The sequence below is a fragment of the Lissotriton vulgaris genome, chromosome 9 (assembly GCF_964263255.1).
Source record: "Lissotriton vulgaris chromosome 9, aLisVul1.2, whole genome shotgun sequence".
Lineage (NCBI taxonomy): Eukaryota > Metazoa > Chordata > Amphibia > Caudata > Salamandridae > Lissotriton > Lissotriton vulgaris.
This window is the reverse complement of record NC_141697.1, coordinates 727,944,771-728,014,967: the sequence shown is the minus strand read 5'-3', so window position 1 is coordinate 728,014,967 and position 70,197 is coordinate 727,944,771. Positions and strand designations below refer to the sequence as shown.

General features: G+C 45.0%; 1 protein-coding gene across 1 annotated transcript; it reads right to left on the bottom strand.

Moving 5' to 3' along the window:
• Window positions 1-17,809: 17,809 nt before the first annotated feature.
• On the bottom strand, window positions 17,810-22,405 carry LOC147692179 (uncharacterized). Its single transcript, XM_086936752.1, has 2 exons — window positions 21,910-22,405; window positions 17,810-18,411 (listed from the first exon to the last, which is right to left on the bottom strand). Exons 1-2 carry the CDS (start codon window positions 22,403-22,405, stop codon window positions 17,810-17,812), a joined length of 1,098 nt encoding a protein of 365 aa, XP_086792878.1.
• Window positions 22,406-70,197: the final 47,792 nt, after the last annotated feature.

Sequence of the window (70,197 nt, the reverse complement as noted above, 5' to 3'; positions counted from 1 at the left end):
ACCCGGCAACTGCTCGGTGAATGAGGCCCCGCTCATCTTACCTCACAGTATCAAGATTGTGACCTATGTGGATGACACACAGCTGGTCATAGCTCCTAATGGGGCCCGCAACTTCCCATCGGACTTTGAAACATGTCTAGAGAAAGTTGCCTCCTCGATGGAGCACTCCTGTCTCAGACTCAACGGAGGTAAAATCAAGCTTATGCTCTTAGGTAACCACTCTAGCATAGACCTTGGTCAGACTTGGCCAAGGTGCCCCTATCCCCCCCAATCCCCAAAACTAGGATAAAGAGTCTGGATGTCTGGTTAAACAACTCTCTTAAGTTTGACTACCAAGCAGTGAAGGTGACAGGGGCCAGTTTTGATATACTTAGATCACTCCGAAAAGTCCTCCCTCTTCTTCCAATGTCCGCAAACAGAATCTTGATCTATGCATTGGTTTTTATCACGCTTGGACTATGGCAACTCCCTGTATCTGGGGACCTCCAAGGAAACACTAAGGAAACTCCAGGTTGCTCAGAACTATGAATCCAGATGCTACTTGGAATCCCAAAAACCCAGTCAGCCAAGCCAGCCTTAAAAGCCCTTCACTGGCTACCAATCCTTGAAAGAATAAAATTTAAGGCACTGTGTATTGCCCGGCTCTCAACAAACCCCTCATTATCCCCTATCGTCCCAGGAGGGATTTTTGATCTCTCAACCTTAATCTTGCAGTTGTCCCCAAAATCAGGAGGGCAAGAAGTGGAGGAAGATCCTTTCCCTATAACGTGGCAAAGCTCTGGAACACTTTACCTTTACACCTCCGCTCTGAAGCCCACATTCTACCATTTCGTAAACTTTTAAAAACCTGGCTATTCCAACAAATAACCCCATATTCTCTTTGGTTGTCTACTCAGTCGCTAGCGCTGGGATGCCCAAGGGTAGCTATGCGCTATACAAATACTCAATAATAATAATAATAAAAATACACACAAAAATATAGAGAAAACATCTGTTTCAAATAGCTGTCCTCAGATAAGTAGGTCGCCCATTCCCTAGGCCCCTGAAGCCCTCATGAGCACATTAAATTGGCTAATACCTGAAAAAACCATTTATATGAATTCCAGATAAGATGAAAATTTTTTAAAGTTTTAAAGCGGGTTCGCTTAAAGTATAAAGTGTCCACAATCCCCACTCCAGGGGTATAGAATAACCCAAAGGTAAGAACTCATGGAACATGCACCCCTGGGGCCATTGACCCCATCCCAACACTAGCTTCATACGTGAGAAAAATGGTGTGAGATACTAGAACCTAAGAATTGGGAGTGAGACCCACCATCTTCCTTAAGTTGCTGTAAAAACTGAATTTTACAACGGGGCTTTCAATACCCCATGTAAACGGCTGCAATAAGGCCTCGACTTTAGTGAAACAGGCCACAGGAAGAAAAAGTTGGATACATTGAAAAAAGTGCGAACACCTAGGGAGGATGATCACCATGATGAGATTAAAAGTCCTGATATGTACAAAATGGTGATGATTCTACTTCTGAAAAACTTCAACAGAGTGTAGAAACAGCAACCCATAATTATTCTCGAGGATTTCAGGGATATTGATAGTTATGATAACCCCCAGATAGACCAGTGACAGTACCCATCTCACGTCCTGTACTGATGGAACAATGCTTGATAATTCCTGGGTCTTGTCAGGATTTAGCTTATAGTCAGATACCTCCCGAAATGCCTGAACTGTCTGAAACTACTACTCTTAGACCACTCATTAAAGCAGGTGCCAAAACAGCTACCTTAACAGCATGTGCAATAATTTTAACCTCATAAAGGTGCAGTTTCAAGGGCTGCATCTCTTCTGAACACTTGAAAGATTGAATGAATAGGTCAATATATAGTGCGAAAAGCTGAGGGGAGAGAGGGCATCCCTGCCGGGTACCACGAAGAATATTGAGGGGATCTGAAACTAGCCCCTGCTGCGAATCTGTGCCTTTATACCAGTATACAAATGCTTAACTTTGGAGACAAATATTGAACCTAAGCCTGCGGACTCAATAATACCCCAAAGGAAAGGCCATGAGACCCAGTCAAAGGCTTTCTCCACACCCAGACAGATCTTACAACTTTACCCCACCTGAAGAAGCAACCTCCAGAGCCGAGATTGCAGTATTGGCATGCGATGTTGTGTCATGGCTTGGGATGAAGCCATGCTGGTTTGAAATGACTAACCCCAAAATAATCACAGATAGCCGATTCGCCAGAACATGTGTATAGATTTTAGCATCTGCGTTGATTAAGGCGATTGGAAGATATGGTGGACAGAGAGCCTTTCTCCTTTTTAGGAAAAATTACAATATTTGTCTCTCTCAAGGACTCCAGTACCCCCCTGAGAAGACTCAACGGAATTAAACAGATCCCTTAAAACCAGATCCAAAATCTCCATGAAGATATTAAAAAGTTAGTAAAACGTCTTGAATCTTTGGTTCATCTGTATTTGGTCCATAAGCTACACAGATAGTGAAGTGAGCCTATCCTTCTGGAAAGTCACACCCAACCATTGCCCCCCCCCCGGTCAGTCCTATGTCATAAAACTTGCCAGGAACTGTAGCGTGCCTTGAGTCTCACCCCCTCTAAGTGAGGTAAAACAAGAAGTGGAGAGAACCTGGTAACCAAGCTCCCTAAACAATACTGTCTCCGCCTGACCAAGTCCTTGTAAAATCCCACCAAAGTGGTTCCATACTGGACAACAGATAGAAAAATAATAGAACAAGTTTGAATAGATGAAGTTGTGAAGAGAGTGTTGTATTTTGGGTTGTTCTCTACCTGGTGACAAGGTCATCCAAATATTGTTATAACATTTTGTACTGTGATTTAAGATGAAATTAATGCAATTTGAAATTAAAATGTGTTATTTTTTTTAACTTGGAATAATGATGGAAAGAAAAAAAGAAGTAACTGAATGAAAAAATAATTTAAATAAAAAAATGATAAAGTAAAAAGAATGTGTTATTGTAGTATGATTATGCCCATATATTCAGAGGTTGTACCCTGAAAAAATAGTTTAGAGGTCACAAGGGAGTTCTTTTCTATTGTATCCGCCTGAGACAGATGCATCTCTTGCAAGCAAAGGATTTGTTGTCAACCTATATTCAGTTCTTCACAAACCAATTTACGTTTCTGTGGCACCTTAATCTCATTAATATTCCAGGTTAGTATATGCAACTGCTTACAATGACTGCCGCGGTTTCTAATTTTAACCAAAATAAGATAAAAATTCTCAATATACTCCTCCACCATACTTATTGAGATAGACAACATATATAAATATGGTGCTGTTAAAAAATAACCATATGGTGCTGTTCAAAAATAACCATTTTTATTTTATCATGATCAAAATTACTCAGGATCAGATTATCTTAGAACATACATAAAGTGCTCTGTTAAAATAAACTAACGTCCACCTCCTCTACCTAGAACCTCCCTCCCGACCTCACCCCCGGTTCCCTGGGAGGCAAATCACCCCACCTCCTCATAACTCTGCCCCTTAGAGCCAAGGGAAAACACAGCTTCCCCTGAGGTATTTATATTCCTGATCTACCAATGTGCCCAGCTCCCCCACCAGCACCATAATTTATACAAAAAGAGAAGAGAGAGTTCCCCTAACCCAACTGAGAAAAGAAATTGAAAAATAAAGAGACCCCCTCCCAGAAAAGACCCTGACGCAGGAAGAAGGGAAACATTTTTTTAAAAGAGGAAGAAAGAAGAGGCCAAAAGCAGAGTAAATCAGTTACTTTCAGGTACATTAATGTAACAGTGAATGGTGAAATAAATGAATTATATAGCGGAGGAGTGGAAAATACAAGAATAGAAGAGCTAGAAGAAAGAGAAAAAAAGGGGGAAGAAAAGGAAGGGCAGATGAGGAGCAACCTCCCATCAGCCAAGTCTAATTTTAAGCCTCTCCACGGAGCCTGCCCCACACTCTGCTCATAACAGGTACCCCAAATGTGCAAACCGCAAGCATAAAGAAAGAGAAACAGGAACTTCTTCAACCTCTGGGTTGCCATTTGGCTAGCAGGTCCTGAACTTTTTGACCATCCTAACAATATAGAGTCTGGCCATCCTTTCTTATCAGCAAAGTTGCAGGCTCATTTTGGAGACAAAAGCTGCCAGCCTCTGAATTGCTGGGATATGCTCCCAGGGCTGCTGGCATCTAACCGTAGTTTGGTGGCAACAATCGGAGCAGACGAAAAACTCGATCCCATATGCTTTGACTGGAAGCTTAGGAGTTGCAGCTCGGAACACCTCTTGTCAGAGGATGAAATTGGCAATATAAATTTGATACCCGAGGGTACCAAGAAGGCTTACTGGGAGGTCTAAATAGGAAGCTATGTGCCCACTAGATCATATAATCCATATCCCAGTCACTTAGTGTAGGAAGTGCCTCTCAAAGCAGATGAAGCATAAAGCCTTGGGTCGTCACTTCTGCCCCTTCTGGGAACCCTAGTACCCACAGGTTATTCTGGCAGGACCTATTCTCCAGATCTTCCATCCTGGATGATAGAGCTGTGATTTGTGAGTCATGCTGAGCGATAGCAGTGCTGTTGGAATCGATCATCTTTTGAAGAGCTGACTGGGGGGCTTCAACCGCTACAAGTCTTGACTGAACAATGTCCATATTTTTGGAGAGCTTTCGGAGAACAACCTGGGTTTTAAGATGGGCAGCCTTCAAGGCCAGAGAATCCTTCCCATAGTCATCTCTGTGTTGCAGAAAGAGATACCAAGGGTAGAAGCTTCCTGTGCTGAGGCCCCAGCTTGACAAAATGCGAAAGAAGATACATAGCTATCAGTGACCTAGGTTGCAGGTAAAGATGACTCCATTGTTACTGCGGGCTGAGATGGGACGGATTTGTAAGAGTCAGATCTGTCCCTTCTGGGTCCTGCCCTAGATGTTCTACCTCCTCCAGCAGATATATTGGATCTATTCCACCCTCTTTAAAAGCTGTTGCAACAAATTCCTCAGCTGAACACCCTGCCGGCACCCACGCTAAGCTGAGATTACTGAACATGCACAGTCTGGTACAGCCCGCTCAGGGAGTTAAAATGAGTGCCACCAACATTTGGGGCCAGAATTGAATGGGCAGCTTCTAGTTACTATCAGATAGATCTTAAAGAGAGACAAACGCTTCTTGGCCGTCGGGACCTGTCGGAGTGGGCTCGGTGCTTCCTGACCACAGAGCCTGCGAAAAATGGGAAGCTTATGACGGCAGTTGAGGTGGTAAGGCCCGATGAATTTTTAGAGATCCTATTTCGTCAAGAATGCTCACAGAATCTGGGCGTGACTTGGGCCGTTCCAGTTGAGGTAGTAATAATGATGAAGAGACCTTCGAACCATGACTGCCGGATACAAATTCTTTTTGATCAGAAAGGGGGAATCCAAAACATTTAAAACAGGTTTATTGTCCAACTTGGCCATCCCCATGATAGAGGAGATAGATAAGCCTGGGGTAAAATATCTGTCAAGGGGTCATATGCTGCTATAGTTTAACAACCTCATTATGTCACATTTACAGTATCTTGATGGTATTTGTTGTAAACCCTATTTTGCAAATATGCTTATTCACCAATGCTATTTTCCATGCTAAGTAAAATCATTGAACCACATTGTATGATTATTGAAACTAATTGAAAGCCAGCACTGTTGTTTAAAGCTTTGCGCTATAATTTACATTTGCCAATGTTTGTTTGCCGCTCCCCGATATTGCTGCTTGCTTTCCCCGTGCCTGCCTCCTCCTGCACGTGTAAAACCGTCAAAACGGTTTGCTGAAACTCACGTGAGGACAAGAGAAACTTCCAGGCGGCACACGGGCTGCGAACAGTATAAAAGCAAGTCATTGACAATACAGAGACGCTTCGCTTCGTTTTCAGTGTCTCTGCGAGTGCTCCTGCTTCATCTCCCCGATCAACATTGCCGAAGTCTCCTTGCCGAAGCCTCCGTCCTGCAGTCTAGCCCAGAACCCGCCTAGACCTCTGTAGGAAGGTGGACACCTGACTATGGTTACCCCAGATTTTTTGCCTTGTGTTTAGCTGATTTTCGACTTAGTTGGCCTGGTTCCCTGCTAATCAGGGCCCAGGCTATCTGCTCACTCCTTAAAATGGACTCCATGCACCCTAGGTGCATAACCAATTTGGTACTGGACCCCTTGTCAGCCCCTATACAGTGTACCATAGGTGCCAAGGGCATAGGAGCATCCAAGGCCTACATGGGGCTGCAGCATAGCTTTTGCCACCCCTGGCTGGTTCTTAAATTGACACAACTGGCTGATCACTCAGCTGGGGAAAGTTGGTGTAATCACCCCTTGCTTAGATATAGTATACCTATATCTAAACCTATATCTGGACACATATAAACCTATAAGTCACTCCTATGGCAGGCCTTATCAATCCTGGAGGCAGAGTGCTTGGTTTTACGTGAGATGGTGCTCGAGCATGAGCTGAGCCTGTCTGCAGCTGTCGGGAACAACTCCCTTAGCTGTTCCGGGATAATGCCATACCATATACTCTTAAGTGCATTATAATCCATCGCGGTTATGTGCTAACTTTGGTTTGGCTTTATCAAAACATGTCGTGTAAGGTGTCATACGATTTGGAATACTATCCCCTCGACAGTCCTGTCGCGGGGATAGCATCCCACCCTTCTAGAGGGAGAAGACATGTTACTTTACTAAAACACGGTTAATCCTAACCAGAGCCTCAGCATCACATAATGGATACTGCTGCCACCGACACGAGTCTGACCTCCTGATGCTGACTGAAACTTGGCAGAGGAGGCCTGGACAAAGGGTTTCCTGTCGCGGGGAGGTGCTACACCACCCCAGACAGGAGATAGTGTATTGGGGCAGGGAGGGCTGAAAGAAACTAGACAGTGCCTGGGGCGCACAAAGCTTCCCCTTGCATAATCTGGTCAAACCGGTTCTGGGGCACACCAGCCCCAGTCCCAGTGCGACCCTGGACAAAGGGAAAGGGGTGTAACCACCCCCTTCCTGGGTCCCACCCATAGGAGGGACCTAGCAGGTAATCCAGCCCCCTGTATTGGTATAAGAATGGGAGCAGTGCCAACGCACTCAGATTATCCTGACTGAAACTTATGAAACAAAACTCTGGACCCTTCGACATCCTACTCGACGTAGAAGACTGAAGAATCTCCCTTGTGGTCAAGGAGTGACCACCCTGTGCAAACAGGCACCATCCAGCACCTCGACGTTTGCTTTGTTGCAGTTCCCGCCAGAACTCGAGCAACGGAGATCAACAAGACCCAGCGTGCCTGCCTTCTAACAGCCCGATCCACAGTCCCTGCAGAGCTGAGACCCGTGGAGGCGGCCTGAAGCGTGGGGCCGGCCATCTTGGAAAGACCACGAGGTGCTGACCGTGCAGCTTCTGAGGCTCTCTCGAAGCTGTGCATTGGGGTTTGAGAAGCCCCAGCCCTGAGCCACTCTTGCACCGAAGCTCACCCCTCTACACTCACCGAGTGCTGCTTGGGGCCCTCCTGCATCTTTTGGCTCAACGCGTTGGTCCGGTCGCTTGCCCGTTGGCTAGCGGCCCCAGTACCGACGAACCTTGAAATATAACTTGTGAGTCTGGTTGCTCCAGACTTGCCCTCGCTCCCCTAAAAAGGAGCACCCGCTCTGACCCTCCTGGTCCGAGTATTAAGCGATCTTTGAATCCTGCGTGGTTTGCGCTTGCCAAGGGTTGTTTGCTCCAATCCGGAAGCCGACACCGCCGACAGCGAGAGCCTTTGTGGGTCAGCTGGTGATCCACTCCTGGACATCCTCGGTGCCCCAGAGTCCACGTGGCAGCGAAGACAAGCTTCACGACATCGACCTGATTGCGCCCGACATTGCCTGGTTCCTTCCTGGTTCCAGCCTGGTCACTGCTGAGTGACCCAGACTCTGTCCCCTCTGCTTTCAGATCATCTATATCTTCGATCCACCCTTGGATCACACCGGACACTTCTCTTCTCGACGCCTGCAGCATCTTCATCTTCAGGCACCATCAACCTGCATGATGAAACCCGACACTACATTGCACCCGTGCACCCGCTTCCTGTGGGTGAGGTAACTCAGCAACGCCGTTGCTCCTGTACTGGTACACACCTCTAGTGTATATGTCTAAAGTTTCGTCCTTCTAGGTTAAGCGGAAGTCTCCTTTTACAGTAACTTTGTAACTTTTACGCACCATTGACTTTGCATTGGTGCATGTGTGTGCTTTAAGCGCTGCACCCGAATCCCGCGGGCTTTTCCCGACTTCAGCATTGCTAGTCCTGACTGCTCCCAGCGATTCCCCAGGCCCTAGGCCTGACCACTGTTCGATTAGTGATACTTATACCACTTTTTTGATATATGGTTTGAGTGGCCCCTGGGCCTCATCCATAATTGTGCAACTTCTATATGTTTAACTGTGCTTTTGTTTAAACGCTTATGCTTCTAGACTGCTTAACACGACCTCTTGAGTTAAGCCTTTAAGGCTGCTTAGTCCATGCTACCCTTAGGATAGCTTGTCTATAAGGTTGACTTACCACCTGACACCATAAGGCAGCGGTCTTCAATCTGTGGGGCCCGACCCCCAGGGGGGTCGTGGAGTCCTGGGAAGGGGGTCGCAGATTCTGCAGAGTGCAGTTCCTGGCATTGGGCAGAGGGTGCTCACGGAGGCCTAATTCACACCGAGGTGTGAAAAACATCAACCCTCATTAACAACTAAAAGGTCTTTTAAAGACCTGTCAAGTACTTGGGTGTGACTGTGTGTGTGTCCCTGAAGCTGTTACAGCTGGGCTCACATACACGAGCTGGGGGGAGCTGATGGAGGGGGGGGGGTGGCTGGGGGGAGTGGCTGTAGTGTAGCCCTTTAAGTTCAATGGATGTTGCCCACCTGGAGCTGTGGGTCCTGTGACACGTCCCCCGCCCCCAGCAGGGAGGCACAGAGATGCCCTCCCATGAGTGGGAAAGAAGAATGAAGACGACGCAGAGAGATACTGATTCCCCCCCCCTCCTCCCCCATGAGAGAGGCACAGAAAAGGTAGGTGGATGAATGATGGGTGGGTGGATGGATGAAAGGCTGAAGGATGGATGGATGTGTGAAAAGGTGGGTGGATGAATGATGAGTGGATGGATGAATGAAAGGGTGGATGGATGAATGTATGGATGGAAGGATGAAAGGGCGACTGGATGAAGGATAGATTGGTGAAGCATGGATGGAAGAATGAAAGGGTGGACGGAAGAATGGATGAAAGGGTGGATGGATGAAGGATGGATGGGAGGATGGGAGGATGAAAGGGTGGATGGATGAAGGATGGATGGATGTATGTATGGATGGGAGGATGAAAGGGTGTATGGATAAAGGATGGATGTATGGATGGGAGGATGAAAGAAAGGGTGGATGGATAAAAGGCTGCATGGATGGATGTGTGAAAAGGTGGGTGGATGGATGATGGATGTATGGATGAAAGGGTGGGTGGATGGATGTATGGGTGGATGGAAGGAAGGGTGGATGGGCAAAGGATGGCTGTATGGATGGAAGGATGAAAGAGTGGATGGATGTGTGAAAGTGTGGGTGGATGAATGATGGGAGGGATGTGATGAGGTCTAACAGGCGCATTTATGGTTGTCAAAAGTTGATGATGAGGAGTACCAGTTTCTAGAAACTTTTGTTGGAAGGGGGTCCTTACGCCTAAAAAGGTTTTACAAGGGGGTCTCGGCATCAAAAAGTTTGAAGACCTCTGCCATAAGAGATTGTTTGGACTGATACAAGGTGCCCCCAGAATTGGAGACATCATATATCAGGCCAACTTCTCACAACCTCCAATTTCATCAGCGCTCCAAAGTCCGGTTTGTGAATCTTAGTTTTAAAAACCTGCTTACCTTCTTTTCTTCACGCGATCTCAGAAGGTTGCTCAACAAGATCTTCCGGTGGCTGACATTCTTCTGCAACTTCCTGTTCGTCATCTCCGGTAAGCAGGACATCCAATTCTCTCCTACAAGAACATTGTTTATTATCATTTCGTGCCCTGCATAGAGTACAAGAGGAATTCAGAGTTATTGTTTGGCATTCATCATCAAGCATTGATAAAGTGAATAGTACAATTGTATAAAGGACAACTTTGTGGAACTTAACAATCATTGGCAAATACAATTGCACATACTTGGAACACTACAGAAAGAAACTATAATTAAAACTGAATGTAAAACTTAATGAAAGATTGTTTAAATCAAACAAACCTTGATACATGCAAGACTAATATTGCTATCTCATGTTTGTGAATAAGGTGTAACAATCCTCAATGAAAGGGTATTGATAAAGTACAGCTTGAGTTGTGGATGCCTTGTTTGGTTGTTTTGTTGTTTTTTTTTCTTGATCTTTTTCCAGAACCCCACGGCACAGCATTCCAAAAAACATTGTCAGGTATGATTTAACATTTCTACAGTTTAGATAATACTTACCTCATACAAACAATGCTAATCGAAGTTCGATAAAGTTATTAGGAGATAAGGTGATTTACATCATAGTAATTTATAATGCTGTAACACTTTTCTTGAAGGTAAACCTGTGAAGACTTCAATTATCTGATAAATGTTGAAGTCTCAACAAGGGTCTGAATGTTTTTAGGTATGTAGCAATCAAGAATAGGGAGAAGGAATGTTAGTGATCCCACCAAGTTCCTTGGCTTTAAATACTGCTAATCAAGAAGGGGGGAGTTGGGATCACTTGTCCTGTGTAACCTGGGTACAGTTCTAACTGGAATGACCCTTGGTAAAAGACCCTCATACACGTGTAGTCATGGTGGTATGGGCGGTATATCTTGGTTCTCCGCCTTCGTTTACACGTCTGTGCAGAATCATGGGGTCAGTTGGTATGCACCCTCCACCTGGAGGAGAACACCCTAGGTTAAAACAGTAGTGATCAGTGATTATAGGTGAAGTGTGAGTGAATATATTTAAAACAATCCAATCATGCCGGGAGGAATATGATTTTATTGTCCGGGACTGAATGTTTTTAGGTATGTTCTGTTAATGACTTCAGTAGATTACAGTCTAATTGAATGCTAGACACTATATTTAGATTGTGGTTCTGTTTCTACATACACAGTCACAGTCAACTCGACGCCACAGACCCTGAACACTTAATCCAGAGAAACACCACTAGAACTCCGCAAGGACCAGTGTTTGTTTGTTTCTCTATCCACTTCCCCTTTCCCTTGTAGAAGAATCAGTGTGTTCAAGTGTGCATATTCTTGTTCCCTGATTGTTCTGCGAAGAAATTGGGAGTTTGCAGCGTAAAGAAGAAACACTCAGGAGTATCGAGACAAGAGACATAACAGAAAGCGAAGCCTTACAATTAAACTCCTGTTTCTTCTTGGCGCTGTAAACTAAGAATGGATGTCACTGATATGGATGTCAATCAGCTAGCTTAGATAGTTCAAAAACTTATTATTATTATTATTGTTTCTTATATAGCGCCAGAATCGACCCCCGAAGGGGTATCCCCGCGCTTGCCTTGGGAACCCGTCCTGGCTTTTCCCTGTGAGATAGCCCCTACAGGGCATCCCCAAGGTGAAAGCCAGGCATCCCGCCGTGGGGGGGCCGTTGTGGAGATTAAGCAAGCTTAATGCCCAGAGTTGCAGCGTGTGAACCCATGATTAGGTCAGGCACCGAAGCGAGAACTATCGAGTCCATGGACATTTGAGCTCAAGACCTTGCTGCGTCGGGAATCGAACCCTGGTCCCGGGTCTGACCTCTGCTTCAGGGTCTGCCTGCTCTAACCAGTGAGCCACACTTCTCCACTTAGTGAAGAGATGCAGGATTTGCGCCATGAAAATCAATCATTACGACAGGAGTTAGATAGAACCAAAACGGGGTTCACTACTTGGAGAGGACCCACAGAAAGTGGGCGTCCTATTTTAGCTCCACCTAAATTTGGCGTTTCAGCTTTTCATTTCCAGACATCCACAGGAGCTTCTTCTGAACAACCAGTACAAGTTACGGTGGTTACCCCTACCCCAGTTCCCATAGGAAATCCTGAGGGATTTGTTGGAGATTCTAGTCGATTTACTATATTTATGAGTCAGTGCAAGTTGCATTTTTTGTGTAAACCACAGATTTTTACTACCAACACCGCTAAGGTAGCTTTTATAATTTCTTATCTGGGTGGAGTGGCGGCTAACTGGGCTATGCCACTAGTTGATAATAATGACCCCCTCTTACATAATTTGAATGCTTTGAATGCTTTTAAAACAGCAATGTCTAGTCTTTTTGCCAAACATGTTTTTATGCAAGCCTCTGACACGAGCTGTTGAATTTAAGACAGGGTTCAAAAGATTTAATAACATATTTTACAACTTTTAATAGGTTACTGGCAAAACACACTGGCCAGCAGAAAAAAGAATATCTCTCTTTTATCGAGGTCTCAAAGATGATATAAAAGATTCACTTGCCCATATAGTTAACTTGCCTGATGATTTTTCTGAATTTCAAGAATTGGTTGTGAAATTAGATCATAGGTTAGGGAAACGTAAAAGTGAGAAACCAGGGGGAGATATCAGGAATTTACATTTCAAGGTTGAAAGAAAAGAAACAGAAGATAAAACAGCCAGTGTAGAACGCAGATATGCAGATAGGAGGGGTTAAAGGACCTCTGTCTAATGAAGGAAAAGGATAGATGGAGAAAAGGGAATCTGCGTTTATTTTGTGGGAAATCTGGCCACTTCGCCAGGGATTGTCCAGTTAAACCAGTAAAAAAGAACGCCTTAGTTGTGACAACTGATTCTAAAACATGTCAGAAAACTAGACATCTCGGGGAATGTTGAGATCGATTCCTTGGGAGCTAATTGCGATAAGATCTCGCATTTTGCTACTGGAGTAACTAATCATGTACCGAAACACTTTACTATCAGGATACTTTTGATCTTGTCTACTCAACAATGGCACAGTATTCCTGTGCTCATTGATTCAGGAGCCACAGGTAATTTTTTTGATTTAGAATTAGCTAGGGAAAAGCATCTAACTCAAATACCTAAAAGAGAACCTGAACTCGTGCGAGCCATTGATGGCTCAGCCTTGTCCTCTGGGTTAATCAGATTTAACACAACGCCTTTATTGTTGGTCACCGACAATGGTCATGCAGAATATACCAGTTTTGATTTAATTGACACACCAACCTTCGGGGTAATTCTAGTTATCCCTTGGTTGGAAACCCATAATCCTAAAATCGATTGTATCAAACGCACTGTGACCTTAGATTCAGCACATTGTAGATTGCACTGTTATCAAGACATGAAAGATCCTATCATGCCACTTTGTTGTGCCGCATCATCTGTAGAACCACTTGAACTCCCAAAGGAGTATCAGGATATCACTGATGTGTTTGATGCAGTCAAAGCGACTAAGTTACCTCCCCATAGAATCTACGATTGATCTTATCCCTGGGGCTAAACTACCATGTAGTAGAATATACGCATTAACGGAACCTGAAAATCAATACCGATGAACTTATCTGGACGAATTGTTGGAACTGGGTTTCATTCGCCATTCCACGTCACCAGTTTCCTCTCCCCTTTTCTTCATAGCTAAGAAGACGGGTGATTTGCGCGCCTGCATAGACTATCGCGAAGTTAACAAGGCGACCATTAAGAACAGGTACCCTTTGCCTTTGATTCCAGTACTTCTAAATCAAGTGAAAGGGTTTAGTATTTACACCAAATTAGACTTACGCGGAGCCTACCACTTAATTCGCGTAAAAGAAGGCGACGAGTGGAAAACTGCTTCCCGGACCAAGTTTGGCTTATTTGAATATACTGTGATGTCTTTTGGTCTGTGTAATGCTCCCGCAGCATTTCAATTCTTCATAAATTAAGTTTTGCATGATCTTCTAGACATCTGTGTCATAGTATATATTGACGACATATTAATCTATTCAAAGAATCCAGAGAAACACACTAAACATGTTCGGTCAGTTTTACAAAAACTCAGAGACAATGCCCTTTTCGTAAAATTGGAAAAATGTGTATTCAATTCTCCAAAAGTTGAATTTCTTGGTTACTGGTTATCTCCAGAAGGAGTGACAATGGACCCTAAAAAAGATGAAGCAATTTTGAACTGGCCTTCTCCTAAATCAGTTAAAGATGTACAACGCATTTTGGGCTTCGCAAACTTCTACAGACATTTTGTAGCCAATTTTTCCGAAATAGTAGTTCCTATCACTCGATTATTACAAAAAGGAAAGAAATTCCATTGGGACACTGACGCAGATCAAGCTTTTTCTACCTTGAAAAAAGCCTTTACATCAGCACCTATTCTTACACATCCAGATCCTGACAGACCGTTCCTTGTAGAAGCAGACGCCTCACAAACTGCAATCGGGGGAGTTTTAATGCAGAAAGACAACAGAACAGGCTGTTTACATCCTATAGCCTTTTTCTCATAGAAGCTCTTAGCAGCTGAACAAAATTACACAATTGCAGAACGTCAGTTGTTAGCAATCAAAGCAGTGTTCCAGGAATGGAGACATCATCTCCTGGGAGCTAAACATACCGTCACTATTTTTTCTGACCAAAAGAATTTACAATTTTATTCCACAGTAAAAGCTTTTACCCCACGGCAGATGCGTTGGTTGCAATTTTTTAGTGAATTTGATTTTGTCATTACGTATCGACCTGGGGCAAAACAATTGCTATCAGATACTCTTTCTCGCCTAGTATGTGAAAAACAAAACGATCTTGGAAAAGAGGCTAAAAGTATCATTCCTGCTGAAAACGTGTGTGCAGAAATCAACATGGACACTTTTGAGAATCTGGTTAGAAAGCAGGTAGAGGTTTTGAACCAAGAAGACTGGTTATCGCAAAAACAGAACTCTATAGTAAATCGTTTATTCTATCATAAAAAGAAATTTTTCATTCCCAACAGTGAGTTACGCCAACAAATCGTTAAGTGGAATCATGATTTAGTTTCAGCAGCCCATCCTGGAATCAACAAAACCTTAGACCTGTGTCAAAGACATTTCTGGTGGGAAAATATGTTCTCAGATGTGCAACACTATGTCAAAACGTGTCCTGTATGTGCTTGTCAGAAAAGCTTACATTCCGCTCCTAGAGGTTTTTTACAACAAATGGCAATTCCCCCCTATTCTTGGCATACCATTAGTTTAGACTTTGTTACAGATCTACCAAAGTCCAATGGTTTTACTACTATTCTAGTAGTAGTAGATTTACTTTCTAAAATGGGACATTTTATTCCACTGGTGAAATTACCATCAACAGAAGAATTTAGTAAAATTTTCATAAATCACATAGTCAAACTTCACGGACGTCCGAGCAAAATTATTTCGGATAGAGGGCCTCAGTTTATTTCTAAATTTTGGAAACAACCTAGCAGTAATTTAGGAATAGAAATAGCAACATCATCAGCTTTTCACCTGCAAACAGACGGCCAAACTTTTGAATCCAGTATCTATAAGATTGACTCCCCCTAAAGACTATTCGATTCACCCTGTTTTCCATGTGTCTCTTTTAAAACCCCATGATCCCTCCACAAGGTCAGATAACCACCCTCCTCCTATTGTAGTAGGAGATCATGTTGAATATGAGGCGAATAAAATCCTGGATGCCAAGCGTTTCCATGGTCGACTTTACTATTTGATAGATTGGAAGGGCTATGATCCATCTGAAAGATCTTGGGAACCAGAGTCAAATGTTCATGCCCCTCGATTAAACAAGACCTTTCATGCTCTTCATCCAGACAAACCTCGATCTGTTTGTCGATCTTTGGGGGGGAGAACTGTCAAGGGGTCATATGCTGCTATAGTTTGACAACCTCATTATGTCACATTTACAGTATCTTGATGGTATTTGTTGTAAACCCTATTTTGCAAATATGCTTATTCACCAATGCTATTTTCCATGCTAAGTAAAATCATTGAACCACATTGTATGATTAATGAAACTAATTGAAAGCTAGCACTGTTGTTTAAAGCTCTGCGATATAATTTACATTTGCCAATGTTTGTTTGCTGCTCCCCGTGATTGCCGCTTGCTTTCCCCGTGACTGCCTCCTCCTGCACATGTAAAACCGTCAAAACGGTTTGCTGAAACTCACATGAGGACAAGAGAACCTTCCAGAAGGTCACACAGGCTGCGAACAGTATAAAAGAAAGTCATTGACAACACAGAGACGCTTCGCTTCGTTTTCAGTGTCTCTGCGAGTGCTCCTGCTTCATCTCCCCGATCAACATTGCCGAAGTCTCCTTGCCCAAGCCTCCGTCCTGCAGTATAGCCCACAACCCGCCTAGACCTCCAATTGGGAGGGAGGGCGAGGGGTGGGAGAAAAGCAGACCAAAATTGTTTGTGTGTGTAAAAGGCCGCTTTATTAGGAAACAGGTGCACATTACAAATACAAACCTTGGCAACGCCTTACAAAACTAAACCTCACTAAATAAATAAATAACTGCAAACTCAGCCCCCCAACCCCCACCCCTAAAATACTTGGGCCCTCCCCCTCCCAACAATACATCAATAAACATTATAACAGCATTATAAACATTACGTCATCAATAAAACATTACGTCATTGATCAAACATACGTCATCATTAAAACTTTATTCGTCAAACCCCCAATGAAATATCAACTGTCAGGCCCTCCATACCCATAAACCCTGCCTGACCCTTCACTCCTGCAAATACCCCCCTCACAAAACTGAACGGTCAAACCATGACCAACATACCCCTGCACCTGTCAAAGAAATACTCGATCGAATACTCAACAAACAATCTGCCTAAAACCGTACTGATACACAAAAACACCGCACAGCACCTGTTCCTAGCGACGGATACAAATACAAGAAAAAACCCCTGCACACCGATAACCCACAAAAACAGCCTTTTATAAAAACAAAAAATTTAACAAAAACCAAAAAAGAAAAAACGAAGGAGCGGGGGGAAGAAAAAGCTAAGAAAAAACGGGAGGGGAGGGGGTGGTACAAAAAACGCTAAAAGCCTTCCTAGCCACCAGGTCACCAAACCTAAAATGGTGGCGGGTAGGCGGGAAATGGGGAATTTATACTTGGGCTGGCGGGTCCTACTAGACCAGCCCAAAAACTAGAACATTCTGGCAACTTCTGGAAAGAACCCCTCGCAGCCCTCCCAAACCGCCCGGGGGAGGGGACCTCCCGGCGGTCGGCTCCCTCCCCAAGCCCCCCTTGGGAGGGAGGGCGAGGGGTGGGAGAAAAGCAGACCAAAATTGTTTGTGTGTGTAAAAGGCCGCTTTATTAGGAAACAGGTGCACATTACAAATACAAACCTTGGCAACGCCTTACAAAACTAAACCTCACTAAATAAATAAATAACTGCAAACTCAGCCCCCCAACCCCCACCCCTAAAATACTTGGGCCCTCCCCCTCCCAACAATACATCAATAAACATTATAACAGCATTATAAACATTACGTCATCAATAAAACATTACGTCATTGATCAAACATACGTCATCATTAAAACTTTATTCGTCAAACCCCCAATGAAATATCAACTGTCAGGCCCTCCATAACCATAAACCCTGCCTGACCCTTCACTCCTGCAAATACCCCCCTCACAAAACTGAACGGTCAAACCATGACCAACATACCCCTGCACCTGTCAAAGAAATACTCGATCGAATACTCAACAAACAATCTGCCTAAAACCGTACTGATACACAAAAACACCGCCACCCAGAAAGGTAGGTGGGGAGACACTACACCACCTCCCTTTCTGCCCCCCAACACGCAAAGCGAAAAAGGAATGGGACAAATCAACGCTGCATAGGCAATGCCCGCGCTAACACCTCGCGGAGCTCCAACAAGTAAAGATCCATGCCCACACGGGACAAATGAACCCCATCATCCCTAAAAAATTCCACCGACTCAAACTTAATGTCTCTGTGTGAAATCCTGCTTAAACCAAGGCTCCTACAGCAACGAGACACCTCTGAGTTCACTTTCTTCCTAGCCCTGTCGACAGCCCTGGGGTTCACAGCTCCTCTCCAAGTCCTACGCGGTATCAATTCCGTCCAAAAGACATGGCACCCAGCCCAGAGATCCTTAATGAGGCCTAAATCTTTTTTCATAGCTCGCAGCAAAACCACACCTTTTGTAGCACAAAGATCATTTTCTCCCAAATGGATAACTAAGATATCCGGGCATAAACCGCCCACCATATTATTGTTCAGACAAGGGATTAACTCTCTCCAGAGCATCCCACCTTTACCCTTCCAAATCACATTAAACATTCGATCATTAAAACCGAGTAGTTCTCCAAAGTAACTTCGTGCTGCCTGGACTCTGGCCCACTTCACAAAGGAATGCCCCACTATCCAGACCGTTACCACCGAGGAGCGAGGCCCAGCAACGGATCCTGAAAAAGAAAAGAGAATTAGAAATCATGTGAAGGAGGACGACGCATGCGCCTCCTCTGCCGAGCTCCTCACATATCGCTGGAAACAATTTGAAGACCAACGCCCCAATCGCATAATATCCCTTTCGGTCCAACCTCTGTTAAAGGCCTCAGTGGCGGCACTTATTCGGAAAGAGTGTGTCCCATAGAGATTGCCATCGAGACCAAGATGCTGCAAAGCTTTGCGCAAAACCATACGTAATTGATAAGTTGTCACAGGGGTGCCATTGATATGTTAAAAAACAAGCACCTCATCACCACCCCCACATAATGAACGCCAGCGCCGCGCTAGAAGTAAAGGGCAAGTAAGCTTTGGAGCACGGGCCTGTAACCACACACCTTTCCCCTTTCCCGTCTGATCAGTTTTGGAGCTGGCCAACCAAACATGGACTCCCTCATCGTAACAAAAAACGTCCTTCCAAAATAAGCCACACTTATATTTCGACCCCAACAACTCCGAGACCCTGAAGGCTCCAAAAAACATGAACGCCATCAGCATGGAAAACAAACATGCCTCAAAATCATCCGAACAAACAACAGGCAGAACAGTGATTATCCTGGCCAAAACTTGCCAAGATAGGGGGGCCCTGGATCTACCAACGTGCCCATGTTCCCTGGCCCAACCTTCAAGCATCCTCCTGCCAAGTTCCCCCGCTGACGGAGTATAACCCCACAACAACTTCCCCATAAAAGCAATCCCCGCCAGTTTCCCAGAAATGGTTACTTTGGTTAATCCCTTATCCATAAGGTCCAATATAAAATTAACCACATCCTCCGACCGACGCGGCAGATCCTCCCTCCTGACAGCACCAGATTCCAGGTATTCCCTCCAGGCCAGGGAATATGCAGAACGCGTAGAAACAGACAAAGAACCTACCACCAATTGTACGACCCGACCTCGCCGACGTGCCACAGATGAATCGGCATCGGAGTCGGGGATCTGTCTGCGTCCCTCGCCAGTCCACGGAATCTCCCCCACTGTGAACGAGACAGAGCATCCGCAATGTCATTGTCCACTCCAGGGATGTGCAAAGCACGAAAATGAATGTCGTGTTTCAAACAACCCAGAACGAAAACTCTCATAAGTTTTAACACCTGTTCGTCCCTGGCAGACTGTCAGTTCACGATCTCTACAACAGCCATGTTATCCACACGAAACAGCACTTTCTTGTGTGCCAATTCCTCCCCCCACAGGGTCAAGGCGACCAACAAAGGGAACAGTTCCAAGAAAGTGATGCTGCGACCACCATTCAACCATCCATCAGGCCAACGTTCTGCACACCACTTGCCATTCCAAAAGAGCCCAAAACCATCACTGCCAGCAGCATCCGAAAACATTTACACATCCCACTGGAAGTCAACATCCCGGACCAAGGGGACACCATTGAAGGAATTCAGGAAAAACTTCCACATTCTCAAGTCCTCCTTAACACCAGCAGACAGACGAACACGATGGTGAGGCAATTGATGACCAGCCAAAGCCCTGCCCAGTCTTCTACAAAAAGTCCTGCCCGCTCTCACCACTCTGCAAGCAAAATTTAAATGGCCCAAAAGCACTTGGATCTCTTTCACCAACACTTTTCTTTTTGCCAACATCACTTCCAGCAGTTCCACCATTTTGGCCCTTTTGTCCTCGGGCAGGCGAGCAGACATAACCACAGAATCTATCTCAATACCCAAAAAGGATATGACAGTGGCAGGGCCCATTGTTTTCTCGGGAGCCAAAGGAACTCCCAGATCCTCCATGAGCCCTTGGAAGGTGTCCAGAGCCGTCTGGCACCTTGCGGAGCCCGGGGATCCGACAAAGAAAAAGTCATCTAGGTAGTGCGTTACCAGTGAATGACCGGACTGATGGGAAAAATACCATTGCAGAAAAGTACTAAAACACTCAAACAGAGCACATGATATGGAGCAACCCATCGGCAGAGCCTTGTCCACGTACCATTTACCTGCGAATTGTATACCCAAAAGGCACCAATCGTCCGGGTGGACAGGCAACAGCCGGAAAGCAGACTTGATATCACACTTGGCCATCTCAGCGGCTGCGCCCGCGGTCACAACAAGTGACATGGCCACGTCAACCGAAGAGTAAGAGACTGACACTGCCTCAGGGTCAATGAAATCATTAACAGACGACCCCTCAGGCCACGATAGGTGTTGAATAAGTCTAAACTGTCCCGGCTCTTTCTTCGGGACCACTCCAACCGGTGAAACAATTAAATTAAGGATCGGCCAATCATGAAACGGGCCAGCCATCCTTCCTTCATGTACCTCTTTATTAAGTTTGTCTTGTACCACCGTGGCATGTTCAGAAGCTGATTTTAAATTAGCAGACCACCTCCTTTCCCGTGAGCCCATGTAACCTAGCCGGAAACCAAATTGAAAACCCTCCAACAATTTTAACTTTATGGACTCATCTTCATAACCGTGTAAAGCAATGCGCAGCCTCTCTAGCTTAACTGGAGTATGCGCCCTTGGGCCCAGCACCCTTATCACCTCTGGCTCCCCTTCCCCCATAAAACTGTGAGGGCGTACTTGAATTTCCTGAACCTGATTGCTTACCATGTTGGCTCCCCGCTGGCTGGTTGTCCCAACATTTGGACAACGGGTGCTTCCTTCCACAGCCAGAGCATTCGTGTTTGAACTTACAATACTCTCTGGTGCAGGAGCCCCTGTTAAATTCCCAACAAATTCCAGTCCCCGATTGCATGGTTGCAGTAACCCCCACCCCTCCCCGGGTGGGCTTCCCCTGAAAGGGCCGGTAAACTAACGGGAAACCACTGGCCGTGAAAATGGTTTTACCCCCTGACGCTGACCCCATTGTATGCTGCCATAAATCCAAATCAAGCTCCCCCCACTTAGCCTCAGGATCCCAAGCCATCCTAGCCCTAAATTCCTCATCGTATTGAGACCAGGCAAAACCACCCCCAGTTATCTGCGCCTTGCGAATGACGTCCATGTATTTAAAAAGAGACACGCTGCGCTCAGGGAACTTTTCACAATATACACTTGCATAAATCAGGAACGCAGCTGTCCAGTTTTCTATATTCAAAGGAACTCTAGGGCGTTTAGCCAGCTCAAACTCCTCCTCTTTAGACCCTTCCTTAGACCGGACTTCCCGGTGCAGTAGCTTAAGGAGTTCCACATACTCACCATTCCAAATATGTTCTTTGGTACTTAACATCAAATGAGCACCTAAAGGTTTTGTAACACCCATGTAAGGCAACTTTTTGATTTTTAACTCCTTACTGGCCACTGGCTCTTTAACAGTGCTGGAAGCACCAGCAGTAACACCACTTTCAACTTTATTCGTTACATCTACCACATCATCGGTGCCAACAGCAGTGTCTCTTACGTAACGTCCTTTGAGCAGACGGCCATCACCAATAACCACATCTGTTTCATCACCTGTACCCACAGACACCATAATAGGTTTGGCCTGTGTGGCTGATTGCTCACCTGGCAACAGAGAGACCACTCTCGATGGCTCCGCCCGTGGCGCCGAAGTCAATGCATCCGGTCGGCGAGGCGCCCTGCTCGATGGGCCGTGCTCTCTTCTCCCTTGCACTTGACTCTGGACCACTGGAGCCTGGAAAACACTACGAGAAGCATGAGAGGGCACCCCCCCTTCAGGATCCCGCAATTCACCTTCTTCAGGACTATCCTCATCGTAGTCCAAAACCACTGAATCGACACTGGTGTGCAACAAATCACCACGGGTCTTACCCAACCCGGTATCAACCACCGTGCATTTAAATGACTTTGAAACTCCAGGAGGGGGAGCAGACTGTATGCGCCTGTACCTCCCTGTGCGTTGACTCTGCAGCTCCATAGCCGCCGGCAAGGCAAGACACCTATACCTGCTACTCGTTGGGGCCAGCGGGGTCACGCCAGACCCTCGTGTGCTGGCCGCGGCGGGATCCCTCGGTGGAACAGAGAGGGCCGCGCTAGGCATTCTCCTCACTTCCCCTTGGCGAAATGGGACTGGACTGCGCCCTGCCAAGTTTGGAACTCTGCGCCTAATATCGCCCTGACTCGGGCGTCTCTTCTTCGGCGACGAACATGCCATAACCGCGGCCACCACGCCAGCTGAAGCCTGGCGTTGGGGCCTAGCCTGCCCACCTCCTGCGAGCAAATCCAAACGGCCGGCATCCGCCAACAGACGCATCGCCTCAATAACTCGTGAATCTTCCATCGTATAGAAGCTTGAAGCAATAAGCACAACCACTAAAGACTGAAAAAGAGTCTCACAAGTCACACAAGACACTCTCTCACAAAAAACGCTAAAAGCCTTCCTAGCCACCAGGTCACCAAACCTAAAATGGTGGCGGGTAGGCGGGAAATGGGGAATTTATACTTGGGATGGCGGGTCCTACTAGACCAGCCCAAAAACTAGAACATTCTGGCAACTTCTGGAAAGAACCCCTCGCAGCCCTCCCAAACCGCCCGGGGGAGGGGACCTCCCGGCGGTCGGCTCCCTCCCCCAAGCCCCCCTTTCATCAGCGCTCCAAAGTCCGGTTGGTGAATCTTAGTTTTAAAAATCCGCTTACCTTCTTTTCTTCACGCGATCTCAGAAGATTGCTCAGCAAGATCTTCCGATGGCTGACATTCTTCTGCAACTTCCTGTTCGTCATCACCGGTAAGCAGGACATCCAATTCCCTCTCACAAGAACATTGTTTAGTATCATTTCGTGCCCTGCATAGAGTACAAGAGGAATTCAGAGTTATTGTTTGGCATTCATCATCAAGCATTGATAAAGACAATAGTACAATTGTAAAAAAGAACAACTTTGTGGAACTTAACACTCATTGGCAAATACAATTACACATATTTGGAACACTACAGAAAGAAACCATAATTAAAACTGAATGTAGAACTTAATGAAAGCTTGTTTAAATCAAACAAACCTTGATACATGCAAGACTAATATTGCTATCTCATGTTTGTGAATAAGGTGTAACAATCCTCAATGAAAGGTTATTGATAAAGTACAGCTTGAGTTGTGGATGCCTTGTTTTTTTTGGTGTTTTTTCTTGATCTTTTTCCAGAACCCCACGTCACAGCATTCCAAAAAACATTGTCAGGTATGATTTAACGTTTCTACAGTTTAGATAATACTTAACTCATACTAACAATGCTAATCGAAGTTCGATAAAGTTATTAGGAGATAAGGTGATTTACATCATAGTAATTTATAATGCTGTAAAACTTTTCTTGAAGGTAAACCTGTGAAGACTTCAATTATCTGATAAATGTTGAAGTGTCAACAAGGGTCTGAATGTTTTTAGGTATGTTCTGTTAATGACTTCAGTAGATTACAGTCTAATTGAATGCTAGACACTATATTTAGATTGTGGTTCTGTTTCAACGCACACAGTCACAGTCAAATCGACGCCGCAGACCCTGAACACTTAATCCAGAGAAACACCACCAGAACTCCGCAAGGACCAGTGTTTGTTTGTTTCTCTATCCACTTCCCCTTTCCCTTGTAGAAGAATCAGTGTGTTCAAGTGTGCATATTCTTGTTCCCTGATTGTTCTGCAAAGGAGTTGGGAGTTTGCAGCGTAAAGAAGAAACACTCAGGAGTATCGAGACAAGAGACCTAACAATATCACTCTATTGTATGTTGTAGGCGCAGAGCCATGGTGATATTGTGAGGTGCCTTATGGGAGGATAGGTCCTGGGTGTTACCAGCTGGGTGGTCGTCTGCTGTACCCTGAGTGCTTAGGGCAGAAACCAGAGGGCAGATAGTGACTTTTTACCCTCTTAATCCACTGCTGGTGTTCATGCTACCAACAGCCTGTTTGCCAGGAAGTACTTGCTTTCTCTCCACCTTAGGAGGAGGACTAGGATTTTGTAAGGTATCAGTCCCAGCTCGCTCCCCTCCTTTTGTCCCCCTTGACAAGCATTCTTATTTGGATCCTAAACACAACACTAGCCTGAAAAAATGCTGCTGGAGCCGGAAAGCCCTGGGCAGAGCCTAGATTGGATGTGTGCTGCCCAGGGGATCCACTAAGTGCCTGCAGAAAGTTATCCACCAAAGAGACTGGCAAAAGACTGAGTAGAGCTGAGTTGAATTTAACAGTTAATAATGAAGAAACCAGTTTCAGTTTATACAATTTATTTCGATTTAAAATTAATCACAAAAGTTAAATTACTTGGCCCTGTGTCCCTTTTCCTGCATTGTCCTTCAATCGACCTGTCTCTAGCACCGGGAAACCTCAGGGTAGCTGTGCGCTCTATAAATTTAAATATAATAATAATATAATAACAATATCACAGTCCGGGTTAACCATAACAATAATCATAAGTCGACAGACTTGATTATACAAGGACATAACATGCTTGATATTAAAATAATAAATAATACAATAAAAGGCAAAATCTAAAAATAAGCCTTATTAAGGCCTATAATGTACATAATAAAAATTTATCCAACTCCTTTAACAATTCAAAAAAGAGACTCCAATTTCATATGTAATTCATCAAGAGGAACATGAGACACAACATGCTTTCGTAAAACAATAGCACAAGCATGTGCAGGGGATACGGTTACCTAAACCTTCCCCCCGTCCACCGCATCACCCGCACCTGGCCCAAGAACTTGGCCGTTGCTATCATATTTGGGCTGTCTAGTGCACTTTTTAGTATTCTGTACACTTCTCTGTAATCTCTAATACCCAAAGCTAGACAGTTTGGTTTCAACCAGCGTCGCCTCGGTACACTGTAAGCCGGGCACGCAAAAAAATGTGTGGTATGGATTCAACCCTGTCTGGACAATATGGGCACATGCTGGTAATTGCCTCTGAATTTTACCGCCACCTCGAAGTGAAGGCCTTAGTTGGTAAAGAGCCTACTCTGAACTGGTGGAACAATTTCTTATCACGCGGAGAAGAGATTATGTCCCAATACTGTTCGAGTTTGGGTTTGTGCTTATTCTCAAGGAAAGTGCCAGTCAGGGACAGACCACTGGAGATTGTAAACCGTCTAAGGTTTATCATATACCAGTAGGCTACCTTTAATTGAGCTTTACTGGGAAAGGAACTAACTGAGGGCGTGGTCCACAAATGACTCCACCCTAACTCATAAAAAAAAATTCTTACACAACTGAACCACGGAAGTTTCTTGTTAACATCTAACTTCCTAACTTCATCCAGAGCCAAGACATAATTGGCCAGCTCGGGTGTCACCCAGAGTCTCCTCCAATATACTGCTAGCCTATAGAGTGCATCATCTTTAATGGAGCAGCACCCCAGATCTAAATATAGGGGAACCAGGGGGGTGGATTGCGGTAGCCCAACCACCGATCTTAAAAATTTGTTTTGGCTCGCTTCTAGGGGTTCTAGGTTCCCATATCCACACAGTTCGACACCATACCAGATAGATGCGCCAATTTTGGCTTTGTAGATCTGCAGTACAGGAGCTACAGGTTTGGTGTGAGAGCTTTTTTGTTTCTTGATTAAAACCCCAGAGAGTTGGGCATGTCTCACCGTCAAGCTATCTATTTGCAGTTTCCAGCTAAGTTTTTTATCAATCATTACCCCCAAGTAGGAGAAAGTGTCTGCTTGTTCTAAAATACCCTCCTGCACTCTGACTTCGCCTGTGAGTTTGCTAGAATTCTGTAGGACCATGAACTTAGTTTTGTCTACATTGACAACTAGGTCATGGTCCACACAGAACTCCTCGAATCTGGAGAGGGCGCGTTGGAGTCCCTGTCTTGTTTTTGATAGGTTCAGGGTGTCATCTGCAAACATCAGGAGGGGAATCCTTTTTCCTGCTAGAGACGGGGCATCGGTGGGATAGTTTTCAAAGAAATCTAAAACCCCATTTTTATAAATGGAGAATAAGGTGGGTGTTAATACGCAACCCTGCCTTACTCCCTTCTCCACCGGAAACTTAGCTGTGATGTTACCTGCCATGTCCCATCTGACTTGGGCATAATTATCCGAATAGAGTTTGATTAGAAAAGCCAAAATTTCCAGAGGCATGCCTGATTTGGAGAGTGTTAGCCAAAGCTTCGGGCGAGGGACTAAATTGAAAGCGGACCTAAGGTCCACAAAGGCTGCGTATATTGAACCTTTGCCCAAAGTGACTGTTCGCCATTATATAAGAACAAACCTTAGAACCTGGTCCACAGTACTTGTGCCCTTCCGAAACCCGGCTTGTAAGTCAGAAAGAATATGAAAGTTCTCCAGCCAGGTCTGCATTCTTCCTAATAATACCCTGGCCACAACCTTCTGGATGCAATCGATCAGTTTATTGCCCTGTAGTTTCCTGGTTTGGAGCGGTCCTCCTTCTTAAAGATGGGAAGGATCACTGCACCAGCCCAGGTTTTGGGAATCTCCTCACAACTGTCAATAGCATTCATTAGAATTTGTATGTAAGTAGCCCAGGAGTCCAGGTCATGAAGAAACAGATCTGCTGGGATGCAGTCAAGTCCCGGGGCCCTGCCCGTTGGGACCTGGAGGAGTGCAAGTTCCACCTCCCTCTTGGAAATGCAGAGGGCGGGTGGGAAAGAAGGCATAACAAAACTATCTTGGGGATTCTGGACCCCTGCAAACTTACTACCAAAGTGTCGGACCCATTGATCTGGTTCGACATTATTAATAGGCACTTTACTCGGGTTGCCACTCCCCCACTGGACCAGGTGCCAAAATTCAGACATGTCTCTCCCAGAACAAGCTCTGAGTAGATCTGCCCAGTGTGCTTCGTCCCAGTCTCTTTTGGCCCTGAATTGGGCGACCTTATATTCCTTCCTTTTCTCCTTAATGGCATCCCTATCTTGAATCCTGATGGCCCCAGCCAGAGATCTATAAGCCGTCAGGCAGTTTGAATTATACCAGACTGCTGCCTTATGGGCGGGTGATACGCGTTCTTTTTTATTTATGGTTATAAAAAAGCCTCTTAGTTGATTAAAAAGAGTCTTGTGATGGTGGGCAACTCTATCTCCATCTTCCGCATCTGTCTGTAGTGCTGCTGCGGTATTTGCTACTAAGTTGCTCATAACTAGCAGGGTCTCCGGGTTTTGCACTACCTTTGCCCAATTAAGGCATCTAGTATCGTTGGACAGGTGACCTTGAACAAAGTCCACCTGAGGTGGCAACCCATCAGCAGGCAAAGCCCTGGGCAGAGCCTAGATTGGATGTGTGCTGCCCAGGGGATCCACTAAATGCCTGCAGAAAGTTATCCACCAAAGAGACTGGCAAAAGACTGAGTAGAGCTGAGTTGAATTGAACAGTTAATAATGAAGAAACCAATATGGAAGCCCTTTTGCAGCTTTGGCGAGAAGACAACCTCTTTCCCCACTTGGGTTAAGGAAAACGTTTGAAGGAGAGCCAAAACCTGGTTCCGTGCTGGCACCCAGTCTAGCATTCTGTATGTGTTTTTGAAAAAGCCATGCAACGTTTCAGCTTTTTATTTTCTACAGTCTGTATGGGGGTTGGGGGGTGCCCAGCAGGAAGTCCTGTGCTTTAAGAGAAGCCAATCTCAGCCAGCAAGTTTCAGTAAGAGTGTCAGGGAGAGGCTAGGAGGGGGAGGCAAGCTCCTCATACATCCAACACTCCTGCTTCGCCGTGGCCACCCCTGCCGAGAAGCCAACAACCAGCCGTCAGACCGCCAGGAAACCAAGGAAAAACATGGTGATCACAGGAGGAGACGGTGGAACCAGGGGAACCCCCAACCTTGCAAACAGGGATGCCAGGGAAATCGAAACGTGAGTCTGAGTGGCCGTGGGTGTCAGACTTCCACGCTGGCTCGGCCGCCCAATTTCAACTCCTTATTCTCATTAAGTTGAGCTAGAATTGCACAAACTCCTTTGACAGATGCATCAGTCTGGGCAATAAGGAACATACCATAGTCTGGGCCCTCAGAACAAGTGCATTGAAAAGACACTGTGTCAGCTCTTCATGTGCCTTCTGACTCTCCTTTCTCCACACAACCATATTCCAGTTGATGTTTGGAGGTCAGGTCCACCAAGGCAGCAACTAGGTTACCTCATTTGAAATAAAGATCCATTGGTCCCCAGAAAGACCCAAGAAGGATCTGCATTGGCTCTGGGTATTCACGACTCCCGTCTCCATCTCAAGTATAGCCTGGATGTTAGCTTTCGAAGGTTGCATTTTTCCAGTTACTACTTTTTTCCCTGGGAAGATTTCAGAGGACTTGGAGGTACGATTAATCTGGAACTTGGTTGCCTTAATGAAAAGTGTGACCCGATGATTACAGCCAACAGGTGTGGCGGTGTTTCAAGTGCTATTTACAAGTATTACTGAGCATAGCAATATCATATAGATAGGCCACAGAAGGTCACACAGCACAGGGTTCAGACGAATATACCACATGTGAAACAACCATCTTTCTTAGAACAGGGAAAGTAATTTACCCTTTCTACTTTTGACCCTGCCCAATAGTCCCATTCCTCTTGAGCTTCTACCTGTGCTTGGAGCCCTGGGGAGTGGCACTGGCACTCTTTTCAGACTTCTGGACAAGCTGCGAGAAGCCATCGCCGTCTTTGGCCTTACAGATATAATGCCCCATGCCCCCTCTGTGTAACTCTGTTTTCAACTCTCGGTGTGCAAAAGTGCCATACTTTTCTTTTGTATAAATAAAATCAGGGGTAGCTCCTCCGCTAAGACAGAGGAGAGTCACCCCATTGCTCTCAAAGCAGGAAAAAGGAAAAATAAAATGATAATAACATCGTTAGTCATCGTTATAATAATATTATTTCTCGTAGGTTTGGAGGCTGGGTTAGGACGGGGCGGGTCTGGGGACCTAGGGAGGAGGAGTGGTTTGTTCACATTAAGTGCGCATGACCGTTTGGGCCGGCCAAACAGTCATTCGCACTTAGCATGTTCGCCACCGGGCTGTAATACACAGCCTGGGTGGAAAACATGCCCAGGCTCCCAGTACCCATCTTAACCCTGAATCACGGAACTCAGACCAATCACAATGCTGCATTGCAGCGTTGTGATCGGCTTAAGGGAGCCTATGTGTTTCTTCCTTCAGGGTCAAACATATTTGCTGCGAACGTCATGAAATCACGCAGATGACATATAGAGTATTTTTTGTGAATTTCGTACAAGCAGTGTGAAGCAAAATGACTGAAATTACTTGAGATTACTCCGATGTAAAGGAATATTTTTCCTGGGCCTATTTGTAACCACTTTTCAGCTGCTATCGCTACATGCTTGCATTCAGCATCCTTCAGATCCACTAACTACTGCCAAAGTTCTATTGATCACTCTTTTTTGAGACACCTAACAGGTAAAGGATGGTTGAAAGAATAAATATTTTGCTTTCATCCCATTCACTTAGCCACCACATTTTCTTTTAGCCAGTTGAAACAAGATTTCAAAAACGAAAATATCTTTATTTTTTATGATATCATTTTTTCCCCCATGCTCGGCAAGTGTCAGCCCAAATTTCCAGCTTGCAGCATCGTTCTTGCTTGTAAAGTGCATTTGCCCATCTCTATCAATTCTAAAATTGCTTTAGTCACACTTACGGGAACACAATACAGTAGGGTCCTCAACAGAGCCTTAGCTTCTGCACTACACATGCAGCTTCAATCCTTTGTATTTGCTATATGTCAAAGCGTATTTTTGTAACATGTAAATACCAATAAAAATATATTTTTTTTAAAAGCAAATATGCCCTGAGATCTCCTGCTATGGAGTGCAATCTTTTTTGAGAACATTGAGCCATGTGGTCTTGTGGTCAACACAGAGAAGGCTCAGCCTACCGTACCTGTTTCTACCTCCAGCTCCTTAAACATAACCAATTGACTAACCTTTCTTTTCCAGCTCCATGTCCTTTTGCTTTTTGGCCCTCTTCCACTCCCTCTTTTCTCCTTTAAGCATTTCTTCTCTTCTAAATAGGTTTGTTTTATTTTTTCCAACTCTAAAAGAAAATAGTGCGGCAGCTCCTGCTTTTTCCAAAGAGGTTTTCAAGAGCTTCGTGTGCTTCTGTCTCAAAATCTACCCATTGTAATGGAATGTTTCTGCTGATGGGGCCAGAATAGGCACGGGAACAGGAGTCCAGCATAGCAAAAATTGCTACTGGTCAGTTCAGATGAACACTGTCTTCAACCAGTACTATATCTGCAACCACAAGCAGACCCGGTCTCTGCTTGGATAGCGCCCTAGGCGGAAAAATGATTGACGCCCTCACTGCTGCATGTGAATACAATTAAGCATCAGGGGTCCATTTTGTGATCACAGGTCAGTCACTGGGTGATTACATCAAAACAGTGTGTGCCTCTGATCACATACATCTGGGCACTGTCCACTTGATCACATACATCTGGGCACTGCCCCCTAGCTCACCTGATTCACTCACAGCTTAGCCCCTATCACGTTGTGATGCCAAGTCGTTGGTGGGGCTGATGGGGTTGCTGGTGGGTGGCAGCATGTGGTTAGAGGGAGATGGACGGGGAAGAAAAGGGGATAATCCACTTTTAAAAACGGCACCCGGGGCTACCTAAAAGAGCTTATTTTGAATTATTGGAGGTCAGATGCGAGAGGCGCTGCTGTTTGCCTGACCTTAATGCAAACAGCTTCTTGCGCCCCAGTGAAGGTCGCCGCCCTGGGCCCAGCTCGCCAATGCCAAAAGCTGACCCGACAACAAGAGCGAAAACAATTGTATTAAACCAACCTAGCCTTCTTTACCTTGAACCTTCAGCCTTATGCTGGGGTTATTACAAAACTCAACTGAGCAACTCCTCTGAGTGGCTGTCCTTCTTGCTTCTCCAGGGGAACTAGGGTGAAGCAACCTTGTGGCTTGCCAGCTATACTAGCTCTTTGGGCTATCCTCACACAACTAATCTGGGCCTTTAGGTGCCTTCCTAGAGACCAGGTAATCCATCCTGGCTGGTGAAGTTCAGTTCCTCCAGGAAGGAGATGAGTCTACCTTCATTGCTCAGGTCATGGAGCCAGGTGACTTCGCACGCTTTCCAAGTCTGAAGGAAGAGTAAGAGCCAAGCGTGTTGTTAGGGAGTTATTCAAAATCATCGTAGAATATAGAGCCTACCTCTATTGTATCCATATTGTTGTCAAGTTCAGTGGAGAAAAACTGCAGGGCTGTCCTGGTTTTGATGGTGTGCTGGACTTCGTTTTGCTGGTTTAGTGTCACTGTACACTTTCTCACTGCAGCTCAGTGTTAAAGTGCATGTACTCCTGCTGTAAAATAGTTTTATGGATTGGTGTTTCCATGATTGGGATATTTGATTGACTATTAAGTCTCCAGTACAGTGTACTACATGTGCCCAGAGCCTATAAATCAAATGCTACAGGTTCTGCCACCCACACAAGTAGCCTTTCAAAGGTGTCTCAGATCTGCCACTGCAGTGACTGCACACAGTTTTTCTGCCATGTCGACCTGACAAGTGCACCCACTTGCCAGACCTAAACTTTCCCTTTTCTTTCATGTAAGGCCCCCATCAGAGAGGCTCAAGGTACGCCCATGGGCAGGGTGCAGTGTCTGTGAAAGATAGAACATTCACTGGTGTTTAGTACATGTCCTGATAGTGAACTACTGAGGCATTTCGATTTTCACTATTGCAAGCCTATCTGTCTCATAGGCTAACATTGGAATTGCTCTGTAACATCTTACCAGCCTAACTTTCCATTGGGACAAGATGGAGAAATGGATTTTAGGCTTCCTGAACTCAGAATAAAAAAATACATCTTTTAGTACAGATGATTTTTATATTAGGTCTTTGAAAATGCCACTTTTAGAAAGCTCCGGTCGATGCACCGCAGCCTTTGTGCAAGGTACATTTAAAAAAATTATTTTTACCTGCATTTGAAGGTTTAGAGGCAAGTAGAGAATAGAGTAGAAGTTTACATTTTATGAATGGCCTTCTCTTGCAGAATTACACACAGTTAAAAGTGTACACATGGCGCTTTAAAGCTACGGTAGAACGAGCCCATTGACATATAGAATCAACAAACTGTAGCGGCTGCTCCTACTCCAAGAATCAGGTACATAATAATCAGCAATATATATATGAGAGAGAAAGGTAGTTTGGGGTTGATGCTGTTATTGCGTCACGTTTTTTATTATTTTTTTTGTTTTAGAATATCCTGATTATTTGTTTGAAGCCCTGACGAGAGTCCCAGTACTGTGCAGCCTGGGTCTTGAAACCCGTTGGAATTTTGAGAGGCATTTTGAGTGGCATTTTGAGAGACTTTTGTTGATTCTAGGTTACCAACACTTGGTTCGTCATCTGGAAATTGTATGAGCTTTCTCAGGGCTATTTATAATGTAGTCCAGTAAGCTTCAATCACATGATTAAGTCTGTTCCAGACATATCATCTGTATACACATGCGTATGTAAGGTAAGGTAAGGTAAACTTGTATAGCGCACAGCTGTCCCAACGAAGGGGCATCCCGGCGCTAGTAGCAGTGTCAGTAGAGCGAGAGGCGGGACCGTAGGGAACAGGAGAGTTTTGAAGGCCCTACTGAAGGGTAACAGGCAGTCTAAACGGCGGATCTGGACAGGGAGAGAGTTCCACAGTTTCGCAGCAATACAGTGAAAGGACCGGCCTCCTGCTCTAAGGCGTTTCACACGAGGGACAGAAGCAAAGAATTGCTTAGCGGAGCGCAGCTGGCCTGTGAGTACATAGGGGACCAGCAAATTGGACAAAATCTCAGGAGATTAAAGTTTTAGTATTTTGAAGGTCAGACAGAGTGCCTTGAATTCGATCCTCTTAGGAACGGGTAGCCAGTGGAGGCGCCATAAAACATTCGTCGTAGAGCAGCTTCTTGGGAGCCTGAGCAGGACTCGGGCAGCAGCATTCTGGACTCGCTGAAGGCGATTCAATTTCACCTAATTGGCACCCAACATAAGGGAGTGAGCATAGTCCAGTCTGGACAAAATAGTCACCTGTACTATCACCTGACGTCTGGATGGGTCATAAAAACCCAATATTGGCTTTAGACCACGTAGGAGCCCAAAGCAGGTACCCGTGATCTTCTTGGTATGCTCCTGGAACCCAAGAGTGGAGTCGAACCAAATCCCTAGGTTCTTCACCACCGACTTAGGGGTGGGGGCACTGCCAAAGGACACCGGCCACCACTGCGTTCTCCAGAGTCCCTTGTCTTTCCCCACTAACAGCACTTCTGACTTGTTGGCGTTAAGTTGAAGGCAGTTGGTGCTCATCCAGCGTGCGACCGCCTCTAGCCCATTCCGGAACTGTGTGGCACCCCGAGAATGGTCCTCAGAGAGGGCCACCACCAGTTGCGTGTCGTCAGCATACGACACCATGGTCATGCCATGGTCCCACGCCACTTCAGCCAAGGGTTGGACATAGAGGTTGAACAGAACAGGGCTTAATGCAGAGCCCTGGGGGACTGCCTGCTTGATGAAATGGGCGGGTGAGAGGAAGGGGGGGCGGAGACGTGGAAAGCTCTGTCAGTCAGAAAGGAGCGGAACCAGTCCAGTGCCAGGCCGGTCAACCCCACTTCCTCTAAGTCACGCAGGAGGATCTGATGGGAGATCGTGTCAAACGCTGCGCTGAGATCGAGCAGTATCAGAGCCGCAGTTTGTCCCTCATCCAGTATGGTCCGCAGATGCTCACTCACCGCTAGAAGTGCGGTCTCTGTACTATGACCGGGACGGAAACCATCCTGGGAGTGGTCTAGGATACCGCTGTTGTTTAGGAAGGCCGAAAGGGCATTATTTGTATGGGCCTCTGCGATTTTAGCGACCCAAGGCAGAAGAGAGATCGGTCGAAAATTTTCCGGCTTAGTAGGGTCCAGTGATGGTTTCTTTAGCAAGGGGACCACATTTGCTTGCTTCCATGACGAAGGCACCACCACCATAGTGAAAGAGGAATTAATCATCTGGCACAGGTCCTTGAGAAGTATCGGTAAGCAGTCTCTGAATTGGGCCGGCCTCATAGGGTCCAGAGGGGAACCTGATTTGATCTTCATGCTCAATGTCAGAAGCTTGTATTGAGAGATAGGGGGTATTGCTATTAAAGTGGCAGTAGGAAGGGAAGTAAGTGGAGCCGCAATATCCACAGGACATGTGGGGAAGGATTTATGAATGGCTTCTACCTTCTGAACAAAGAAGGTGGCCAAATTCTCGTATTGCTGCCTGGACGTGATCGCCGAAGTGGGAGGATCTTTCCTATTTTTGAATTGGTTGAGTATTTTAAAAATGCTTTTTGCCGGGTTTTTGCTGGACTTGATCTCATTAGTGAGGTAGGCCACTGGTGCTATATGTATGGCCTTGTGGTATCGTTTAATTTTGTCCTGGTACAACTTTTTAGCTCCAATGTCGTTTTGCTTTCTCCAAGCCCGTTCTAGCTTTTTGCACATGCTATGCAGGGTGGCTAGATAGTCATTGTACCAGGGATTGGAGCTCAAACAACGACCTTTGGACCATTTAGCATGGATAAGGGTATCTAGGGCCTGTATTATCCAATCACAGAGTGCGTTATACGATTGCTCTGGGTTAGTGTCTAAAATTGGAGGACAGGATGCCAGGCAGGCGAGTAGGTACAGTAATTAGCAATCAAAACATGCAAGATATTGCTGCGGAGAGGTCTGGAAATTTATGTGGGAGAGGTTATGGACCAAGTGGCTGCTGCAGTAATAAATATATGGCAAGTCCACAACAAAAACAATACAAAAATGTACACTTTTCACAAAATAGAAATTTTGAGGTCCGTTAATTTAGTTTGCACGCAAACAAAATATATAGGATAAGGAAAATCATGCATCGCACATACATGAATCTTACCATTTCACATGTTTAGCCACATTGCCAAACTAAGTGTTGAACAGTTATAAAAAGTAACATTTCGTAAATATTTGTGTAAAATGTAAAGATATAAAGTCCTTAAAAATCTTACACCTTCAAAAAATTAAAAGGCACACTAAATATCCATTAATGTAATTTAGCTTATTGGTCACAGTAACCATCTTACTTGAAACACACTTACAGAGAATTAAACTAAGCATAGGCATAAAATCCATTTCGTTCGCGAAATTTGCGGATTTTTGGCTAATTCGCGGTGCGCAAATCGCGCGAATTTGCCCAAAAATCCGCAAATTTCCAAGCTGCGGATTTTTTTGCTTGGTCGCGCTGGAAAAATACAATATCGCGCGCGCTGCATTGACTTACCGTGATTCTGAGTTCGCGAGTTGTTTTTCCTCCCGGTTTCCGTGTACTGTGCCATTTTGGATCTTGCTGCGTGATCGCACAAGAGTTTTTTGACCGCGATTACGTCATCGCGGCCCGCCATCTTACACAGCGAGAGTTTGACAACGCGAGTACGTCATAAGGGCCCGCGATCACGCATCCCGGGAGTAAACAATGCCGAACACGTAGATGCGGCGCGGAGCTGACTTCCGGCGGGAGATTTGAACAGCTCGTTTTCCTGAAATTGCAAAAATTGCAATTCTGCACAAGAAATCCATCGCAGGCAGCATAAACCTTCTGAAAATGATGATTTTGATCAGATTACCTCAGATTGACATTTGGCTGCACTTTTTGGTGCAAGGAGTCAATTTTTGGGGGAGGGTGGGAGGAAGGAAGTGCCCCAGAGTCTCCAACTTCCTGTTCCTGTCCAGCAGGCTCCTCCCGGTGCTTTGTCCATGTCCTGGTCACTTTTCATTTGGATCTGGAGCTGGAAGGATTACTTTTTGTGGCTGCTGCTGGATATTTGTATTTGAGGACATTTTGTTCGGATCACTTTTGGATTACTTTTGGATTTGAGATTTTACAAGTAAGTTGGTGTTGTTTGCCTGGGGCATTGTTTTGGAAGTAGGGGACCCCTATATAATAATGCACTTGCTATACGTAGGGAAAAGCAATAAGTTTGGAAAAGGTCTATAGCCAAGTGAACACACTCAAATAAAAAATTACAAAAAATAATTAAAGATACAATTTACAACCCACAAAACAGGGACTAGTCACCAACTGTATGGATAGATTTTTTCATTTTATTATTCAAAAAGTATATATTTGTTTCCCTTTTTTTAAATTATTAAATATATCTCAATTGATCGATAGTTCATTGTATTTTTGGCAACATTTACAGAAATTAATTAAAAAACATATAACAGACAGACATATAGCGTTAGACATGACAGATGATGGAGGCAATGCGGTAGATAAACACTACACGCGTTTCGGCTAGGCAGCCTTCCTCAGGTGACCGTCTATTGCAATACAAAAACCAGACTTGGGAAGAGGTGTATAAAAACAGCCAATTCTCATAAACTCATTAACCAATATACAATAATAAACTGCTACGGCAAACTTGACAGCAGATACATAGGATGATGATTACTCATAGATACGATGTATCTCATAACCGTCTTCCTGGAAAAATATGTAATTGGCCAAAAAATAAAGGGCGCATCAGGATGGAATGATTCTCATAATATTCGTGTCGGTTAAAAGTAGTTCGCCAGTCTAAATAAGACCACTACACACCGACCAAGAGCAGGAGGGTTGGCTCCCCCACAGCTTTCATTGAGAAACTAGTGGAAGCTGTTACTGAAGCCGCCCTGAGCACTGATAGGTATCTAGTCTTAGGTGATTTGAACCTACATCTGGAGACTCTATCAGATAAGACAGCTATCGATCTCTGTCTCACAATGGCTAATTTACAATTTGAGCAGAAGGTGCAGCATCCTACCCATAACTTGGGTCATCTTCTTGACCCAATCTTTGCTAATTGGAGTCAAGTGGAAGCAGGCACACCGGTCCCCATCCCATGGACAGACCACCATCTTGTCCCCTTTACCATAGGGAATCAAGAACCGGCTCCGTTTGACCCTCCAGCTGATAAACACCCTAGGCGGAGATGGGCAGCATTCTCCCAACCCGCATTCAATTTGGCTCTAACGGCCAAAGGTCATCCTGGCGGAATAGGTGTGGCAGACATCAACTCCAACCTAGACCAACGCATTACAGAGGCCTTGGATCTGGTTGCTCCACTTGGTGCGGCCAAATTGGGGGGCCGAGCAAAGAGATCTGCTCTCTGGTTTAATGCTGATATGCGGGTGGCAAAAGCAGTGTGTAAAAGGGCTGAAAGGCAATGGAGAGTAGCATATTCCATCTCCACTAAAGCAGAGTATACTAACCGCAGGCGTAGTTACCATAAATTACTACGGAAGGGCAAATCGGCGTACTTCTGCACTAGGATTGAAGGAGCTGAGCAGTCCACCAAAGAACTCTTTTTAATCTACAAGTCCATCACCATAGGCAAGTCTGCGGCATGCCCCCCGAAACTCTGCACGGTGGAGGGTTGTGACCGAGTTGCAGAATTTTTCACTAACAAAGTTACTCACCTTTACAATTCCTTTCCTCGGCAGGCAATAAACGCTCCCACATGGGGGAAGGGTGTCAAAAAGACGGGAGTACGAAAGCTTACCTCCTTCCTCACCCCGCCCACAGAAGAGCTAATCCGCATTTGCGGGTCAATTAAATCTGGCTCTCCAAGAGACCCGACGACCCCTAGTCGGCTTAAGGGCAGCTTGCAGGTGCTTGAACCTTATGTTCGCAATCTACTCGATTCCTCTTTTCTGTCCCAGAGTGTCCCCAGGGCTTGGAAGCGGGCAGTTGTACTCCCCCTGCAAAAAAAGGCCAATGTGAATTTCGAGAAATTCGACAATCTCCGCCCCATTTCCCTTCTGCCCTACATGGCCAAAATAGCGGAGAAAATTGCTAACACGCAACTGATGCAGTTCGTGGAGAAGGCATCGCTACTCCACGACTCACAATTTGGCTTCCGTCCCCGTCACTCAACGGAATCTGCACTTCTGGCGGCGGTGGAGGCACTCCGACAGGGTGTGGATGAGGGCCAGACTATGGCTCTGATCCTACTCGACTTAAGTGCAGCTTTCGACACTGTAGCACATACCACCCTGCTACAGTGTCTGAGTGAAGGAGGGGTCACATGTGCTGCGCTTGGTTGGATTAAGTCCTTCCTGTCTGATAGATGCTTCCAAGTCAGGATGGGAGAATGCTATTCGAGGGAGATCGAGTTGGGCCAGGGCGTACCTCAGGGTTCGTCCCTGAGCCCGACTTTATTCAATATCTACGTCTCCCCGTTAGCAGCCATCGCGGAGGGCCACGGTCTCCACCTGGTGTCCTACGCCGACGACACGCAGTTGGTCGTCTCCCTGTCTCGTTCCCCCGGCCTTGCGGCGGACATCTTCAGGAACTGCATGCAAGATCTTGCAGCCTGGATGTCCGCACACTGTTTAAAACTGAACAGTAGCAAGACCGAGGTGATCGTGGTGGGGGGCGGGCCTTCTGCGTGGTCGCCTGCGTGGTGGCCACCCTGCCTAGGTGAAGCCCCCACTCCCAGCCTGGAGGCCAAGAATCTTGGCATGTGGCTTGATAAGGACCTCGCCTTTGGCCCGCAGGTTGGCCGGGTGACAGGGGTGTGTTTCGGTGTCTTGAGAACTTTGAGGAAGGTTCTTGATCTGCTTCCCATCTCGGCTCGTAGGACGCTGGTGCACGCCCTGGTCACCTCGCGCCTAGACTATGGTAACCTGCTTTATTTGGGGGCTTCAGGCAAGGTCATGGGGCGCCTTCAGGTGCTCCAAAATGCCGCAGCACGGCTCGTGCTAAGACTCCCGAGAAGGTCTCCCTCTAAACCCGCTCTCCAAGCCCTCCATTGGCTTCCGATGGAGAAGAGAGTTGAGTTTAAGGCCCTCTCAACGTGCCATCGCATTCTGAGCGGCAAAGCCCCTGTGCCACTTCAGAGTTTGGTGTCCCACTATGAGCCCACCCGCAATTTACGGTCCTCTCAGACGGGACTACTTGTGGTGCCCAGAGTTAGGAAGGCGCGGATGGGGGGGAGATCTTTCAGATACCTTGCTCCCAAGTGCTGGAATGTCTTGCCCCCAGACTTGCGTCTTGAGCCATCAGAGGCCCTGTTTAGGAAAAAATTAAAAACTTTCCTTTTTAGCAGGTAGTTCCTGGGGGAGGGGGGGATGGCAATTGCTCACTTATCATAGCGCGGGGACACGCCTTCTGGCGTCACCAGGCGCTTTAAAAATGTCCAAATAAATAAATAAAATAAAAATGTTAAACACATATCTCACAAATGGAGAGGCGGGCATAGAATATGGCCCTCGTGGTTCTAGACACCCTCGTAGTTCCTCGTAGTATTGGACGCCGTGTGTGGACTGGCGTCTGGCATCGGCCAGAGACAACTTGCTTGGGGCATTGCAGTTGCTGCAACTCCAATTGTTAAACTTTTTCACAACTTTAAAAAAAATATATTGTGGGTAGCCACAGTATGCAGTAGGCCCAGGGTTAGTCATGGGTGCATGATACAACTGTTTCTGTGAGTTTTGTTGAACTTAAATATCATTTATGTCATGGAATTGAATAGCTCACTGATATATGTGGATTTTTTTTAATTTTGGGGTGCGTGTAAAGCCACACTAGCCAGTAGGCTCGGGGTAGTGAGTGGTGCATGGACCAAGTGTTTCTGTGGGGTGCCTTGAACTTAAACATCATTGAGAGCATGGATGGCATTGGATTGTGGTGATTTGTGTGTGTTTTTCAACTTTTTGGGGTGTTGTTGAGGCCTGGCCATGTGGGTGGGGGACATTTTGAGGCCGGGTCAAGGGCCCATTTTGAAGCCAGGCAGTGTGCTCAGGCCTGCACCCAGTTTGCCTTGCTTTCTTCTATTAGGCCCAGGGGTAGTGAGTGGTGCATGGACCAAGTCTTTCTGTGGGGTGTCTTGAATTTAAACATCATTGAGGGCATGGATGGAATTGCATTGTGGTGATTTTTGTGTGTTTTTTTACTTTTTGTGGTGTTGTTGGGGCCTGGCCATGTGGGTGGGGCCCATTTTGAGGCCTGGTCCAGGCAGGGCCTGGCCATGTGGCTGGGGGTCAAGGGTCATTTTGAAGACAGGCAGTGTGCTCAGGCCTGCACCCAGTTTGCCTTGCTTTCTTCCATTAGGCCTAGGTGTAGTGAGTGGTGCATGGACCAAGTCTTTCTGTGGGGTGTCTTGAATTGAAACATCATTGAGGGCATGGATGGCAATGGATTGTGGTGATTCTTGTGTGTTTGTTTTACTTTTTGTGGTGTTGTTGGGGCCTGGCCATGTGGGTGGGGGCCATTTTGAGGCCTGGTCCAGGCAGGGCCTGGCCATGTGGCTGGGGGTCAAGGGCCAATTTTGCAGCCAGGCAGTGTGCTCAGGCCTGCACCCAGTTTGCCTTGCTTTCTTCCATTAGGCCCAGGGGTAGTGAGTGGTGCATGGACCAAGTCTTTCTGTGGGGTGTCTTGAATTTAAACATCATTGAGGGCATGGATGGCATTGGATTGTGGTGATTCTTGTGTGTTTTTTTACTTTTTGGGGTGTTGTTGGGGCCTGGCCATGTGGGTGGGGGCCATTTTGAGCCCTGGTCCAGGCAGGGCCTGGTCATGTGGCTGGGGGTCAAGGGCCCATTTTGCAGCCAGGCAGTGTGCTCAGGCCTACAACCAGTTTGCCTTGCTTTCTTCCATTAGACCCAGGGGTAGTGAGTGGTGCATGGACCAAGTCTTTCTGTGGGGTGTCTTGAATTTAAACATCATTGAGGGCATGGATGGCATTGGATTGTGGTGATTTTTGTGTGTTTTTCGCCTTTTTAGGGTGGTGTTGGGCCCTGGCCATGTGGGTGGGGGCCATTTTGAGGCCTGGTCCAGGCAGGGCCTGGCCATGTGGCTGGGGGTCAAGGGCCCATTTTGCAGCCAGGCAGTGCGCTCAGGCCTGCACCCAGTTTGCCTTGCTTTCTTCCATTAGGCCCAGGGGTAGTGAGTGGTGCATGGACCAAGTCTTTCTGTGGGGTGTCTTGAATTTAAACATCATTGAGGGCATGAATGGCATTGGATTGTGGTGATTGTTGTGTGTTTTTCGACTTTTTGGGGTGGTGTTGGGGCCTGGCCATGTGGGTGGGGGCCATTTTGAGGCCTGGTCCAGGCAGGGCCTGGCCATGTGGTTGGGGGTCAAGGGGCCATTTTGAAGCCAGGCAGTGTGCTCAGGCCTGCACCCAATTTGCCTTGCTTTCATCCATTAGGCCCAGGGGTAGTGAGTGGATCATGGACCAAGTCTTTCTATGGGGTGTCTTAAATTTAAACATCATTGAGGTCAAGGATGGCATTGGATTGTTTTGATTTTGTGTTTTTTTTAACTTTTTGGGGTGTTTAACTGATGTTCTTCTGGCTTCCATTGCTTTTAGGTGCACAAGAGAACCACCAGTGCCAGGAAGAAGTCCTGCAGCGGTGTGTGCAGCACAATGTCACGTGACGTCACGTGTGGTCACAGACAAGACAACTCTGCAACTCGTGCAACTGCGGCCTGCTGCTCTGACATCTGAAGAAGATGGGCCCAAAGAAAGGTGGCCGTAGCGCCTCAGTGAAAAAATTTGCCAGGGCCACTGCCAGTTAGAAGGAGCAGAAGAAGCAAGTTTCACCACCTACCAAGGAGACTGGTGGGCCCACGACACCTTTTTTGGTAAAAAAAAACTACGCCTGCAGCAGCAGCGGTGTCCGTCGGGGACCAAGCTGGAAGCAGCACCTCCGCTTCATTGGGCTCCATGCCACCACGCCAAGTTAGGTCCAAGACCATGAGTGCTGCTGAGGCAGCCTCTTTAGTTTCTCAATCACCATCGACCAGTGATGTTGGCTCATTACAAGAAAGTACCATCCAATCAACGCCGGGTGTAACTCAGCTGACGAGTGTTCAACAACCACAGCCGCAAGGACAACCACAGGTGCAACTAGTACCAGCGCAAGTACATGGGCAAGGAGAGGCACAAGGAGAGGCGCAAAGAGAGGCGCAAGTAGAGGTGCAAGTAGAGGCGCAAGTAGAGACGAATGGAGAGGTGCATGGAGAGGTGCAACTAGAGGTTCATGGAGCAGCACAACTGCCTACAAAGCTTGTTCCTCCAGAAGTAGGGGCACATCAGGAAATTGATATTCAAGCGGAGGTATCATCAGAGGAAGCCACTCCTCCTGATGATGATCCATTATCTTCCAGATCCCCAGCAAGAAAAAGGTCAAGGAGGGCTACTACTACTAACACAAGTTCTTCTTCAAGCCCACCAATGCACTCTTAGAGTGAGACACGCCATGAGCCGACAAAGGTAGCTAAGCCTAAAAGGAAGGTTCCCGCAAGGCTTCCACTTATGGGTGATGACGACGAACAAGAAGTGGTGTCTTCTGCTGCTGATGAACAGTCTGACGACGACCTAGTCATCCCAGTCGTCACTCCAGCCCCAGCGGGCATGCAGCAGACAGACATTTTCACCCTATCCCGAATGGCTGCTGAGCGGGATGTGGACGGCGTGGCACTGGTACCACCACCAACGCAGTTAACTACAACACCAACACGACCTACAGCTTCCATATTTTTTAGGCAGAAGGGCCGGCAGGGACCTCCATCCAGCTCGACCTCCATTAGCTCAAGTAGTGGTGCTGTAAGTGAACAACAGAAACTAATTCAGGCACGCCCATTCTCCACTTCATCTGGCATTGAAACTCAAAGTAGCACCTCCACCACCAGCAGACATCTCCAATCCCCAGTTTGGGACTTCTTTACTGTCAGCGAAAATGTGGAAAACATGGTCGTTTGTTCGATTTGTAAAACATTAGTTAGTCGGGGTAAGCTTGGTACCAAGTATGGTACCGGAGGCCAGAGAGGTCATCCCCACACTAACCAGTGGGAGGCGCACCTAAGTAAGATCCAGTAAGCCAAAAGAAAACCAAATCAAAATGTATCCATTGATATTTCATCTGATGATGACGAGGTGCTGATCGTGCAGGGGGAAGTGAAGAAGCAGCAGACATTTTTTCTGGTACACCCAGTACCCCTGGCAGCAGCACTGCAGTGGTTGCACCCACACCCTCTACCCCTGCAACATGTATGAGGCACACTAAGAGTCTGGGAGAAACACCAATGCGAAAATAGAACATCACTAAGCCTAACTGGTTTGAAGAAGTCATCCTCATCATCACGTAAAACGGTCCAGCCCACTATTAGCAGAATGTTTTGGTCGGAGGCGCCATTTGAACGCAACCACCCAACAGCACGTCTGTATAACGCAAAGCTGGCTAAAATGTTAGCGCTGGACCTTCTCCCTTTTTCTTTCGTGGAAGGGGTGGGTTTTCTAGAATTTGTGGCAACAGTCTGCCCTAAATGGAAGGTTCTTAGCCGGTCCTATTTTGCCAGAATTGCGGTTCCAGCACTAAATCAAGATGTGCTGGAGGTGATTGGGGCAGCTTTTCAGAAGAGTGCTTTTCACACTATCCACCGGACAACAGACATGTGGACCAGTTGCCAAGCCCTTGATTACATGTGCATCACTGCACACTGGGTCTTTTTTGCAGGGGTTAGAGACAAGTTATCTGCAGGTGTTGACAGTGCCACAATTTTTCAAGCTAGTCGGAAACAAGCAACAGTAGCCATGTTTGCCATGGAGAAAACTCATACTGCACCTAACCTTTTGGAGGAGTTTAATAGGAAGGTCTATGAATGGCTGCATCCAAGAAATCGCATAGTTGGTTATGTTTCCACGGATAATGGCAGTAATATAGTTAAGGCCATGCAGCAAGGTGACTATTTCAGAGTGCCGTGTTTGGCGCACAGTATTAACATTGTGGTGCAAGATTTCTTGAAAAAAGAAAACACAGTAAGCAAGTTACTGACCACCTGCCAAAGAATCTGCACACATTTCAGCCATTCATTTAAGGTCCGGAAGGAGCTGAGGAGCATTCAACATGAACGTAGACTGCCAGTCAAAGGACTCATCCAGGAGGTGGCAACACGTTGCAACTCAACCTTTTACATGCTTGAGCGTCTGTCTGAGCAGTGGGGGGTAATAAATGATTATGTCTATAAACTGGGTTCTACTAAAACTGGGTTCTACTATAAAAGACATGAGGCTAGAGTTGGAGGAATGGAAGCTAGTTGCAAGCCTGACAGACATGCTTCGTCCTTTTGAGGTCTTCACGCGTGAATTCAGCAGGGGGGACTGTTCTTTGGGAAAGCTATCCCATTGTTGGTCATGCTAGAGCACTAACTGAAGGCGGTGTCTTCAATGATCCGAGATGATGCTGAAAAGCAAAACGCATATCAGTAGGTGGAGAGGTTATTAAGCCGCCTAGTTGCCAATGAAAGACTTAAAAACATACATACAGAACAACATTACATTTGTGCCACTATTCTGGATCCACTGTACAAAAAGGCAGTGGCCAGCAAAGCATTAATTCATTTTGATGAAGCAGATGTTTCAAAGGTCAAACATTGGCTAGCTGTGTCAGCCACTCGGTTAGAAAAAGAGCGGCAGAAAATTCAAGGAGCCGGCAGAAGTACAACTGAATCAGCAGGCCATCCGGTGTCAAGTTCCACTTCTGAATCTGTGGCCGAAGGGAGTCACTTTCCCTCACAGCCGTTAAGGACATCAGCAACCGTATCATAATCCTCACCTGCACCAGGCGCAGCCATAATATTGTCGTAAGCGGATTGGCTAACTCATCAAGAGTTTGCTCGTTCCAGTGCTGTAAAGGTCACAGATGGTACGCAAAGTGGAGCACCAGTGGAGAACCTTGAGTCGATGGTGCAGGCCTATCTGGATGACCCAACAGAGGTCTTTGTTAATCAGAACCCATTGCTGTATTGGTATAGGAAAAGGCCTCTATGGCGACTGATCACCAACCTGGCTGTAAATTATTTGTCTAGCCCACTGGCAAGTGTGTCTTCTGAACGTGTTTTCAGTGCTGCTGGTGCCATTGTAACTTCAAAAAGGACCCGCCTCTCGCCCAAAAATATGGAGAGGTTAACACAGATCAAGATGAATCAGCACTTCATACCACCAGATTACAAAATATGTGAATGCACGCAGGAAGAAGAGGACACCAACTTAGGTGACGGAAGTTCTTCTCTTTTAGCTGACCTACTCCCGTCTCAATTCATAGAGTTTGAGGACGAGCTCTACTTCCCTCACACCGAGGCCTGAAAATGACTTCCTTTTTTTATCCTTATTCACTTTTATTCCCGTGTGTCTTTCTTTGTTTTGCAACTTTTACCACAACAAAACTCTAATCCCCTAATCACAAGTCCATCAGCAGCACTGTCTTCATCTTATTTTCCTTATTGATTTGAAGGTGCCGCAGTCTGCATTCCTGAGGTTCACAAGCTCACGACTCAATCATGCTCTTCTATCCTCCTCCTCCAGACTCCCCCTATCCATTTCCCTCAAAGCAGATCGATGGATTACAAAGAATAAAGAAACTTTGTCTTCGTAGACGAGTCCCCTCAAGTGGGACTGAAATTACTGACTGACTACATGCTTGCTGATTTCTGACAGTTACTTCTGAAATTGACAGGAGAGGCTGCCCTGTGGGCCCTCACTTTCCGAAGAAGATGCGGACAAAAAGTAGAACAGGTAATGAATAATGAGAAGATGGCAGGGGAGTGACTTGTTTGAGGACTGGAAACCGAGGACTGCCTTTTGTAAAGTGAACAGTGAGAAGGAGACGAACAAGGCTGACACCATATTCCTGCCTGCATCTTGATCCGCAGCTTGCCGTTAGGCCACCTCTCACGTTTCCTGCTTCGCAGGAAACGCTCGCAGCGGAGGTCTAGTGGCCAAGAGGGGGGTCAAACTACAAGGCCCAGGAACCAACGGGGCCAGGAGGCACCTCCCCGACACGCCCTCCGCAGGTGGTGTAAATTGGGCTCCAGCACCGCGCATCGCGGGAGTGACTTGTTTGAGGACTGGAAACCGAGGATTGCCTTTTGTAAAGCGGGACAGCGAGAAGGAGACGAACCAGGCTGACACCATATTCCTGCCTGGATCTTGATCTGCAGCTTGCCGTCAGGCCATCTCTCGCGTTTCCCGCTTTGCGGGAAACGCTCACAGCGGAGGTCTAGTGACCAAGAGGGGGGTCAAACTACAAGGCCCAGGAACCAACGGGGCCAGGAGGCACCTCCCCAACACGCCCTCCACAGGTGGTGTAAATTGGGCTCCAGCACCGTGCATCGCGGGACGCACGTGGGACTAGCCGGGCTAAGCCCGGGCAAAGGGCGGGCCCTCTGTGGCCCTCAGAGGCCAGAGGAGGCAGGGCTGGGCCACCCCCCTGTCTCTGCTTATGGACCTGGACACTATCTGGACACATCTAAGTAAGCCTAAATTAGCTGTTTTGTCTATCATATCTTATGGTATTTGTTATTACGATTTCAGGGGTTGTGTTTTCGATTGCTTCTGTGTGTGAAACCATCTTGACTCGTTTAGTAATACTACCATCATCATGACCACAAAAGGCGTCCCTAAAAATGTTATCTCCCAGGGTGGGTCTCTCAAGGGGACAATTGATCACTATTTAACGCGGGCAACATCTGCCATTGAACGGGAAATTGAGAGAGCCAAACAACGGCTATCCTTAGAAACGCTACCCAATAAACGATCCTCCTTAGGGCCATCTGAACTTCCACAAACGCCTCCAATACTAGGGGGTGTAAATGAGCTCATTAACACTACTAATGTCTCTGGGATATCTGTGGAGCAAGATCAAGGTCCAAATAAGGTAGATAGCCCTGATCTAAAGAAGGGGAATACAAGTGTTGCGCCAGATGTGCAAATCTTATCAGAGGAAAGTATTCATTGAACTCCACCCACTACACCAAATAAAAACAATAGTAAACTTACTGCATCTGAACAGGTCCCTCCCACAAAAAGGAAGCGTAAGGGTGCTAAGCACAGGGGACGGTCAGCTAAACAAGCCAAATTGTATCTAAGTCCCCCTAAGGTTATTAATAATACCCCAAGACCTGTAAAGATTAATCTGGGACCACAAATGCCCCCATTAACCCCTCCACCAGACCTTCTGGCGCAAAATGAAGACCTAGTGAGATCACTAATTCTGCCGCTGGTAGAAAGACTTAAGAGATTAGGAGAAATGGTGGGGAATATTGAGGAAGTAACTAATGCCAACAACGTAGAAATTAAGAAACTGGCTGAAAACAATCATATTGTGAACCCATCAGTAATTACAGTGGCTAAAATAAATGAGGCATCAAAAACAAATATAATTCAATCTGTAGTTCATAAATATACACCTCCTAACACACAGGACCAAAAACCTAATAAATGTCTCACCCCCTCAAAGAATGCCGCCCCCATAGTGAGGCAGACTAATATTTGCAACAACGTAGATTGGGCAAGCACTAATCATGGCAGAAGTAACAGAAGCAACACTCGTATTGACTTACCGCCAGAGGCTGCACCCTTTGTGTGTGTTCTCTCTGGGTTTCCAGAGCTTCCAAATGGGAAAATAGAGGGACATCAAGAATTAAAAAATAAAGTTGCATTTTGGTTAGGCAAAAATAGACCGCTCCCCCCCAATATTGACGGGAGAATTTTAAATGTTAGAAGGGTCGGTGGTTAGGCCATATGACCAAGGATATACCAGGAGACTTGGTCACAGTGAATTTCAAGAATAACTGCGTGATCCCCTTCCTACGAAGCTGGCAACCACAAATAGGAGATGGTTGCATTGTAACATGGGAACTATCTGATTTTTACCCCAAAGCTCCTTATATGCCACCCGTAAAATCTAGATTAGAAAATGCTCCTTTTATGGGGAATGTTAGACTTGCTCCAATACAGTCCCTGCTGACTCACAACAGATATGCACCACTGTCAACCCTTGAAGAAAACGACTGACTGTGGGTTGGTAACGATCTCTCTCTGCCAGGGGTAGACCATGTTACTGTGTTAGCTGAGAAATGTTCATTGGTCTCACCAGTCCCACCATGCCTAGGGTGTAATAATGATCCAGTATTGCACCCCACCTCAGTAAATTTGAGTCCTACTACACTAGTGAAATCAAACATCCCCCCCATGACTGAAAATGAGTATTTGCCAGCCACCCACCACACCAAGATCTCTGGCTGGAATATAGCCGGGTTGGGGTCTAGACTTTGTGTGTCTGACTGGGTGGAATTCATAGAACAAGGGGATGTTTGGTCTTTTCAAGCAACTTGGGCGGTTGCTCCTTTATTTCGCACTGGTTTCCTAAACTTTTTTAAACCGGCAGTTAAAGGCCATAGAGGGAGACCAGTAGGTGGTTTGACAACCTGGGTTCGCCAGCATGAAGGAGTCACAGTAGAAGAAATTAAAATTGATAGTCCGGATATACTGATTATTAGGATCCGCTCGACTAAGTGTCTTAACATTCTGTTAGTGAACATTTATGTAAGGGGTCTTCAGGGCGGGAAAGTCTCTCCAACTATTACACTCTTGGAGGACTTCCTTACTAACACACTGAGTGAGGGAAACAGGGTGGAGGTGGGAGATTTTAACACCTGTTTTGAGCCGCTGGATGGAGAGTTTGGAAAGCTCACTGAGGCTGAGGACATGATGTGGGGTATTCCACAGCTAGAACTGGTACTCATAAGGAAGTGGACACAATCCGCTATGTATATCAAAGGGCTGTGTCAGATAGGATGGGCAAAAATACTTTCAACAATGGCAGACATGGTAGCCGAATTGATTATATTCTGATCGATGTGAAGCTATGGCTTGCTGTTGTTGATATGGAAGTCACGTCAAGATTAGAAAGTGATCATAACCCTTTAGTACTGGCCCTTACAGATAATAGCTTTTTGAGGCTCCCTCCCGATGAATCTAACGTCGTCCAAGCTCAGGTCACTTTAAAAAACGATCTGAGAAGGGTTCGGTGGCCTAAGATAGCCACAGATGAAGTAGCTAGAGCCGAGATAAGATCACTAGTCACTCAAACCATGGAAACCCTGGGGAGTTGTGACACTCAGGATTCGATTAACGCTAGAATTCCCAGCGCCCATAGAGAGCTATTTCAGGGGCTGAAAAAGTTATTTATCAAGGTAGGAAGGGAATCCAGAGGAATGCTACCTGGTACGATCAGAAGTGTAGCCAGGCCCACCTTGAATTGATTGCCACAATTAAATCCAGAGTACAGGGTTTAATACAGACCTGTAGAGCTACCTATAAATTAGCACAGAAAAATGCCAAAAAAAATTGGGATGAGGAACGTTGGAGGGTCCTCACAGAGGCTTGTGATCGCAGGAATTTGACGCAGTTTTGGTATCATCTTAAATGAGGCAAATGTCCGGACGAACAGCCAAGGTCTACCTACGTGGACCAACAACAGTGGGTCACTTTCTTTGAAAATCAGTTTAGGATTAATAATGGGGCTGTGGTGGTTCTTTCCCCTCCAAAACTTGATGAACCCCTAATATTCACACACTCAGAGGTAAAGTCTGTTATGAAATCTATCCCGAGTGGAAAAGCCCCAGGCCCTGACTGCATTCCGGCAGACCTGTTCTTACAAGAACAGGATCTCTGGGTTCCCTATATCACTATCCTGGCCAACGCCTTAGCTAATGGTGCGCAGGTCCCCGATTCTTGGTTCGGGCTGAGATTTTACCAATATATAAGAAGGGTGATCGCTCAGTCCCGTCCAATTATCGGCCGATCAGTTTAATAGACGCAGTACAAAAAATCACGGCCCGCTTAGTTCTGGGAGTATTCATTCCTGGATGCTTGAGTTTGATATACTAACACCCTTACAGGCGGGTTTTCGGACCCATGTAGGTACCCTTGACCAGGCATTTAGGTTTGTGTTACTTTACTGGAAGGTGGTCTTCATTGGGGGTGGTAAACTATATGCAGCCTTTGTGGATCTACGGTCTGCATTTGACCTTGTACCAAGGGCAAAATTATGGGAATGCTTATTAAAACTGGGCATGCCAGTAGAATTGGTGTGGCTTCTGGTGAATCTACATGCTCACACGTATGCACAGGTTCGCTGGGGTAAGCCAGGCGAGTTTACTGATAGATTTGATGTCGCCAAGGGCGTTAGACAAGGGTGTGTATTGGCCCCTACCCTATTTTCTTTGTTTATTAACTGGGTCCTAAACTATTTTACAAACCACCCTACAGATGCTCCATCCCTGGCCGGTATGAAAATTTCTCTGCTCATGTTCGCGGACGACACGCTTTTAATATCTAAAACGAGGCAGGGACTACAGCTAGCCCTGTCTAGGTTTGAACTGTTTTGCCGCGAACATGAGCTAGAGGTTAATGTGGCCAAGACCAAGTTTATGATCCTACAAGGGAAGAGCCCAATTACAGCTAGGGTAACAATGGGTGGGGCTACCCTTGAACAGACATCGGTCTTTACATATCTTGGTGTCACATTTAGTGATAATCTTAGCTGGAACCCCCAGATAGACCACCTCGCTTTAAAGCATGCTCAATTAGGAGGAGTTCTCCCCAAAGAACATAAATGTTCCCAAACAAAACCCATGTCCCCACTTATGAAGATCTACGGCTCAAAAATCTTGCCAGCGGTGTTGTACGGCGCAGAGCTTTGGGGTTATAGTAACTTGGATACACTTAAAGTGGCGCAAAACAAATTCCTTAGGGACGCTACAGGCCTTCCGCAGTCTACACCCCGCATTTCCCTTTTATATGACTTAGGGTGCCAACCATTTGAGGATGTTGCGCGATATAGACCACTGGCGTTTTGGCGGCGCCTGCGGACTATGCCTGAACTCTCCCTATATGCGAAAGCCCTGATAGAAGTTAGGGATCTTCAGGGTTCTTATAGGATAGGCTGGTTGAGAGACCTTAGAACCGCACTGTTTGATATGGGGTTGGGGAACTCTGGTGTAACCCGGACACAGTTACTTTTCCTCCGAAAAAGCTGTTGAGAGATCTGTACTGGGGATGGGCCGTCTCTAAAAGACATGCTTCACTGTTAGACGGCTCATTGACGGCATCCTTTGTGTTGGTGAAGGATGACTGTCGCCTTGAAGACTATTGGAATGTCATTACTAAGCCCCTGGATCACAAGCTATTCCATCAGCTTAGGGTAGGGACACTACCGCTCAGGGGTCTAACGAAGTCTTGGGCCAATAGTGGTGATGGACACTGCCCGTTGTGTACAGAGTCGGAAGAAACAGTTGACCACTTTCTCTTTGTCTGCCTTGTGTACCATGCTCCTAGACACAAGTGGTTATGCCCAGTCTGTAGGACATTGGGTACACGTTCGGCGAAGACAGCAAGCAGAATTCTAAAGACCGACACCTCATTATTGGTGGTAATTGAGGTTGCTAAATTTATTATCTGGGCCTGGATCCTGCGGCTAAGGTTGATTAATTCTTTATTAAATGCTGCCTAATTTGCAGATTGGGCACAGGTTTGACGTACTAAGGAACGATATGATGTATTATAAATGTTTTTTTATATACAGGTTTTTATTGTAAATGAAGTCTTGTATATTTGTGATTTAATGCTATTTTTATTCTGTTCTTAATGCATATTAATTTATTGTTTTAACCATAGTAAACAATCAGAATCATATATGCAAATTTGTACTGTAGGGTAATGTACCCACTCTAACTGGTCGTTTTATGAGCTGAATTGTTTTTATGGTTGATTTGTGTAGTATGTCTTTTATGATAAAATATCGAATAAAGACTTTTTTTGACCTTTGACCTGAGAAGATGGCATGTAGTGGACAGCAATGGCTGTCTGGCTCTGATGAAACCAATTGCTGTTTGTTTGTTGTGCATGAAATGAATCATATGTCTTGTCTTAGTTATTATTTAATCTTTTACACAGTAATTGTAGTTCATGTCTACTACTCTGTTTTTTTACCTTGTTTAATTCAAATTGTACTTCAACTTCATGGGCCACTATGTTGTATTTTCCAATATGCAAAATATCCTTGGAGTGTACTCACTTGCCAATATACCATGATGATTGATTAAATAATATATCTTTTTTCTTTACAGTCACTCACTGGGATGGATGGATCATGAGCGTCGGTTTACGGAAGAACTATGGCCAATTCGTGAGTGGCAAACAGGTAAACCAGTCTACAACAACTACTACAGCAGAACTACATGTCTGTCTATTCGTGGTATGTAGTGGTCGAGGGCGAGGCAGTGTACTGTTGTTGTTATGCCAGGCAGAGCCCACTCCACTCCAGACAGCAGTTCATGTAAAATTGGGGCCATGTGGCTTGCTGCATACAGTTAGATATGCTTTGTCTGTCTGACAAAGAGCCTAGGTATGCTACATCAAGTTGCTTCACTCAGTGGTGCCTGCTACGACCGTCTGCATGGCCCTGCCTCAAGCTTGGGCCAAACATCCGTTATGTTTGCGAAATTTGCTGTTTTTCGTTTTTTTGCGAATCTCGCGAAATTACTGAAAATTCGCAAATTCTTGAGCGGAACAGATTTTTGGCCCATGCTTGTGGCAGGGCGATGCAGACGGTCAAGGCAGGCACCACTGAGTGAAGCATCCTGATGTAGAATACCTAGGCTCTTTGGCACAGACAGACAAAGCATAACTAGGGTTTAGGGTTCAGTGCGATTTACTAGGGTTTTTGGGTTTAAGTTGGTAGGGTTCCCGCTGAGTCTAGGGCTGATGTTGGCAAGGTTTTAGGGGGGTTTGGCGTTCTTCGGTCCAGAATCGGCAGAATTCTGGCCTTTTTTGGTGTTTTGCGGGCGCGGGTGTTTGGGTGAAAAGGGAAAACTAGTCGTACACCTTCCTCTTCTTTTTCTTCAAAGAGCGCAGTGGTTCGATTTTGTTCTGCCTTGCTGAGATTCTTGGGAATCGCTGTAACAAGTGACCTGGTAAGTTTCAAGAAAATCGAAGTAGTGGAAAGCTGAAAACAGCAATTTTTTGTGAACAGCGCAATTTGCAAAGTTTTGGATATACCAATATTGCATGTTTTTGGGGGGCTGTTTGGGGGTGTTCTAGATTTGTGGGGGAGGGCCGCGGGGTCTTGAAGCACTGCTGGGAAAGTCTAACTTTGATTGCAAGTGGTTTGAAGAAAATCCATGGTGGAAAAGGGGGGTTTTGGCCTAGCTGCAGACAGCGTTTTGGCACAATTTAAACTGAGGCCTAGCGGTATTGTGTGTTTTTGGGGGGCTGTTTGGGGGGGTGGGTTCTAGGTTTTTGGGGGTGGTCCGGGGGTCTGGGAGCACTGCTGGGATAGTCTAATTTTGATTGCAAGTGGTTTGAAGAAAATCCATAGTGGAAAAGGGGAGTTAGTGCCTAGCTGCAGAGCGCATTTAGAGTGATTTTGAGGTAGGCCTCAAATTTTCTAAGTGTGACATTTTCCATTTTTGCTTTTGGCCTGCTTGGGGGTATTCTACTTTTTTGGGGGTGGGTTGAGGGGTCTGGGGGCAATGCTGGGAAGGTCTAATTTCGGATGCAAGTGGTTTGGAGAAAATCCATGGTGGAAAAGTTTTTCCTTTTTAGCTCACTTGCCTGTTTTTTGGGGGTTCTCGGTTTTTGGGGGTGGTCCGGGGGGTCTGGGAGCACTGCTGGGATAGTCTAATTTTGATTGCATGTGGTTTGAAGAAAATCCATGGTGGAAAAGGGGAGTTATGGCCTAGCTGCAGAGCGCGTTTGGAGTGATTTTGAGGTAGGTCTCAAATTTTCTAAGTGTGACATTTTCCATTTTTGCTTTTGCCTGTTTGGGGTGTTCTAATTTTTTGCGGGTGGGTTGAGTGGTCTGGGGGCAATGCTAGGAAGGTCTAATATCGGATGCAAGTGGTTTGGAGAAAATCCATGGTGAAAAAGTTTTTCCTTTTTAGCTCACTTGAGTGTTTTTAGGGGGCTGTTTGGGGGTACTAGGTTTTTGGGGGTGGCCCAGGGGGTCTAGGAGCACTGCTGGGATAGTCTAATTTTGATTGAAAGTGGTTTGAAGAAAATACATTGTGGAAAATGGAAGTTAGGGCCTAGCTGCAGAGCGCGTTTGGAGTGATTTTGAGGTAGGCCTCAAATTTTCTGTGTGTGACATTTTCCCTTTTTGCTTTTGGCCTGTTTGGGGGGGTTCTACTTTTTTGTGGGCGGGTCGAGGGTCTGGGGGCAATGCTGGGAAGGTCTAATATTGGATGCAAGTGGTTTGGAGAAAATCCATGGTGGAAAGGTTTTTCCTTTTTAGCTCACTTGCGTGTTTTTGGGGGGCTGTTTGGGGGGGTACTAGGTTTTTGGGGGTGGTCCGGGGGGTCTGGGAGCACTGCTGGGATAATCTAATTTTGATTGCAAGTGATTGAAGAAAATCCATGGTGGAAAAGGTTAGAGCCTAGCTGCAGAGCGCGTTTGGAGTGATTTTGAGGTAGGCTTCAAATTTTCTAAGTGTGACATTTTCCATTTTTGCTTTTGGCCTGTTTGGGGGTGTTCTGGGTTGAGGGGTCTGGGGGCAATGCTAGGAAGGTCTAATATGAAGAAAATCCATGGTGGAAAAGGGGGGTTTGGGCCTAGCCCTAGTTGCAGAGAGCGTTTTGGCACGGTTAAAAGTTAGGCCTAGTAGTAGTATCGCATGTTTTTGGGGGGCTGCTTGGGGGGGTTCTAGATGTTTGGGGGTGGATTGAGGGGTCTGGGAGCACTGCAGGGAAGGTCGAATTTTGTTCTAAAATCGCAGTTTACACTTTACACCTAGCTTGAGGGGAAAGATCGCAAATTTCGCCCACACTTATTTGTCCTTGAAAAGGAGACTCAGAGTGCGCACTTTCGAAATGATGCTTGTATGTACTGTAATACTATCGGGTTTGAAACTGAAAGTGTTATTTTTGCACTACACAGCGTACCTTATATTTTTTTCTCCGTGGTGTTTTAATATCACTTCCTGTTTTTCCATCAACAATTACAGGCTGGTTTTTACCCTGTGCAATGGCAAAAAGGATGAACTCAGGCTTACAATTAGCGACCCGCAATTCAGCATCCGCCAGGCAGGCAGTGGACAAGGTGTCTTCTGGTCCCTAAAATTAATCGACGGGGCGTCAGATGGAATGGAGGAGTACTGCGAAAAAGAGGAATGGCTGGATGCATGCAACTACCAAATTCAAGAGGACAACTACAACAACATACAGTTACAGTACCCATCATCATTTCTACTTATCTTTTATGTAATGTTATTGCTCTGAACTTCTATGAGTGTGACTCTGTGCATTTGTTTGCTCTCTGCTTCAATTCATCCCTCCAGCCATTGTATACTTTTGTCTTTGCTATTTTTTAAACTAATTTAATGTACTAAGTGGTTCTTCTCTCTGAGGGCAGATAGGCAAGTGAAATTGCGTAATTACTGCAGCCCTGTACTGTCACATTGTTTTTTCATAGTTAGTACATTGTAGAAAGTACTACTTACTTTTCAGTAACCTATCCATTTAGCAAACAACTTCATGCATGCAGTAGTGCATGCACTTCCTTTATGTCCCTTAAAAGATTTATGGATAGCTTCGTATCCAAAGATTTGTTTATCTTCATTTGTTGTTTGTCCATGCTGTGTTTTATTTTCCCTCTCTCCACACAACTTTCCCCACAAACCCCATTTTCCATCCAAGTTTCAAACCCTAACCCTCTTCCCCCGGGCTGTGTGGTTTTCATTGAGGTGTGAGTAAATAACAAAACAAAAATTCCACACACTTGCTGGGGAGGATAAGGTGCAAGCAACCTCCTCAAATCATTTTTAAGGCAGCTAGATGAATCCTAGGATATTGTAATTCTGGTGAAAAAACAACAATGAGTATTTTAAAATAAATTCTGAATTTCATGCCCACCATCGATTGGATCCATCGTCAACATCATCCTCCTACATGTCAAGAAGACTTGTTGTTACACTGATGTGACACTGTTCTTGTTGTAGCCATAATCATCCATGCAATTCTTTTTTCCCCATACTTATCTTCAGCATTGCTTAGGCTACTGTTCCTTATAATACACCTCTCAGGCCACTCAATGTCTAATTTTTTTACTTTGTTTTTCATATGCTGCTACTGGTAGTGTGGTACCACTCCTACTAACACCACAACAATGGAATTTCGGTCCGGGATGGCGTAATCACCATTTGCCATGCAGCCAGCGCTGTGCCTAGCTCTATTCTCAAACACGAATCACAGGTAAGATAAGCATTTTGGGGAGGTAGAATAATGGGCTAGGACTTGGAGGAGAGACTGACAGTAGTACTAGTAAAGTACTAGTAGGCCAATTGAATTCACTAACTCTGTTAGTGGCACTTTTGAACATTTTTGGACGTTTTAGATCATTTATGCTGGTAAGTTTGAGGAAACCAAATGTGCCATAACCACCGCCCACCACCCCACAAAATAAGATCAACGTGTACACTATGTTGAAGTATGTAAAATGAATAATGATATATTTCCCCTAACAAAAATAACCTAGTCCCACCCTCCCTACCCCAAACAATTGTCCATTTCAAATAGTCCAGTAGTCCGAAATAATCCCCAACTCCCGATTCCCACCCCCCCAACAGTCTTTAAAAAGGGGCAAGGGACACAGTCACTTCCAGTGATGTTTGGACAGGCGGTCCCGCCGCTCCTTGCGGAGGTCCCGGAGCTGTTTTTCAAGGTCCTCCACCTTGCGCTCCAGGTAGTCCACTCTTAGGCTTAGGCAGCGCATGCGTGCCTTCCAGGCTCTGGGGGGGCCAGCTGCTGGTGTTCTTGCAGCTGAGCGGTGGCAGGGGGCTGTCCCAGCACGGCGCCGTGCTAGAGGCTGCTGGCTGGTGGACACGGGGGCAGTGCTGGAGGAGGTTGACTCCCCCTCCTCCTGTTCCCGAGCCCACAGCCGGGAATATTCCACCCGAATGGCCTCCAGCTTCTGGGCCCTGGCCCGGACAGCCATCTCCCTTCTGGTGAGCTTTTTGGGAGCATCTATTTGAAGAAAGAAAGAAATATAATGCAACCAATACTCTTTAACAATAAGACAAAAATATTCAACAGAAAGTTGTCTCACAGTAACACTAGCAATTTGCAAGCACAGTATAACATTTTGGCATGTATCTTTCCACCGTCTTTGTAGGCGTGTAACAGTGGGAGTTTCAGGAATTCTACTACCAGGCAGCACTATGGGCTCAATACATAGTCAGAGAGTCAGAGAGTACACCAGTATTCTTCTTTTTTTCTCTACTTTTGTGAAAGAAATTACTTGTACGTGAACTTGTGGTAGCCGGCATAATGCCAGCTCAGTCAGCTTGCACCCAAGAAAAAGAGACACAAGCCATGATGACGCAGACTTGCATGCATTACTTTAAGCAGTACATGCAGGTGGGAATAGTGAAGCTCTTACTTTTGTATAGGAGTGGTACTGGCCATACTCGGTTACATCAAGGGCTACTGCTCAATGTAATTTATATTTCGCACTGCCCCCCCTGGGCCTTCAGTACTACAAAGGGAAAATGAGGTTATCCATTTCTGATCATGTATCCAGCCGATCACATGATCTCTTTGCTTATATGATGGATGACTTTAGGTGCTTTGTTGTGATAGATTGAGAGAACAACAGCGATAGTCCACCCATGATTAACACAGCAGAAAGAAAATTATGAACATAGGGAGTGAGTGTGGTAACCATAATTGCCGGAGGAAGGGACTTGACTTGATATAATTGTCAACTATACAATACATACACAATATATGCTGTGCTTGCAAAGTAAACTACTGTACTGTTACTTTGGGCAAGGGAGAGTTTCTGAACAATCACAACTTGTAGTATTTGGATTTCCTCTGCTTGGCTACTCTGGCACGGACATGCTGTTCGAACAAAGTAACACTCTTCATGCACTGAGCGTCTGCTCTACATACACCTCTGCTATGTATGAGGAAGAAGATACCATCCAGGCTTCCAAAGTAAACATCTATCATTCTTCTTAATGTATCAACTGTAACAACTTTACTTTTTCTCAACAACCAAATAACACCCTTTTCATTTTATTTGGTAAACCACCGTCTTGACTTGCATTTGAGTTTCACCAAAATGATATATTACAATGCACACCACACATGAATTTTCTGATTGACCCACACAGGCAGTAATTTTTTCTTTCTCCTCCAACCATCTTTGCTTCAAGCAGCCATGCATCTGATTCCTTCCTATCAGCCACCTCTACCTGCATTCAAAAACACGTATCATTCTTGAGTCATAAATGTTACGACTCGCTCGTCCTTCCATTGACCTAAGTTCTTTCCCTTTTCGTTCATCACATCCCTCAAGCTCATCTGATATGACTTGGCTTCACAATAAAAGTTTCCCAGCTGATTTGAAGTCAAATAGAGGGGGCCATTGCTTACTCGAGAACTACCACCGCTAATTCTATTGCTATGTCAAGGGTGACTGTCTTCTCTGTGATTGGCTAATTTTTTTTAGTTCTAAATCATTAACTGTTCTTAACAGTACAGTGTACTTGTAGTAGTGTACTGTCTACTGTACAGTACATCGTACACTCCTTTGCGAGCCTACTCTAAAATGTCAATAAGTAAGGAGTATAATAATAACTTACCACTGTACGCCGCTGCTGAGCCATCCCCCTCAGCTCCTCCTGGTGGCGCAGCCGCATCCGCCGCTTGAGTGGACACCTCTGCGCTGCTGGCCCCGGCACTGGTGGTGGCAAGTGCTGCATCCGATGTTGTGACTCCTAGAAAAAACATGGCATTTTTTTAGATGCCATACACCACCCCCTATTTCGTCTCGTAATGGAAGAGAAAATGTTAAACAATTTTTAATTATTTGGACTAGAAAGAAGTCACGGTTTTGGGGAGGGTGTTAACTTATATGCTTAGCCATAACATGCAACTCTTTTTGGCACAACTGATGAATGCTTGCTCTTTAACGTGCAACATTTTTATAATTACAGACAGAATCAACTACTCCTCATAACCACCAGGAGGACTTGAAGTTCCAACAAGGTGAGGGCTCCTGAGTCCCGCACAGTTACTTCTGACTGAGGTATGTGGAAAATCGAACTGCACCTTTCATCAACAATGTCCTATTTCTCTTGTCCATACTTCTGTATGTGCAGAATAGTCCCTGAAACACTAGCGGTATGGTATGTGCTACTATCAAATCAAAAAGCCAACTACTAGCTTATTCTTGGTGGACATAGACATTTTGTTGTTGGAAATTGTCAAAGCACTAACATTAAGAAGACTGGAATAGACAGCAAGGGCCACCCAGAGGACTGCACTGAGTGCCTCTAGAGCTATTGCTGGATCACAGTTTTGATTAACACCGTTTGCCGACTGGGCAAGCTTAGCTACCTACACAGACCGACTCATAAATCATAGTAAATAGTAGTAGCCCAGAGAGTGATGGTAGAGAGACAGGATAAGAAAGTAGAAACAGTCTACAAGAAGATCAAAGACTGTTTTGTAAAAAATAGAATTAGGAAACAGTTTGGAATGAATAGGAGCTATAAAAGTTAGGGAAGTATAATTATATTAACAACAGAACAACTTACTGGGGCCAGCAGATGAGCCTGCAGAGGACCGTTCCTGCCCACTCTGTTTCGCCGGAGTCTGGGATGTTGCTGCCTTGCCCCTGGAAGGTGCTGATGATCATGAAATAAACACAAACATGGATGATTTTTTGTGGAAATATTTGATTTCTTTGACCACAATCTAAAATTATCTCGGGGAAACAAATTAGCAACAATTGCACTACATGTATTGACCTATCTGATCTGGTCAACTAAGAGGATACTAGTACAGTATTGCTGGATTCGCAGACTGTCTACTTGGAAAGTTATGTAAATCACTAACTAAACCAACAACAAAAAGGTTCTACTATGACTGCCAGCACTCAGCAGCACGCGACGTGACAGACACAGTCCGTCATCATGATTGCAGAGCACTAAAAAATGTCCTACTACTAATAACAAGTCATAATATACTCAACCTATCAATCCATCACTGTTTCTTCTTCTTAGTGGAAGCAGGAGTACAAAGGAAGGACTAGACTTGAGTCTCTAGTCTCTCTAGCATTAGGCAGTTCTGTAAAGTACTACACTCATACATATTCAGGTCAAATGAGCACAAAGTTGCAAACAAGTAAGCATAGTAGCAACGCCACTGAGGAGGCGAGCACCTGCAATCACAGAAGCTATTTAAACACTATTTTACCTGCAATGTAATTGACTAGGCAGCAGTATTGCTCTTCGGGAAAAACATATATTAGCAATATAACACAGAGCAGAAGAATACAAAGTAGTTATTAAATAGCTACTCACCAAGGTCAGGGATCTCCACGCCTAGCAGGTGGAGCAGGTCCTGCTCCCAGTCGAGGACGTCGTCCCACCGGTGCGTCGCTTGGTCGTAGGTGCCCTGGACCCCCGACTCCCTCCGCATGGCCCGGCACACCATATCCCACCTCTGGCGACGCTCCCGGAGGCCATACCCTTGACCGGGCCTGCCCCCTGCTGCCACGGTCTTAGGGAGGTGGCGCAGAACAAAAAATATAAGGGCGGCCACCTCCACCGCGGTGAAAATCTCCCTGGTCACCACTTGCACCCCCCTCAAATGCCCGCATGGGAGCCGGATGCGGGGTGCGGGACCCTTCCCCTTACTCTTCCCGGCTCCCTTTGGCATGGTCCTGGACAGCTGAAGAAAAAAAAAATAGGAAAGAATAGGGAAAAAGTAAAGAAAAGAAAAGAGTTTTAGAAAGTAGCTTTAAAAGTAACGAAAAGTAAAAAAACACAAAATATAGATGTAGAAAAATAGAGGGATAGATAATTAGTAAAAAAGATCAAAAAAAAATTTCAAAGAAACAAAGGATTGCAGAGATTAGGGGAGGATAGGAAAAGCATGCCCAGAACCATACCAATGAATGAAAAACAAGATGGCCGCGCCCATTGAGGACCGCGTGGGTAAGTTCACGCGATATTTCCCCCGCAAGCACGCAAAAACACACGTGAATTTGTAATAGCGCGCCGCAGACAACGCGAGCTTGCCAATAGTGCCCGGAAACGGAAATACGCAACGCGCACAAGATGGCCGCGCCCATGTACGATCGCATGGGTAACTTCGCGGTCGGTGCGGAGGAAGCGGCCCGCAAATTCGTAAAAAACCCTGTGAACACGCAAAAAAAAGCCACAAATTCGCGGATTATGCGAATCGCAAATTCAATTTCGCGCAAATACGCGGACCGCGAATTCGCAAATTTCGCCCATACTTAAATTAAACTCACACTTTGTTCCATCAATCATCAGGAGTTTGCCTTAAATTGTCAACCATGATCTGTGAAAACTAAAAGTAGTTCCAGTATTACTTCAGCTATTCTTGGATTGTACACCACAAGTGCATCACATTAATAAGCAATTGTCAAGAACTTGATATGTTGAAACACTTGACTGTGGTTTATCATACAATAACATTCATATAACATTAAGCACATTCCAACAAAATAATGTAAAAACCAAGCTGTATATTTAAAATCGCTTTTATTTTCTCCAAAATATTTCAACATATCACAGACTTTGTGTCGGGGAGTGTGGATAGGGTGAAAATCAGTAACTCAGGGGGAAATTAAAGTTCTTTCCAAAAGGTTTGCCTTGCCATACTTATTGGTTGTCCTCCTCCCTATTTTCGAAATACTTCAGTATTGTATCTGGAGGCCCAGAAACCTCAGGTGGGGTGGGTGGTTGTGGACCGAGGGCAGATGTAATAGAAAAGGTGGTGGCATGGGTATTAGAAGAGGGAATTCAGGGATCTGGAATGGTGAGGAGTATACATGGGAGTGGCAAACCTTGTTCCGAGGAAGTACTAGCTTCCAAGACACTCTGCTGGATATATATTCTCCGGGAGCTTAAACATTAGTACCACTTTCTGGATCAAATCCTGAAGTACACCTAACACAGCAGTGTGACAAGCATGAAGGTCCCTTCTGACCTCTAGTGTCTCCTCAGAAACAAGGAGTGGTGGCATGGGAGGGGGGAGAGGTGAATGATACTACAGCCAAATGTCTTCAAGCTGGGGCCTGGCTTGCTCTGGGCATTGTTGGAGCAGTGGTTGTGGATGTGATGGTGGCAGCTTCAGAGGAAGCTGGTACCATCTTTGTCTTTGTTGCCACTACAAGGAGTTAGCCAGAGTCATGAGAGTAATTCAGTGTTACATTTAGACTCTGATCTGCCTTCCATGCCTGCCCCTCTCACTCTGTGACACTGACAGGCGCGGTCGGCACAGGTAAGATATGTTGGGGGGTGGGACGGTGAGGCGGTTGGGTGGGGCTCGGGGCGGGGGGTATGGGTTACAGACGATGGGATAGCCTTGTTCTCATCTTTATTTTGCCTTTGTTGCTGGTTTATGATTTATATTTTGCCTCTTTTTGCTCATTTTCTTATATTGCATCTTTCTCCTCAATTCTCACCTTTATTTTGCCTCTTGCTGCTCATTTGTAACTGTTCTTCTGCCTCTTTCTGCTCATTCCTCACCTTTATTTTGCCTCTTTCTGCTCGTTGCAGGGCATCCTATTGCCTCTTTTTCTTTGTTTCTCACCTTTATTCTGCCTCTTTCTTCTCGTTGCTGACCTTTATTTTGCCTCTTTCAGCTCATTTCTCACCTTGATTTTGCCTGTTCCTGCTAATTTCTCACCTTTATTTTGACATTTGCTGATCATTTCTCACCTTCATTGTGTCTCTTTCTGCTAGTTTATCAGCTTTATTTTGCCTCTTTCTAGATTATGACCTATATTCTGGATACTTCTGCTCCTTTATGACCTTTATTCTGATTCTTTCTGCTCCATTCGGATCTTTATTCTGCCTCCTTCTGCTCATTTCTCACCTTTATTTTGTCTCTTTCTGCTTGTTGCTGACCTTTATTCAGCCTCTTTCTACTCTTTTCTGACCTTTATTCGGCTTCTTTCTGCTAGTATCTTGAATCTTTATGCTAGTTGCTGGCCTTAATTCTGCCTCCTATTGCTCACTTCTGTCCTTTACTCGTCTCTATTGCTGCTTGTTTCTCACCTTTATTTTGCCTCTTTCTGCTTGTTGTTGACCTTTATTTGTATGTTTCTGCTAATTTCTTACCTTTATTTTGCCACTTTCTTCTCATTTCTGACCTTTATTCTGCCTCTTTCAACTCATTTCTCATCTTTATTTTGCCTCTTTCTGATTGTTGCTGACCTTTATTTTGTCTATTTCTGCTAGTATCTCACCTTTATTTTGCCTCTGTTTGTTTCTGACCATTATATTGCTTCTTTCTGCTTGTTTCTGACCTCTATTCTACCTCTTTCTGCTCGTTTCTGATATTTATTCTGCCTCTATCCGCTCCCATCTCACCTTTTTCTTCCTCTTTCTGCTTGTTTCTCACCTTATTTTGTCTGTTTCTGCTCATTTCTCACCTTTATTTTGCCTCTTTCCTCTCATTTCTGACCTCTTTCTTCCTCTTTCTGCTTGTTTCAGACCTTCATTCTGCTTCTTTCTGCTCATTTCTCACCTTTATTTTGCCTCTTTCTGCCTCTTGCGGAACATCCGTCTACCTCTTTTTGCTCATTTCTCGCCTTTATTTTGCCTCTTTCCTCTTGTTGCTGACCTTTAATTGGCCTCTTTCTGCTCTTTCCTAACCTTTATTGTGCCTCTTTTCACTCGTTTTTCATCTTTATCTTGCCTCTTTCTGCTCGTTGCTGGCCTTTATTCTGCTCCTCTCTGCTCGCTTCTGTCCGTCAGTCACCTCTTTCTGCTCGTTTCTCACCTTTATTTTGCCCTTTTCTGCCCGTTGATGATGTTTATTTTATTCTTTCTACTAATTTCTCACCTTCATTTCTTCTCTTTCTGCTAGGTTCTCACCTTTATTTTGCCTCTTTTTTCTCATTTCTGAACTTTATTCTGCCTCTTTCTGCTCGTTTCAGAACTTTATTCTGCCTCTTTCTGCTCATTTCTCAACTTTATTTTGACTCTTGCTGCTCGTTTTTGATCTTTATTCTGCCTCTTTCTGCTTATTTCTCACCATTATCTCGCCTCTTTCTGCTCGATGCTGGCCTTTATTCTGCCTCTTGCTGCTCGCTTCTGTCCTTTAGTCATCTCTTTCTGCTCCTTTCTTACCTTTATTTTGCCTCTTTCTGCTGGTTGATGACCTTGATTTTATTCTTTCAATTAATTTCTCAGCTTCATTTTAGCTCTTTCTGCTTGGTTCTCACCTGTATTTTGCCTCTTTCTTTTCATTTCTGCCTCCTTCTGCTCGTTGCAGAACATCATCCTGTCTCTTTTTGCTCATTTCTCACATTTATTTAGCCTCTTTCTTTAAGATGCTGACCGTTATTGTTCCTCTTTCTGCTAATTTTACACCTTTCTTTTGCCTCTTTCTGCTCATTTCTCACCTTGATTGTGCCTCTTCCTTATCATTTCTGACCTCTTTCTGCCTCTTACTGCTCTTACTGCTCTTTACAGACCTTTATTCTGCCTCTTTCTGCTCATTTCCCACCTTCATTTTGCCTCTTGCTGCTCGTTGCGGACCTTTATTTTGCTTCTTTATGCTAGTTTCTCACCCTGATTTTGACTTTTGCTGCTCGTTTCTCACCTTCATTCTGTCCCTTTCTGCTCATTTCTCAACATTATATTTTCTCTCTTTGCTCGTTTATGACCTATATTCTGGATATTGCTGCTCCTTTTTGACATTTATTCTGCCTCCTTCTGCTCATTTCTTACCTTTCTTTTGCTTCTTTCTGCTTGTTGCTGACCTTTTTCTGCCTCATTCTGTTCTTTTCAGTCCGTTATTCTGCTCGTTTCTCACCTTTATCTTGCCACTTTCTGTTCGCTTCTGTCTTTTAGTCGTCACTTTTGCTTGTTCCTCACCTTTATTTTGCCTCTTTCTGCTTGTTGCTAACCTTTCTTTGAATCTTTCTGCTAATTTCTCACCTACATTTTGCCTCTTTCTGCTCATTTCTCACCTTTATTCTGCCTCTTTCTCCTCATCTCTCTACTTTATTTTGCCTCTTGCAACTCCTTTCTGGCCTTTATTCTGACTCTTTCTGTTTGTTGCAGAATCTCATTTTGCCTCTTCATTTCACATCTTTATTCTGCTTCTTTCTGCTCTTCTTTAACATTCATTATGTCTCGTTCTGCTCATTTCTCACCGTAATCTTTTCTCTCTGTGCTCATTTATGACCTATATTGTGGATATTTCTGCTCCTTTTTGACCTTTATTCTGCCTCTTTCCCTCCCTTCTGACATTTATTTTGCCTCCTTCTGCTCATTTCTTACCTTTATTTTGTTTCTCTCTGCTTGTTGCTGACCATTATTTGGCCTCTTTCTGCTCTTTTCAGTCCGTTATTCTGCTTCTTCCTGCTCATTTCTCACCTTTATCTTACCTCTTTCTGCTCGTTGCTGGCCTTTATTTTGCCACTTTCTGCTCTCTTCTGTCTTTCAGTCGTCACTTCTGCTTGTTCCTCACCTTTATTTCGCCTTCTTCTGCTTGTTGCTAACCTTTATTTGATTCTTTCTGCTAATTTCTCACCTTCATTTTGCCTCTTTTTGCTTGTTTCTCACCTTTATTTTTGCCTCTTTCTTCTAATTTCTGACCTTTACTCTGCCTCTTTATGCTAGTTTCAGACCTTTATTCTGCCTCTTTCTCTTTCTGTTTGTTGGAGAACCTCATCCTGCCTCTTTTTACTCATTTCCCACCTTTATTTTGCCTCTTTCTGCTTGTTGCAGAAAAACATCCTGCCTCTTTTTGCTCATTTCTTACCCTTTTTATGCCTCTTTCTGCTCGTTGATTACCTTTATTTTGCCTCATTGAGCTCATTTCTCACCTTTATTTAGCCTCTTTCTACTCATTTCTCACCTTTCCTTTGACTCTTGCTGCTCGTTTCTCACCTTCATTCTGCCTCTTCCTTCTCGTTTCTCACCATTATTTTGCCTCTCTTTGCTCATTTATGACCTATATTCTGGCTATTTCTGCTCCTTTCTGACCTTTATTTAGCCTCTTTCTGCTCCCTTCTGACCTTTCTTCTGCCTCCTTTTGCTGGCCCTATTTGGCCTATTTCAGGTCTTTCCAGACCTTTATTCTGTCTCTTTTTACTTGTTTCTCTCCTCTCCGTGCCTTTTTCTTCTCATTAATGGCCTTTATTCTGCCTCTTTCTGCTTGCCTCTGTCCTTTAGTCACCCCTTTCTGCTTGTTCCTCATCTTTATTTTGCCTCTTTGTTCTGATTGTCGACAATTATTTGATTTTTCTGCTACTTTTTCACCTTCATTTTGCCTCTTGCTTCTCATTACTGAAATGTATTCTTTCTCTTCATGCTCGTTTCAGAACTTTATTCTGCCTCTTTCTGCTACTTTCTCACTTTTATTCTGCCTCTTTCTGCTCACTTTTCACCGTTATTTTGCGTCTTTCTGCTCGCTGCAGAACATCATCCTGCCTCTTTCTGTAAATTTCACACCTTTCTTATGCCTCTTTCTGCTCATTTCTCACCTTTATTTTGCCTCTTTCCTATCATTTCTGACGTCTTTCTGCTCGTTTCAGACCTTTATTCTGCCTCTTTCTGCTTGTTGCTGACCTTTAATTTACCTCATGCTGCTCTTTTCTCATTTTTATTTTGCCTCTTTCTGCTCATTTCTCCCCTTTATTTTGTCTCTTTCTGCTCATTTCTCAACTTTATTCTGCCTCTTGCAGCTCGTTTCTGACCTTTAGTCTGCCTCTTTCTGCTAATTTTTCACCTTTATTTTGTATCTTTCTGCTTGTTGCAGAAAATCAACCTGCCTCTTTTTTCTCATTTCTCACATTTTTTATGCCTCATTTTGCTTGTTGCTTACCTTTATTTTGCCTCATTCAGCTCATTTCTCACCTTTATTTTGCCTCTCTCTGCTCGTTTATTACCTATATTCTGGGTATTTCTGCTCCTTTCTGACCTTTATTTTGCCTCTTTCTGCTCCCTTCTGACCTTTCTTCTGCCTCCTTTTGCTCGTTTCTCACCTTTATTTTGCTTTGTATCTTTCTGCTTGTTGCTGACCTTATTTGGCCAATATCTGCTCTTTCCAGACCTTTATTCGGCCTCTTTTCACTTGTTTCTCACATTTTCTTGCCTTTTTCATCCCATTAATAGCCTTTATTCTGCCTCTGTCTGCTTGCTTCTGTCCTTTAGTCACCCCTTTCTGCTTGTTTCTCATCTTTATTTTGCCTCTTTGTTCTAATTGCCGACATTAATTTGATTATTTCTGCTACTTTTTCACCTTCATCTTGACTCTTGCTCCTCATTTCTGCACTTTATTTTACCTCTTTATGCACGTTTCAGAACTTTATACTGCCTCTTCTGCTCATTTCTGACCTTTATTCTGCCTCTTTCTGCTCACTTCTCACCTTTATTTTGCGTCTCTCTGCTCGCTGCAGAACATCATCCTGCCTCTTTTTGCTTATTTCTTACCTTCATTTTGCCTCTTTCCTTAAGATGCTGACAGTTATTTTTCCTCTTTCTGCTAATTTAACACCTTTCTTTTGCCTCTTTCTGCTCATTTCTCACCTTTATTTTGCCTCTTTTTTTATCATTTCTGACCTCTTTCTGCTCATTTCAGACCTTTATTCTGCCTCTTTCTGCTCACTTCCCACCTTTATTTTGCCTCTTGACCTTTAATCTGCCTCTTTTTGCATATTTCTCACCTTTATTTAGCATCTTTCTGCTTGTTGCAGAACATCATCCTGCCTCTTTTTGCTCATTTCTCACCTCAATTTTCCCTATTTCTTTACAATGCTGACCCTTATTTTGCCTCTTTCTGCTAACGTCACACCTTTCTTTTGCCTCTTTCTGTTAAATGCTTAACTTTATTTTGCCTCTTCCTGCTCCTTTCTTACCTTAATTTTGCCTCTTGTTGCTAGATTCTGACTTATATTATACCTCTTTTTCCTGGTTTCTCACCTTTTTTTGCCTCTTTCTCCTCAATTCTCACCATTAAAATAATGCTGCTTGTTTCTAACCTTTATTCGGCCTCTTTCTGCTAATTTCTCACCTTTATTTGGCCTCTTTCTGCTCTTACCTGACCTTTATTCTGCCTCTTTTCACTCGTTTCTCACCTTTATCTTGCGTCTCTCTGATCGTTGCTGGCCTTTATTCTGACTCTTTCTGCTCGTTTCTGTACTTTAGTCACCTCTTTCAGCTCGTTTCTCACCTTTATTTTGCCTTTTCTGGTCTTTGATGACCTTTATTTTATTCTTTTTACTAATTTCTCACCTTGATTTTGCCTCTTTCTGCTAGGTTCTCACCTTTATTTTGCCTCTTTCTTCTCTTTTCTGAACTTTATTCTGCCTCCTTCTGCTCATTTAAGAACTTTATTCTGCCTATTTCTGCTCATTTCTCACCTTTATTTTGCCTCTTGCTGCTCGTTGCTGGCCTTTATTTGGTCTTTGTCTGCTAGTTTCTCACCTTTATTTTGCCTCTTTCTGCTTGTTTCTGACCATCATATTGCCTCTTCCCGCTTGTTCCTGACCTCTATTCTCCCTCTTTCTGCTCGTTTCTGACTCTTATTTGTCCTCTTTCTGCTCCCTTCTCAACTTTATTCTGCCTCTTGCTGCTCGTTTCTCACCTTTATTTTGCCTCTTTCTGCTTATTTCTCTCTCCCCTTTATTTTGTCTTTCTGCTCATTTTTCAATTTTATTCTGCCTCTTGCAGCTCGTTTCTGACCTTTAGTCTGCCTCTTACTGCTAATTTCTCACCTTTATTTAGCATCTTTCTGCTTGCTGCAGAAAATCATCCTGCCTCCTTTTGCTAATTTCACACCTTTAGTATGCCTCTTTCTGCTCGTTGTTGACCTTTATTTAGCCGCATGCAGCTCATTTCTCACCTTTATTTAGCCACTAACTGCTCATTTCTCACCTTTCGTTTGACTCTTGCTGCTCGTTTCTCACCTTCATTCTGCCTCTTTCTGCTTGTTTCTCACCTTTATTTTGCCTCTCTCTGCTCGTGTAAGACCTATATTCTGGGTATTTCTGCTCCTTTCTGACCTTTATTTTGCCTCTTTCTGCTCCCTTCTGACCTTTCTTCTGCCTCCTTTTGATCGTTTCTCACCTTTATTTTGCTTCACATCTTTCTGCTTGTAGCCGACCTTATTTGGCCTATTTCTGCTCTCTCCTGGCCTTTACTCTACCTCTTTTCACTTGTTTCTCACCTTTATATTGCCTTTTTTTCTTGTTGCTGGCCTTTATTCAGCCTCTTTCTGCTCACTTCTGTCCTTCAGTCACGTCTTTCTGCTTGTTTCTCATCTTTATTGTGCATCTTTGTTCTGAATGCCGACATTTATTTGATTATTTCCGCTACTTTTTCACCTTTATTTTGCTTCTTGCTTCTCATTTCAGAACTTTATTCTGCCTTTTTCTGCTCATTTCGTATTTTTATTTTGCCTCTTGCTGCTCATTTCTGACCTTTATTCTTCCTCTTTCTGCTCCCTTCTCACCTTTATTTTGCGTCTTTCTGCTCACTGCAGAACATCACACTGCCTCTTTTTGCTCATTTCTCACCTTTATTTTGCCTCTTTCCTTAAGATGCTGACAGTTATTTTTCCTCTTCCTGCCAATTTCACACCTCTCTTTTGTCTCGTTCTCCTCATTTCTCATTTTTATTTTGCCTCTTGACCCTTGTTGCGGAACATCTGCCTGCCTCTTTTTGCTCATTTCACACCTTCATTTTGCCTCTTTCTTCTAGTTTTTCACCTTTATATTTTCTCTCTGCTCGTTTATTACCTATATTCTGGATATTTTTGCTTCTTTTTGACCTCTATTCTGCCTCTTTCTGCTCCCTTCTAACCAATATTCTACCTCCTTCTGCTCATTTCTCAACTTTATTTTGCCTTTTTCTTCTTGGTGCTGACCTTTATTTGGCCTCTTTCTGCTCTTTCCTGACTTTATCCTGCCTCTTTTCACTCGTTTATCACCTTTTCATTGCCTCTTTGTGTTCGTTGATGACCTATATTTTATTCTTTCTACTAATTTCTCACCTTCATTTTGCCTCGTTC

Excerpts from the sequence above, each read along its gene's own strand:
- LOC147692179 (XM_086936752.1), bottom strand. The coding sequence starts at position 22,405 with ATGCCTAGCGCGGCCCTCTCTGTTCCACCGAGGGATCCCGCCGCGGCC. Across the intron at positions 18,412-21,909 it reads AGTGGTCTCTCTGTTGCCAG|GATCCGTTGCTGGGCCTCGC; the intron begins GTGAGCAATCAG and ends TTTCTTTTTCAG.